The following is a 64,058-nucleotide window of genomic DNA, read 5'->3' on the forward strand; positions in this document are numbered from 1 at the left end:
CACTATTAAGAATCAAGGGTATGTAAACTTTTGAACAGGGTCATTTTTATAAATTCAGCTATTTTTTGTCTTTTGGACTATGTGTGTGTATGTATGTATATACACTCACCTAAAGGATTATTAGGAACACCATACTAATACTGTGTTTGACCCCCTTTCGCCTTCAGAACTGCCTTAATTCTACGTGGCATTGATTCAACAAGGTGCTGAAAGCATTCTTTAGAAATGTTGGCCCATATTGATAGGATAGCATCTTGCAGTTGATGGAGATTTGTGGGATGCACATCCAGGGCACGAAGCTCCCGTTCCACCACATCCCAAAGATGCTCTATTGGGTTGAGATCTGGTGACTGTGGGGGCCATTTTAGTACAGTGAACTCATTGTCATGTTCAAGAAACCAATTTGAAATGATTCGAGCTTTGTGACATGGTGCATTATCCTGCTGGAAGTAGCCATCAGAGGATGGGTACATGGTGGTTATAAAGGGATGGACATGGTCAGAAACAATGCTCAGGTAGGCCGTGGCATTTAAACGATGCCCAATTGGCACTAAGAGGCCTAAAGTGTGCCAAGAAAACATCCCCCACACCATTACACCACCACCACCAGCCTGCACAGTGGTAACAAGGCATGATGGATCCATGTTCTCATTCTGTTTACGCCAAATTCTGACTCTACCATCTGAATGTCTCAACAGAAATCTAGACTCATCAGACCAGGCAACGTTTTTCCAGTCTTCAACGGTCCAATTTTGGTGAGCTCGTGCAAATTGTAGCCTCTTTTTCCTATTTGTAGTGGAGGTGAGTGGTACCCGGTGGGGTCTTCTGCTGTTGTAGCCCATCCGCCTCAAGGTTGTGCGTGTTGTGGCTTCACAAATGCTTTGCTGCATACCTCGGTTGTAACTTTCAGTTGAATCCTTTTCAAAGGATTTATTTCAGTCAAAGTTGCTCTTCTATCAGCTTGAATCAGTCGGCCCATTCTCCTCTGACCTCTAGCATCAACAAGGCATTTTCGCCCACAGGACTGCCGCATACTGGATGTTTTTCCCTTTTCACACCATTCTTTGTAAACCCTAGAAATGGTTGTGCGTGAAAATCCTAGTAACTGAGCAGATTGTGAAATACTCAGACCGGCCCGTCTGGCACCAACAACCATGCCACGCTCAAAATTGCTTAAATCACCTTTCTTTCCCATTCTGACATTCAGTTTGGAGTTCAGGAGATTGTCTTGACCAGGACCACACCCCTAAATGCATTGAAGCAACTGCCATGTGATTGGTTGATTAGATAATTGCATTAATGAGAAATTGAACAGGTGTTCCTAATAATCCTTTAGGTGAGTGTATATATCAGAGGTGTAAAGACTTCCTGAAAAGCATACTTGAGAAAAAGAACACATAACTTACACTGAAAATGACTCCATTACTTCAATGAACCCAGCTGATTGTGCATCCAGGGGACCTGCTTGTGTAAGGTTCATGAGAAACGTGAGCTGGATCCATGGTCTTTCTTTTCTCAAAGAACCAGAGATCAAGTGGCCTGAGACAAATCCTGACCTATCAACAAAATTGGATGACAGTGAGTTTAAACACTCAGCCTCAGTGAATCTTATGCCTGCAGTGGATGGCCCAGACGCTGTGAACACTGAACAAATTGATCAATTATTACTCTGACTGGTACAAATTAAAGTCAGCCCTGGCACGGATCCTTAATTTCAAGGATATACAGAGTGGCAATCAAAAAACAGCCAAAGACAGATAAGTTCAGAGATGTGAAACGAAATCCACAGCAGAAAACTGCAAAGCTCCAACAAAGCAAGACTTAACAAGGGCTGAAAACGAAATCATCAATTCACTCAAAGTCAAAGATTCAAAGAAGAAATTTCCATGTTGCAAAAAGGTAATCCATCTATTAAAAAGAACAGTTGCCTTTCTAAACTGGATCCAATACTTCAGGATGGATTGATGAGAGTTAGTGGTGTCTGAGCATGTAAAGCATCCAATCATTATACCCCAAAACTCACATCACAACTTTAATCTTAAGAGACATTTGTGAGAGAATAGGACGTTGTGGAAGGAATGTGCTTTTGAAGTTGCGACGAAATTCTGTCTTCCTTCTGCAAACTCCATTGTGAGGAAGTTTCTCTCCAGATGTGTGGCATACAGAAAGATCAGAGCAAAGGCTGTAGAGCAGAAGATGTCCGAGCTGCCACACGACAGAATAATACCAGATCAACCATCACCACCGACTATTTTTGACCGTTTGAAATCAGACAAGGTAGAAGTAATGTTAAAAGATATGGTGTATTGTTTACCTGCCTGACAACAAGAGCCGTGCATATTGAAGTTGCACATACACTGGACACAGACTCATGTTTAAATGCCATCCGACGGTTTGTGTGCAGGAGAGCTCAGGTGTCAGTCTTGAGAAGTGACAACGGTACTGATTAAATAGGTGCTGAGATTGAACGGCGCAAAGCCATTCAACAGTGGAACCAATCAAAAATTGAAAGCACTCTCATGCGAAAGGGAATACAGTGGATTTTCAACCCACCTTTTGGATCTCATTTCGGTAGAGTGCAGGAAAGGCAGAAAAATTCTAAGATCTGTGCTGAAAGAACAAACACTTAATGATGAGAGCTTGCATACAGTATTACAGTGTGAAGTGGAAGCAATGATAAATGACAGACCACTTACCGTTACAACAGATGATCCCACAGATCTTGAACCCTTGACACCTAATCTCCTGTTATCAATGAAAAGGCAACCAGCCTTACCCCCTAGATTTTTCAAAAAAAGAAGACATATGCACGTCGCAAATGGAAGCAGATTCAGTATCTTGCTGACCTATTCTGAAAGCGATGTGTGTGTGAATATTTCCCTTTACTCCAGGGACATCAAAAATGGACTCAAGTAAAGAAAAATCTTTCTGTTGGAGATGTCATCCTGATAATAGATGACTCTTTCCCAAGAAATTCATTGGTCTTTGGAAGAATCATGAAAGTGTTTCCAGATAATAATAATAAAAAGGCTGTTAAGATGCAGGTTGGTTAATACCTTGGAAAGGCCTGTTGATAAGTTGTGCCTTCTAACTTTTCCTCAAATATCAAGGAGTGTTTCTCTGCCGTACAAAGAATATTGACATTTCAGAAAATAGATAATGGACACTTAAGTCTCTAAAGTGATGCATGATGTAAATATTATATCAGTATGACTCCATTGTTTTTGTTGAAAAGGTAATTATCAGTCTGCCTGCCTGTTAATTGGGGCCCGGAAATGTAAGAGCCGTATGTTATATTTTAGAATTCATATTTTCACATTTTGATGATGTAAATTTGGTATAATAATTATTTTGTTAAGTAATCATTTATTGTTGAATATATTTCTTTGGCTTATACTTGTTCTTACTGCGCATGTTCAGTGACGCCATTTTTGAAGCGCAAGTGAATATTTTGACACACATGCAATAAGTTCAGATGCATGGTGGGAGAACACAAAGCTTTTGACCATTTATCAAGTACCTCTACAAATAAGCTGTTGAGAAGACATTGCTGCACAAGAGGATTATGCTGTATTTAAGAAATGTGATTCTTTACTGACTTGGAAGAATAAACCATGTTAAAAGGAAACTATGGAATTTGATATGTATACATGTACATACACAAAGATGCGATTAATCGATTTGACAGCACTAATTTATATATATATATATATATATATATATATATATATATATATATGCACAATGTAAATATACACAGTGAAAATACTGATATATAGATATATCTATCACTTTAAGCTACAACTTTCCTAATCAACAATTACATAAGACATACAAATTATCTTAATATTCATTGTGCTTGGGAAAAAAATATATGATCAGAAAATTGACTTTTTTTATTAAAATGTTCTAATTATGCCATTTACTATTTTGCTTTTTTGTAAATTTTCCAAACATTTTAAAAATAGTTCAGCCATTTAATGAAAATATGGTACAACAGTCTCCACTGCGATTTCTAGGTGTTGATTTTGGGGTGCCAGTTGAGTGACTCTGAAGCCAGTATTTGTCGAAAACATGTTTAGAAATTGGGTGTAGGTTGACATATTTTCTCAATTTTCTGTCACACTCGATGCTCAACTCCACTGGACTTTCCTCTGAATGGGATGGAGAGAAGGAAATCTCTATTTGGTTTGTAAGTGTGTCAAGATTCAAAGGCTGACAGGAAATGCAATTACTGTTCATTTGGTCTTGTGACCAGGCCCAATTTCACAGCAATTTCTGCGAGACACCATGTAGTAAGTAGTCCTAATTAGGACTTTCATCTCTTACACACTGTAAAGCACCCATTTGTGGTTTCATTTCATTGGAATTCAATACTCCTAATTTTCTACAAGCTGTTTATACTGTACACTCTCAGTGTGGACACATACGAGGACCTGGAACAAGCCGAGGCCTGTGTTTGTGGAACGCCACCATTAATAAACGGCCAACAAGGATTCAGTTTCTATTTGACATTTTTGGGGCCAAAGGTTTCCTATTAGTCCAGGCTGGAACTGAAATATACATTATTTTCATAACCTAGCTGGGTGGCAAATTAAAGATTGTGTGTAGCTGGTTATGCATACAGCATAAATTCAACATGTCTAGGGTCCTTGCAGTGAAACACACAAGGTTGTTGCAGCAAAGACTCGAAATGTAAAAACAAGTCATGAAATTTAAATAGAGTGAATTCAGGTTGATTTGGACACTTTTTTCAAGTCATCTCAATGGCAAAAAATGTCCCAATCACCCTAAATTTTATACTGTAACCCTAGTAAACACATTTTTAGGATTACAGTATTTAAACATCATATTTAATACTTTTAAAATTGGCAACTGCCAATAATTATATTTTATGTTACTTTTGTTATTCTTTTCACATTTTTGACTACTAAAAAGGAATATCTCACCTCAACTTACTTTCTTCCATGAGACACAGAATAAAAAGTTTTGCAGATATCCATGCTCCTGTCACACAACAAAGGACACAAAAAAAATATCCATAAACACATCATTCACTAGTTTTATATATCACACAATTTGCATTTATTGTATTAAAATGAACAGCTCAGGGATTCTTAAAAACATCTTATTTGGTGTCCCACAGAAGGAAAGTCAAACCGGATTGAATTTTGGGGTGAATTATTCCTTATCCAATTTTAAATCATCCGTGACGTGAAGCATGATATGACTGGAAATATATACATTAAACACACTAAATACATTTGGAAAAATAAGACCTCGTCAGCTTGTGATTTAAATTTTTCCTCCTGCTTTAAACTTCTTACCAGTCATGATTGTCCCTGGCAAGAGCTTATAAAAAACATATCATCTGTAATTTAATTGCTGAAACACCCACAATTAGTGGGGTAAGTTGTATTACATAGTCGCGGAGACTGTTTTCGGTCATCCAAGCCCTTTGCTACCTGTGCCAAGACACTGAGCCCAGCAGCACTTTTGCTGGACCACCCAAACTCCACGGAGGAAAAACCAACAAGGGTTTCAGCCACAGACTTAGCATAATCTCAGCCTCTTCTTAAAAACTTTGACAAAGGACTGTTCCCCCTTCATTAACTCACAGGCATATGCTGATTGAAGGTTTCGGTTTTCCATGACTGGACAGTTTTGCAGTAGGGTTCATAAGTGAAGCATGCTGCCCAGAGCTGCCACTAGACTGAGTAGTAGCCTTTGGCACACACTTCAAACATGGACACGGCCTTCAGGAACATATTACTAAAACTAAACCCACTGTGCCAAAGAATGATGTTTTAAACCATTCATCTCACAGAGAATCAATTTATTTTGTTTCGTTCTGATATGTTTTTACCAGAATGACCCGTACAGACCCAAAGCAAGCCTCTCTGACCTGAGATGGTTTGCTGGTTTGTTATATGTTGCCTTGAAGTTTTTATAAAGTAAATCGTGGAATCTTTCTCCATTTGGTTGTGCAATACTGCTCTCTCTTGGTAAAGACTTCAAAATAGTCTGAGCCTGAAGCTGAAAAAAAGAAACATGTAAAGTAAAAAATCATTTAACCAGTTATATACATTTAATATACTGTTCAAAAGTTTGGGAGATTTTTTAAGGTTTTTAAAGAAGTGTCTTCTGCTCACCAAGGCTGCATTTATTTCATCCAAAATACAGTAAAACAAAATATTGTGAAATATTATTATAATTTAAAATAGCTGTTTTCTATTTGAATATATAAATCTATTTTTTTCCTGTGATCAAAGCTGGATTTTCAGCATCATTACTCCAGTCTTCAGTGTCACATGATCCTTCAGAAATCATTCTAATATGCTGAATTTCTGCTCAAGAAACATTTATTATTATTATCAATGCTGAAAGAAAAAATCCATTGCAGTTTCCACAAAATTATTAAGCAGCAAAAACTGTTTTAAACACTGAAAATAAGAATAATTTTTCATAATTAAGCACCAAATCAGCATATTATAATGATTTCTGAAGGAAATCAAATAGTATTTCACAATATTACAGTTTTACTGGATTTTTTATCAAATAAATGCAGCCTTGGTGAGCATAAGAGACTTCTTTCAAAAATATTTTTAAATATTCCAAACTTATGATAGTAGAAACATAGTTACAAACTATGTTACTGGTATCCATCTACTTTATCTTATAATCATTATTTCCAGAATATAATCACAGCTTTACAGAAAATGCATGAGTCCACATTACAATTTAGATTGATCTGTTATCATAGGTAACTGTCTAAGTTATGTATTTCAGAAATGTACATACAAAATCACAGTTAGCGAAAAAGGTATTAATTTAAACAATGTAATAATTATCCATTCTAATGATAAGTATAAAATTTAACTTGGTGAACGAACACTTTAAGAGTCTATTATTACGCTCTTAGAATCTCACTAGGTTTGAAGCTGGCAGCTTTTAAATAAAACAGTGCTTAAAGAAACTGAAGGTTGTGACACCGAGATCCAAACGTCCACAGCTGCCATAGCTCACTCTGTAATTATAGTTTAGCATCGGTTAATCTGTTTCAACACCATGCTGAACTAAGTCACTAATGCATCTACAACTGAAGCCTAAAAGCCTCAGGAAAGTCGTGGCATTCATCAGCTCTATTGATCACAACACATGCCATGTAAAAACGTTTACTGGTTCAAAGACCACAATCAATTGACTGGGGCTGTTGAGAAAAGTCTTTATGCTGAAGAACAGTAAAGGTAAATACTTGATCAACTGAGGCTTGTGTGTTTACAACTGTGCATGCTGGGAGAAGGGTTTCTTGAGAACTGCCAGACAATATCCCTGAAGACCTGAATCTCTTATTCAATGTTATAGAGCAGAGAGTCATGGAGAAAAAAAAGCAATTCAATTGCAATTCAAAGCCACAGTCCAGTACAGAGTACGATTCATTACTCAAAGTCTCGCAAATGAATAAAAGCATGCTTTCATTGAGTTGTAACACTGACTAATCACAAAGATTGTTTATTTCCCTTTCGTAGTCACTCCGAGTTACGTCGGATGACGACGAATGGGGTTTCGCTTAGAAAGCCTATCATCTTCGAGTATATAAAACGAGCCAATGGCAAAGAAATGCCATGGGTCTGCGGAATTTGCATAGCGTAACTCCGCCCCACCCTGGGGGTATATAAGGAAGTCGCTGGCAACATGCAGATATGTTTTCGCTTCGGAGCCAAGTTCATCACTTCACTCCACAAGACAACTCTGAGTTATCTCTACTTCTCTTCGAGACGAGCCTCTCTCCGGTGTTGGTGTGACAGCGAGTTCCAGCGAGTGCACATTCCCTGCTTATCTGTGCAGTGATTTGCCAGAGTTTGTGTGTTTATCTCCCTGGTCGCTTCAACACTTGTAGAGAAAAATCTCTTTTCTAAAAGAGCTTGCACGCGGCACGTCTTTTTAAAGATGCCTCGCCCGTGCACTTCTGGTTGCGGTCTATACATTTCTGACTCTGATGGGCACAATCGCTGTCTTGTGTGTCTGGGCATTGATCATGCTAAGGCAGCGTTTGTGGATGAGTCATGTTCCCATTGCGGGAACATGCCTATCGCACGGTTGCGGTCGAGACTCAATGACCTTCATGGTAGATTCCCCTCATCCGCACCCCGATCTACGAGCTCCACGAGAGCTGGTACTTCGGCTGGCGGCCAGGGTGACCTGAGGGTTACGGTGTGGAACAAAGCGCCGACTATTCCACGCTCCACACCTCCCTCTAGCACTGTGCAACCCGTGAGTGTTCCGAATGAGCCCGCGGTACAGTCCTCTGACTTGCCGCGGGTTTCATTCGGCGCTCCAGAGGAAGATGTGATGTCGATCGCTGCATCACAAGGTGGGCAGGAGTCCTTGGGAAGTGAGGATTCGGCTGTGCTGCCACCTTCGGGTGTCCCAGCATTGCCCGAGTCTGACCCCGAGCTGACGGCCATGCTTTCCCGGGCAGCCGCGGCCATCGGTCTTGAGTGGTCCCTGCCACCTGGACCGGTGCGCTCGCGGCTAGACGATTGGTTTTTGGGGGCGGCTGCTGATCCTCGTCAGCGTCCTACCCCAATGCCTTTCTTCCCGGATGTGCATGAGGTCGTCACGAGGTCCTGGAAGGCACCCTTGTCTTCCCGTGATCGCTCGTCGACCTCATCCGCCTTGCCTCCTCTCGACCAGGCGGCTGCCAAAGGGTACACTGGGGTTCCCCAGGTTGAACGCTCTGTTGCGATGCAACTGTGTCCTCAGAGTGCTTCTTCCCGCGGCGACCCTAAGCACCCCTCCAAGGCCTGTAGGTTCTCCTCCACGCTTGTGGCCAAGACCTACAGAGCTGCGGGGCTGGCAGCCTCCTCACTGCATGCCATGGCGACGCTACAGGTCTACCAGGCCCAGTTGTTGCGTGACATGCATGAGGGGAGGACTGACCCAGGGCTCTTTGATGAGCTGCGTGCCGCCACCGACCTTGCTCTCTGAGCGACGAAGGTGACCGCACGCTCCCTGGGTCAGGTGATGTCCACCTGTGTGGTCCAGGAGCGACACCTGTGGCTCAACCTGGCTGATATACGGGAGACCGAGCGAACCCGGTTCCTCGACACCCCCATATACCAGGCCTGCCTCTTCGGTGGTGCAGTCGAGGACTTTGCCCAACAGTTCTCGACTGCTCAGAAGCAGATGGAGGCACGTCCTAAAACACGTCCTGCCCCGACGGCCCGCTGCTGCCTCCACCCAGCCGTTGGCACAGGTGCCTCAGTCTGCTCGCCGCCGAGGGCGCCCTCCTACGGCTCCCGCCCCTCCCGCACGGCCCCAGCAGCAGCCTCCATCTGGGTTGCGTCGTGGAGGACGCCTTAGGAAGGCCCCACAGCCCACTCTGGCCCCGCTCCCCACTAAACGCCAGGCTAAGCGGCGCTCCTGAGATGGGCTGCTCAGAGATGACACCGAGCTGGGTCGCGAGGACCATCAGGCTCGGCTACGCGATTCAGTTTGCGCGGTCTCCTCCCCGCTTCAGGGGAGTTCACTTCACGATGGCTGGTGGCAATGCCCCTGTCATGAGAGCGGAGGTCGCCACCCTACTGGCGAAGGGTGCGATCGAGACTGTCCCTCCAGCCGAAATGAAGTCCGGCTTCTACAGCCCCTACTTCATTGTACCGAAGAAATCCGGTGGGTTACGACCGATCCTCGATTTGCGCGTCTTGAACCGCTCCCTTCACAGGATGCCGTTCAAGATGCTCACGGCCAAACGCATTTTCGAGTGCGTGCGGCCACAGGATTGGTTTGCAGCGATCGACCTGAAGGATGCCTACTTCCATGTCTCCATCCTTCCTCGACACAGACCGTTTCCAAGGTTTGCTTTCGAGGGGCAGGCATACCAGTACACGGTTCTCCCTTTCGGGCTAGTCCTGTCTCCTCGCGTCTTTACGAAGGTTGTCGAGGCAGCCCTTGTTCCTCTTCGGGAACACGGGGTTCGCATCCTGAACTATCTCGACGACTGGCTGATCCTAGCTCACTCTCGAGACCAGGTTTGCGAACACAGGGACCTACTGCTCCGGCACCTAGCTCGTCTGGGCCTTCGGGTCAACTGGGAGAAGAGCAAACTCTGCCCAGTGCAGAGGATCTCTTTTCTCGGTATGGAAATCGACTCGGTCACCATGTGCGCGCAGCTTACGAGCGAGCGCGCGCAGTCACTGCTGACTTGCCTTCGTCAGTACGAGGGCAAGAGTGTGGTTCCACTGAAACTATTTCAGAGGCTCCTGGGGTATATGGCATCCGCAGCCGCAGTCACGCCGCTCGGATTGCTTCATATGAGACCACTTCAGCTTTAGCTTTGCGATCGAGTCCCGAGGTGGGCATGGCATCACGGCACGCTCCGAATTCCAGTGACTCCGACCTGCCGTCAAACCTTCATCCCGTGGTTGAACCTCAGTTTTCTTCGGGCCGGAGTGCCCTTGGAACGAGTTTCCAGGCATGTTGTTGTCTCAACAGATGCCTCCACCACAGGTTGGGGTGCCATGTGCAATGGACATGCTGCCGCGGGCTCCTGGACAGGACCCCAGCGCCTGTGGCATGTCAATTGCCTCGAGTTGCTGGCTGTACGTCTTGCTCTGCACCGCTTCTGTGCGTTGCTCAGAGGTCAGCACATACTAGTCCGATCAGACAATACCGCGACAGTAGCGTACATCAACCGTCAGGGTGGTCTACGCTCTCGCCGTATGTCGCAACTCGCTCGCCACCTCCTCATATAGAGTCAGAAGCATCTGAGGTCGCTTCGAGCCATTTATATCCCGGGAGACCTGAACCAGGCGGCCGACGAGCTGTCTCGGCTTCGGCCTCCTGCTGGAGATAGGCGACTCCATCCCCAGATGGTCCAGCTGATCTGGGACCAGTTCGGGGATGCACAGGTAGATCTGTTTGCCTCCCACGACTCGTCCCACTGCGGCCTGTTTTATTCCCTGACCGAGGGCACGCTCGGCACGGATGCACTGGCGCACAGCTGGCCGCGGGGCCTCCGCAAGTATGCGTTTCCCCCAGTGAGCCTTCTTGCGCAGACCTTGCGCAAGATCAGGGAGGACGAGGAGCAGGTAATTTTGGTTGCCCCGTATTGGCCCAACTAGGGTTGTGCCGATAGACGATAGTATCGTGTATCGACGATAGACAGAGATATCGACGATGGCAGATGCCTTTGACGATATCAATACGATAATTGGCTTGTTTTCCCATTAATGTATTAAATTATTATTATTATTATTATGAAGCTAGTATAGTTATTAAATTAATTAGGAACTACAATTATATTTGCCTTGCCTAAATTCATAACCAAATCACCACATAACCACACTTGCGACATCACCGACGCGCGCGTATGAGGACTCCTCAAAGAAAATGTTTTTAAAACAGACTAAAAAACTACACCCCACAACGAAATTTAATTGCAAGGTGATCCATTCACAAATTGTCAAGAGTGCTTGTTTTAACAGATGCATCATTCTTATACAGAGCCAAGATGAAGACGCGGCATCGTTGTTCGTCAGTATTTTGTTTCCATAGCACATTAACAAAATATTAAATGACACTAATAACACTAAAAACAATGCAATTACAAAATATTAATTATAATAATAATATCAATAAAATTATATAGGCCGCCTAGGCCTAATAAAAGTCTTTAGTTTTCGAAGCATCTGTGAAACTCTGCCATCTGTGAAAATCACAAGCAACTTCAAACTTGTTTAACAAGAAATATTCTTCTAATTTTTTCACTGTCAATAATGTAAGTCCACAAAAGAAAAATATTAAAGCCAGTAAATTAAGATAGTTGCTGTACCGTTATATCCACCGTCGTCTCTGAGAGAACGCGCCGTTAATGCAGAAGCTCAGTCAGTTTCTGCTTTCACTTTCAGGGCGCGTTTACATGCACGTTATTAACTCGATTATGCTGAATAAACTGACAATGCATGTGGTCATGTAAACGCATTAACCCGTTTTCCTTCATCAGAGTCAAGTCATAAGTTTAAGTGTAACCGATCGACTTTTAGATTTTTGCCTCTGATTTCTCCCGGCATTTAAAACCCGTGTTATTTGGGCTTATTGAAGTGCGGTGCGCATAAGTGAAGTGCATCCAGACAGAGAGAGAGCACTGGTAGGAGGACATATATCGCAGACTCCGACTCTTTCTTGACCCAAGAAATTAAAACGTGTTCTCATCTCGTGCAGAAGTAGCCTACAGTCAAAATGCTGCATCTGTAACGGCATGAGAGGATAATGTGTGTCCGTAAATTTCCCGCTGACATGTTGAAATACTCCGAGTCAGATACAAGAATGATTAGGATCTTTTTTTACCTCACTATACCAGGAAATAACCTGATTTAGCCTATTAATACACACTCCACCTTTGCTAGCAAAATAGAAAAGATTCTCATTTAAAACAAGTAATAAAACAAGCAAATTAATGAGTAAATAAGCAAGTTAATATATATCGTGTATCGTGTAATATCGTGTATCGCCGATCTCACAGGCTGACAATAGGACGATATGAAAATGGAGCATATCGCCCAACTCTAGGCCCAACCGCACCTGGTTCCCAGAACTAGTACTCCTCGCGACAGCACCTCCCTGGCCAATTCCTCTGAGGAAGGACCTGCTTTCTCAGGGACGGGGCACCTTATGGCACCCTCGTCCCGATCTTTGGAACCTCCACGTGTGGCTCCTGGACGGGATGAGGCAGGTTGAGTACCCTACCACCAGCGGTGGTGGCTACCATCACTTCCGCTAGAGCATCGTCCACGAGACATGCCTATGCGTTGAAGTGGAACCTCTTCGTCAACTGGTGTTCTTCTAAACATCTAGAACCCACGAAATGCCCGATCAGTGTCGTGCTTTCCTTCCTGCAAGAAGGGTTGGAGCGAAGGCTGTCTCCCTCCACCCTGAAAGTGTATGTTGCCGCCATTGCCGCACATCACGACGCAGTTGATGGTAAGTCTCTGGGAAAGCACGACCTGATCATCAGATTCCTGAGGGGAGCGAGGAGACTGAATCCTCCTCGTCCTCCCCTCGTACCCTCTTGGGACCTCTCAGTGGTTTTAACTGCCCTGCAGAGTGCTCCCTTTGAGCCTCTGCAATCAGTGGAGCTTAAGTTCCTGTCAATGAAGACAGCGCTCCTGGTTGCATTGGCCTCCATCAAGAGGGTAGGGGACCTGCAGACATTTTCGGTTGACGAAGCGTGCCTGGAATTCGGACCGGCTAACTCTCACGTGATCCTGAGACCCCGGCTTGGATATGTGCCCAAGGTTCCCACCACTCCCTTTCGAGATCAGGTGGTGAACCTGCAAGCGCTGCCCTCGGAGGAGGCAGACCCAGCCTTGGCACTCTGTCCAGTTCGCGCTCTCCGTGCTTACGTAGACAGAACGCAGTGTTTCAGGACCTCAGACCAGCTCTTTGTCTGTCATGGTGGGAAGCTGAAGGGAAAGGCTCTCTCCAAGCAAAGGTTGTCTCACTGGATAGTGGACGCCATTGCTCTGGCTTACCAGCAGCAAGGTCGACCATGCCCCCTTGAAAAGGCCCACTCCACCCGGAGTGTGGCATCCTCTTGGGCTTTAGCGCATGGCGCCTCGCTAACAGACATCTGCAGAGCTGCAGGCTGGGCGACACCTAACACATTCGCGAGATTCTACAATCTCCGAGTGGAGCCAGTTTCTTCTCATGTACTCGCTTCAACTAGCCGGTACTAGATTCTGCTCAGGTGTCTTCGCTTGCTCGCCATTCCTCTCCACGGATGGGATACGTGCGATATTCTTCTCAGGTGAGCCTAATAAGCCCTGAGTCTCCTCCAGCACTGACGACGTCAACGCCAGAGTTATGCCACCGGCAGCTTTCGCGCTTGGCTAGGTGCCTCCATGTGCATGGTTCCCCCTCTGGGTGACCCCCACATGTGTATTCCACTGTAAGCCTCTCTGAGCGTGTGTCTTTCCCTTGGCAAGCCACCTTGCCACCCCTGGGGTTGAAAGATTCCACCTGCGGCTGGACACCCCAGAGTTACTCCATATGCAGCCCCCCGGGGTCATATGTGTATTCCAAGTCCCCCCCCTTCGGGCTGGGCATAATTGCATATTCCACTGGGATATGCTTCCCAGTGTACCTTGGTATTCCTGTGATAAGTAGGACTCCTTCGTCAGTGCTAGTCTCACGACAGGGAGCTCAGAATTACGCAGGGCACTGGAAGACAGTCGAGAGGTGGCGTGATTACACTGGGAACCCCATTCGTCGTCATCCGACGTAACTCGGAATGACTACGAAAGGGAACGTCTCGGTTACGTATGTAACCCTCATTCCCTGAGTAGGGAACGGAGACGTTACGTCTCCCTGCCACTTCCGCTGTACCACTGGAACGCCTGAGTTCAGTCTCGGCTCCTCAGCGAAGACATATCTGCATGTTGCCAGCGACTTCCTTATATACCCCCAGGGTGGGGCGGAGTTACGCTATGCAAATTCCGCAAACCCATGGCATTTCTTTGCCATTGGCTCGTTTTATATACTCGAAGATGATAGGCTTTCTAAGCGAAACCCCATTTGTCGTCATCCGACGTAACGTCTCCGTTCCCTACTCAGGGAACGAGGGTTACATACGTAACCGAGACGTTTCTTCATGGACCTTGGCTGAGCCATTCAAAGCAAATTCACAATGCCTAGATATTTCTGGGAGATGAGACCTGTACCAAAATCTATTGAGCTGCCTCGCTGCCATTTCTCTTGCCTCATCCGCCATCGTGCCATCTAAATCCTAATTTTTATATCATTTTGAGAGCCTGATCACAAAAGCAAAACTCTCACTATTAAAAGCCCCGTCCCAAGCACACAATGATAATGTTCTCATTATAATTTTATGTAGCCTATTTGACAGAATTGTGCTGTGCATGTTGCACTTAACTGCATTTTCGTTTTTTTTAAGAGATTCCAATCATATATCAAGCAATTCAAAACCATCATTGCGAACAGTGCACATCTGAATTGTCTCAGCTGAAGGAAATAATCCATTATTTATCGGCTTTAATATAACGATAACACCAAAAATGAACATACATCGTGCATCCCTAAAAAAAATCATCATTCTCTATGAATGTCCCCATAAAACATGAAAACACAACGTGTGTGTATGCACATGCATATCCACACACACATGCAGGCACACATCTTTAAAGAAATAGCCTGTGTTACATATTAATATTGGAAGTTTTGACCAATCAGGGCGTGACCTAGAAAGTAAAGTGTTTCTCTTTATGTGGCGTGAAGAATCACAGGCCTGCTCCCAATTTGTGTTGTCACTTTGTTTGAGTTTTATAGACATCCATTAATCAAAGCAAAACACTAAATTTTACAAGAGCTGCACTTTTATCCATTTTGGCACACTAAAAGAACTGGGACAGTGACAGTGAAAAAGCACAGTGAGGGCTGAAAACCTATTCACCACTTCAGTAATTTGCTTTCAATATCAGTGCTAGATAACGCACAGTCTGACCGCCTCCGGAAACATTTCGTCGGTTTGAATAATAAAAATGCATATAAAATATATTTGTATATATTTTTGCCACATTATTAAGACATTGCACATGAACAAAATAAAGATTTCAACCCACTGAAAGCCATCAGGAACCACATCCAAAAAGGGCAAAATGTCTTTCAAATTATGAACAGAAAATGATGGACATGAATAACGGAGGCGAATGATAGTGAACAAACTCTATGAAAAATGTCTAAGCAAGCCACTTTTTTTAATCTTTTAAATGAATAGCCTACATCTTTTGTGTGCATCAGTGGAATTATTATAAGAACTCGCAAACACGAATATGAATCAGGCAGATTTGATTTCTGCTGGCTTAAAAGTCAGGTATGAATGTAACTAAGTCCTTCAGTGAGAGCAGAAGAACCCTTAAAATAGCATGAAGCTTTAATAGTTGGTGGTATTGATTGTTGAATACTACAGTCACACCTCTGGAAATTACAGCTGATAATGAAGAAAAGCAGTGACATTTGCTTGGAATAGAGAAAGATCGATGGTAAAATTCTAGGTGCAATAAAATTCAGTGAGTGACTCTTATGGCAGGGAGCGATAACCCATGACATACTCATGCCTATAACCCAATGATCCTATGACTGGTTTCATCATCCCAAAGTCAATGGGTTTTTTGAATGGGTTTTTGATTAAATGTCTGAAATAAGGTCTGTGGTGAACACAAGCTCAAGACATTTCCATGTTTTACTCTACAAGAGAAATACATCAGTAATACCCTACGAGTTAAACGATCTTATTGTCATTATTGCATGCTCTGCATTTGCAGTTTTAGATTGAAGTCATTGAGCAAAATGAAAGTAATTTATAAGAACAGGGACAAAACCTGGAGTGGACCATATGGTTACATCACAACATTACGCTCAGGATTTTAAGTTTTAAAAAAGTCACTTGCTAAAAAGTGGCAAAATGGGACTAGAGAGGTTGTCGGGGACATTAAACGTCATAACACCGAACAGGTAAACTACTGTACTTGCTAGTCCACTTTCATAGCCTTTATACTCGTTATGGCCTAACTTTAGATTTTTGCTTCTGGCAAATGCATATAGGCTTCAAAATTCAAGTTGTGTTCATTTGTGAAGATTATTTTGATGAGCAAAATGTGTAAGAATCATAAACTTGTCAGTCACAAAGCTCATTTTCTAAAAGCCAATGAAAAAAATCCTATTGGGTTTTTGTTGAGGGAACCAAGGTGATGTGCAAAATGATGTCAGAAGAGCTCCAAATGAGACGGTTGGCACACAATAACAGTGTTAAAAATAAAGTATAATGCTTCAAAAGAACAGTTCACACATACAGGGGTCTGTAATAAAATGACATGACTGTTGTGTGATCCACTGATATTAATGTAGGTTTGTAGACTATTTCATTTTGATCATTTTTGTCTCTAAGAATGAAACAATATCTACCAGTAACACAAATTCCCCAACCTGATGCAAAATTTTGAGACATTTTGGAATTTAATCATGCAAAATGTGATTGAATATTAAATACACACACTGAATATATAAAATATTATCAAATAGACTGCAAGAACAGCTTTCTGTTAATAAAATAGTAGGCTACACTTGAGCATTTTAGGCAAGTATAGCTATAATGCACTTACATAACGATGAGTTTCATCTTCTGCAATATATAAGAGGGTAAGTTTGCAATAGTGACACATCCCAGAATTCGATTTTGACACATTTTCTTGGCATTATCTTGCTGTACTGAAGAATTTCCATGAAATGAGGTGGACAGTTTAGACGCTATAGACTGTCACGTTGTCACACCAGTGAGTTGCAATCCTAATCAACTGGATGGGTCTCTATGATTCTTATGCAAGCTCAAGTAGCACACGAGTAATGAGTTTGTGTGGTCGTCCATGTACAGTATGAAGAGGGATTACTCTGAATGAAAAGGTGAGGGAGAAATTAAGTGCGCAGTGCTAATGATTATAATTACAGGATGTCAAATTGGAGTGTTTTTCCTGGCGAAATGGAGATGAAATTGAAAACCCCAGGATGTCATTTGCAGACAATTCAGACTGAGAAGCTGGAATGGATCGATACACCTCTAAACTGTCTCCTGCTGTTGATTATGGTGCGGGGACGTACTTGCTGGTGGTTGGTAAGTGCTGATTTTTCATACTGCTATTGAAATATACAAGGTTTTACGTTTTCAATATTAATGACAACTCTCTGAATTATTTAATGCATGAAGAAAGTGGGAGAAAAAAAAGTTTCATAACCTTCTTCCAAGTTCTTTTTAAAATACTAATGATTGTCAATGATTGGAAAAATATTTTCTGAAGGATCCGTGTAATATGCATTTAGTTTAAATGAGACTTGAGTGAGAAATTGAATCATTCACACGGAACATATCCAATTATCCATTAGTTAATTTTTGCAGTTGTTTGATCTACTATATACTTTTTTTTATCTTACATTTGACTGTGTACATAAATTCTGTCAGGTATGGTGACTTTTATATGCAAGGGATTGGCAAACATATCACGTTTCATTTGCTTTACCCCAGAGCCACAGTGTGGAGCCACTGTTATCACTAGACTCAAGTAATTTCCTTGTTCACGATTTAGTCAGGGGGGCATTGGCATTTCATTCAAATTAACATTGAGGGTGCATGCCAGCAAATCACAACCTCCTGTTTGACTGTCTGGCTTGATAGACAGTAATCATAACTGGGAGTTCTGGGAGTCACAAAGCGATTCCAAAGCGATTCTTTGCCGACTTGAAAATCTTACAAATTAAGCCCACGTATGTTTTGTTTCTAGTTCCCAGTATGCTTTGCATAAGACAGATAAAGAGATTAAATGTTGAAATTAAGTGTTATTTGTGGTTACCATGAAGAGTGCAGAAGAGTATAATACTAATACTAATAATGAAAAGTCGCCAGTGACTTACATGTTCATTTAATATAAATGCTAAATAAGTTATATTTAACATTTGCTATGATAGCTCTGTTTTTTAACTCAAATGAATAAGATTAATTGGTTTCAGGGCTTCAAATTAAGTAGTTGAAGTGACTTAATTTTTTGAGTAGCCAGCTTAAAAATTTGTGTTTATGTTACATATTATTACGTTGCTTTAACTCAATATACATTTTTGGTTGAACAATTTCATTTGAAGTTTTTTTGAACTTATTTTTAAAAATAATAATAAAATACTTTAATACTATTTCCCAATATTACTGTTTTCACTGGGTTTTGATTAAGTAAATTGGTGAACATATATTTCCAAAACATTTAAAGATTTTTTTTTTTTTTAATTCACAGATTTCTTGTTGTTAACTTTATAAAATAAACATCATAGCTGATGCAAGTTAGTGCTTGGATCAGGAACAAGTTTCCATCTGATTATACAAGCTTAAGGTGGTCAAGCTGGTTAAAGGAACATGGTAGCAGTTAAACCAACTAATACCAGCTTGGACCAGCTAATGACCACCACATACAAGAACAAAACCACTTTGATCCAAAACATCCATGCATACCTAACTTACTAATTAAAAGTTATTTATAATATTATTATACAATTTTGCACACAGTAAATGGTGACGGGATTTGGTGCTAAACAAGCTGCAATTAATTAGCTTGGAAATCCAGACCTAAATCTGAAAGATTAATGGTCTGGCATCGACTAATGAAAATCGCCCAGCTCGAGGGGCACCAAGCATGCATTTGAAAATCTCACTGCACGCAATTGGATAACACTACGGCCAATCACAACAAGCCCCATACGCTTAGCAACCAGTGGAGCTAACTCTGGTAGATTAGACTCTTGCCGTATCCGGTCGGCAAAACAGCAAAAACGCCCTTCTTGCAAAGGAACGATTCGAGCGGCGTCTTCTTTTCCTCTTTTAGATAAAAAGCCAAGTCTAACTCGTTCATTGTAGCGGCCAAAGCCGTTTCAAACAACTGGTGTTCTTCCATAGCCATCTTGCAATGTTTACTAATGACTTCGACGTCACAGCGCTGTCGTCATCTATTTAGCTCGCCTCTGGCCCGCCTATATCAGATAACCCGATGTGATTGGTGCAGCTCAGACAGAGGGGCATATTTAATGAGCATCATTACTCGACGCCAGAGTAACTCGCTGAGCAAATTCAACTTGGTCTCTCGCGAGAACTCTGGATTTCCAAGGTAGCAATTAATTAGAAATCAAACTAGATCTCAGACCAACTAGATGAAGAATGCAAAGTTCAATTCTGAATATGTTTAGCCATGATTTCATTCTTAGATCGGTGTAAGCCTCAAGGACAGATTGATCACTCATTAAGATACATGAAATGATCATTGTTCAATCCCTTTCAAGTTGCATTCAGATATTGTTTTATAATCTAGATGGAGATAATGTAATTGGTATATTAAGTCATTCACCATTTTTAGCCACAATGTACAGAGATAAATGTCAAAGTCAGAGAGCCATGGAAGAGAGAGAGCCACAAAGGCTATTTTTATAGACCCATGCATGGCTTATTGCGCACAAGTTACATAAATTCCCAGGCATTTAAATGTAGCAGGTGTTGAAAACCACTATGCAAGTGGGTTAATAAATCAAAATCACTTGAATAATCAGAGATTAACTCAGACAGCAACCAGCGCTACTGCATGCAAATACAGTCGCAACATGCTCTAAAAGATGTGCTTCTCATCTTCAAATCTTCCCTCAACTTCTATCAACTCGTCAAATTATTCCAAGTATGCCAACATTCCTACTGTGCACCACTATGAAAGCTAAAAAATCAAAAAAAATCACAAACTGTAATTTAAGTCTATAATTTAAGGGTTAACACATTGTTTTTTTATGTTGTTGCTGTGACAATGATATCATACCACTGATACATTATTTAAAACAGTGGTTCTCAATTCCAGTCCTCGGGACCCGTTGCTCTGCACATTTTGTATGTCTCTCTTATCTGACACACTCAGTTCAGTTCATGGAGTCTCTCCTAATGAGCTGATGATCTGGTTCAGGTGTGTTAAATAAGGGAGGCATACAAAATGTGCAGAGCAGTGGGTCACGAGGACTGGAATTGAGAACCACTGATTTAAAATATTATCAATTATTTAAAACGGTGGTGAATTGGGCAACACAATTTGTATTTGCACTGATTCCATGTTAATTTACTGCAGTAACCTCAAGGGTTGTGTGTTATAATGACTTTTTAGCCATGTATAGCACACCATAGCTGAAAAATAAGAAAATAAGTACAAATACAGCTACTGAAAGCCATTACAGACCTCTATAAGTCCAGAAGTTAAGTGCTAACTCTGGATATCTGTTTTGATATGTATCTGCAGTTTGACTGTCTCAGGTTATGCAATGCACAAACATGAAAAATAAAATCTTACATTTATACATACATACTCTGAGAATCAATTCATGTATAATACCAGAAGATACCTATACAACTCTGGGAAAGAATAAAATGAAAGCGTCATGCATTAGATCATATTGTGAAGCTGAAGAAATGCTCTTTCTATCTCATTTGAAGGTCAGAGGAATAAGGTCATTGAGCATGTTTCTCCTATGCCCTCAGGGGGGGTTAGACGTACAGTACACTTGCACACAACATAACCTTCTGTCAACACAATAGGAGTATTACAGTATATGTGCTCTCTGAATGTCCCTGTTTGACAAATGCAACAAATGTTTATATCTAAAATATAGATAAGTGGCACTTACAAGTGCAGTGCATTTACATTAGATCTCTAGCAGCCCACGCAATCATTGCAGATGGCTTTGCATTTCAGGTGGTGGTAAGAATGAGAGAACACGGCTGTGTCCGAAGCTTATGATAGCTGCATCGCTGCTCCTTCAGACAACAACTTAATATGCAGTATTTGAGTAAAAACAGGCACAGCTTCAGGTCTCAAACTGGTTTCAACAGTAGGCTACTTTTTCAAAGTATCGTTCACCTAAAAAATGTAATTTGTTATATATAATTATTATATAATATTTGTTAGATTATTAGTTAATGTTAGGGATGCATGATATAGCAGTACCTTATCAATTATCTGGTGATATTACTGTTTTTTAAATCATTATCTGTCAATATTTGATATTTATTGTGCAATTCCTCCATTTTTACATTTAGATTACATTTGCTGTCACCTATAATGCTCATCTCTGAAAGTTCACTGAGATAGTTCACTAATCATTTAAGAACACTATTAAATGTAGCAAATCTCAAAATGAATATGCATTTTTCATACTGTGCATGGTGCCTAAAAATTCACTTGTAGCATTTAAAACATTTGATTTGAGTTTTTAGTGTTTCATTTTTAATATATTTAGTCAAAACAGTACAGAATGTTTAATATTGGACACTTTTGCACTCAGTTATCAGCAATAACATTACAATTATTATCATGCATCCTTATCGAAATGAAATATGCAGATATGACTTTCATGGACCTTTGGTTGAAAAGATCTAGAGCAAGTTCAATTTCAGTTTCAGTGACTGTATATTTCTAGAAATAAACTGGAAAGAAAATCTAATCTTTTGGCACACACACACAAAAAAAAAGGGAATAAGATTTACTTTGAATTACTCAGAAATTGCTCAATTTCACAAATAATTACAAAGAAATGGCAAGTAGAAAGACTGAAATGGTATTTTCTTGTAAAATGTACTCCAATAATCTGTTGTATTATTTAACTTTGAAAAATATATTTTAAGTAAAGATACTTAAAAACTGAACATTATGGAATTTTAATAGGATAATCCTATAACAGCATGCATATGGCAGCATTTTTCAGCTTTCGGACACAGTTGCGAGCAGAGCGGAGGACAGACCAGCGTTTCCTGATGTGCTCAAGAGAATGTGACTGTGCTCCACTGAGCTGAGGAAATCAGAGATGATGAACGTCTTTAAATGCTCTCAGAGAAAGCTCACTTGACTGTGTTTACTGTTTACACCAGATCCATGCAAATCCCTAAGAATGCACCAAGAAATATCTGACAGCGATTTATGAATTTGTCCCATTGCTGTCTGACATGCAATTGCAGGAGTTTAACAAAACATGCACGGCTTTAGAAATAGCTTTAAATCTAGTTATGTAAACAGTTTAACTGCTCAGTACACTATTAAATACTAATTTAATGCTTTTCTGCCAAAGACGCAATAGCATGTCAGCGCTTTGTCTGATTAGAGTGAGATTAAACAGAGGATAGGAAGCAATATTGTTCTTTTGCTTAATTACTTTTTGGCACCTCAATGTAAACTGAGCATCTAAAAAATCAGACCGCAGAAAAAAATCATGCTGTAATTATTTTTCTAATTTGCCTGCGTTTTTTAATGCAAGATGATTTACTCATGTCAGAGTGCATCTGTTGTTATGCGACAGCTTCAAAGAATACCTGTTAGGCTTTTCTCAGAATCTGTTTTAACACTGTCATAAGGTTAATGTCCCTGCCTGTATTTATACATCTATTTATGAACAGGACATGAACAGATGTTGACATAGGTAAATGTCAGTGATGTGACATTAAGTGTGCTAATGTGAAAAGACCTGCTTCCAACAAACCATACTGTAAATAAAGCACAATCTGTAAAGCCTGCCTTCGTCACACATCAGCCATGAGTTAACGATAAATCATATTTCAATTAGAAACTTGCCTCAATATAATTTTAATATTGTGCAAGCTATTAATTGCGTAACTAGCTCATTGAATTGAGAATTGTTTAATTTGCATTACATAATGGGCTGCAACCCATAATCAAATGTGCCTCTGCCTACATTTTTGCAAAACTCCCCTAGCATACCTATACAATTAGCAGAATATTGACTTATTTTCGCACGGTTCTTTGCAAAATACTACAGTGTGGTATGACCTGCAATGTTGTTTACCTTTTTTCCCGCCTCAGGCAACATGACTGGAGCTGCTGGGAACCGAATAACATTAAACTGAATACTACATACAGCTGATCTGCAAGAGCAGATGCCATCTCTCAAAAGACACATTTTCTTAAAGGCCTCCTGAAGTGCCTTGAAAAGCACAGAATTAATTAGTGTGTTGACGTAATTTCCTCTGAAACAGGAGGAAAGGGCAGGACATATTGAACAGCTCCTCGCCTTTTTTAAATAGCCAATAGAGCTCGGTAAAACCACAGTTTCCTCATAATCTTTAACAGTTTCTCCTCCATCTCGCTTTAAAATACAGCATTTTGTGCAGAATTCAAATGGGTCCGATACGTTTTCTGGTCTGCGCCAACTCACGCTTATGATCTGCTCTGTGCTATCGTAGGCGTTTTTCAATACCAAGTACGCAAATAAAAAAATGGAAATGCAGCGTTCTTGATAACATCACTCAGCTCACGGTTCGCGTGACACTAAAGTGAAACCAGACTTCATTTGCCCCAATGGAAAGCATATCTACACTGTCTGAATCATTCCCTATTCCTTATTTAGTGCACTATGTGCAGTGTATGTGTGTGTGAAAAAGTGACCGATTTTAGCCACAACATCAGCATATATTTATAATGTGTGTTTTTGGGTGACGGGGACTGTAGATTCTAGAGAGCATTTTGATTGGACAGAAAATCTGATGAGAAGCTGAAGCGCAGAGTGATGTCATTAAAATCATTGATCCATATTGACGGAAGTGAGAGACTGTACGTTTTGAATGCTTATCTCTAAATGCTATTTTTTTCATTGTTTTGGAGCACACTAGCTTATAGATAACAGTAAGGCTAATATATTCATACTAAAAAGCCAAAAAACTTCCATTTTGTTTTCAGGAGGCCTTTAAAGGGATAGTTCACCCAAAAATAAAAATTCTGTCAGTAATTACTCTCCCTCATGTTGTTCCAACCTTCCAAGACTTTCGTTCTTCTTCAGAACACAAATGAAGATATTTTTGATGAAATCTGAGAGCTGTCTCACTCCTTCATTGGCTTCTAGGTAATTTCATCTGCCAGCCCAGAAAAGTTAGTCAAGACATGGTTAAAAGAGTCCAAGTGACTACTGTGGCTCAACCTTAAGTTTATCAAGCGACGAGAATACTTTTTGTGCGCAAAAAATACAAAAATAACAACTTTACTCAACTATTAATTTTCTTCCGTGTGGGCCTCTGACGTGAGTTCACGAGAGCGCCACGACGCATGCGCGAGAACTGAGAAGATGCCGCTCACGATCATTTGATGGGAAAGTGTGAAAGGTAAGCCATTCATTTTGCAGCATTGGTAAGGCACTTTTACGTTTTCTTGTTGGTTTCTCACGATTCGGACATCCAGGAAATGCACACTTTAGAACCATTTTAAACACTACATCGAGACCCATCTACGTTCTCGCGCATGCGTCGTGGTGCTCTTGTGAACTCACGTCAGAGGCCCACACAGAAGAAAATGAATAGTTGAATAAAGACGTTATTTTTGTTTGTTTTTTGCGCACAAAAAGTATTCTCGTCTCTTGATAAACTTAAGGTTGAGCCACTGTAGTCACTTGGACTATTTTAACGATGTCTTGACTAACTTTTCTGGGCCGGCAGATGAAATTACCTTGCAGCTTATGAAGGAGTGAGACAGCTCTCAGATTTCATCAAAAATATCTTCATTTGTGTTCCGGAGATGAACGAAAGTCTTACGGGGTTGGAACAACATGAGGGTGAGTGATTACTGACAGAATTTTCATTTTTGGGTGAACTAACCCTTTAAGACCATTCCCAAGAACACTGTTGACCACAAAAGGGAATCAGTCAGATTTCTGTCCTGCTTTTTTTACTGCCGTTGGCTAGATTGCCGTGAAATGCCTTACTGTTCAACCCTGCAAAACTGATCTTTGGGTGGATTTTCATCCCAGCATAGATTATGTGGAACATATCTTTTCAGTTGAAGAGTCACCATGATTGCTTAGTGACATTTCGATTTTTCAAATAGGCTAGTGGTCTTTCTCTTTCTTTTTTCTTTTTTTTAAATAAACAAAAAATAAATAAGAAAAGACATGCATATAGGCCTACTGTAAACAGACATGACCTGGCCATACATTGCTGAGATTGTATTGCCAATAGCTTTACAACCTATTTGTGACTTACAAATAGGCTAATTCAAGAGTCTGACCCTTTAAAGTAGGCTAGTTAAGGGTTGAAACTTGAACCCCAGCAAAGAAAGTCAAAATAATATGTAAAATAAAAATACGTTTTTTTTTAAATAAATATTCGTATTCGCAAGTAGTCCTCCTATACAGTACACGTTTCAACAGCAACTTCAAACAACATTTCAGCAACTACAACAGATTAGAATTGCAAATAGGCTAAAAAGTACATCGACCAGGCATAAGCCTATAGGCTAGTAGCCTACGTATACTGCCCAATTTTTTATTAAAGATTTATTTTACATTTAAAAGTCTACAAGAATTTGGCAGTAAAGTTCTGGGGTCGACATAAAAAAGCTTCGTGCGCGATACTATGCAAATAGCTCAATCAAAAACACCATATTATAAACCGTTGATATGAGTGAATAAAAACCTTACCTTAAAATGCTCTTGATGGAATGTTAAACATCCAAAAATAATCCAAATCCCAGTAATCCAAGGTGCGATCTGTCAAATATATTTAGTCAAAGACTAATTAACATAATCACATTGTCAAACTTTGAGTAGGTGGCTTTCGGCAAACGGATCTTTCATTCTTTTGGGGGTTTATTTCTACACAACTTCTGTGACAAGTCTATTTTATTGGATCGCGTGCGCTCCCCTTAAGTAACAAACAGAATGCGAGAATAGAATGCGAATATACTTTTATGTACATATATTTTACATAGCCTACATAATTTTGAACATCATTTTTGGGAGATGATTTTTGTGTTGTGATGTCCTGCAGAGAACACGTGCCTCCTTTACATCACTACGATGGCACGTTGCTGAAATAACATTCATACGATAGATCGATTTGCTTTTTTGATCCCAGCTAACATTTTAATTATAATTTTTTATAATAATATTTTTTCAATTTAAAGTTAATTCAAATAATTTATAATTCGATTATTTTGATACTTAACCCTTTCATGCATGAATTGACAACCTCAGTCAGGATTTTCCCCCGTGTTTTTATTGCTCTTACGGCATGAAAAACAAGATATGAACTTTTGTTTTGTTTTTTACACATATTTTTCAAAGAGATTTTCAGATGTCCACTTGAGTATACAGTGTGCGTTTTTGATTTAAACTGAAGAGATACAAATAATACTCTATACTGTGCGTATTTAACAAACCAATGATTAACTTTGTTTACCACCAATTTTTCTCCAGCCTTCCTCTCCATCCTGGGCAACGCAGCCGTCCTGATAGCAGCCGCTTGGCGTCACAGTGTTCTCAAAGCTCCTGAGCTCCTCACGGTCAATCTGGCTGTGACTGACATTGGTATGGCTCTCAGCATGTACCCACTCTCAATCGCCTCTGCCTTCAACCACGCCTGGATTGGAGGTGACCCTTCCTGCCTGTACTATGGCCTGATGGGAATGATCTTCAGCGTAGCCAGCATCGTGACTCTGGCCATCATGGGGTTAGTGAGATATCTGGCAACAGGAAACCCTCCGAAATCAGGTACTGTGCTGATAGCATTAGGTCCCAAAGTGAGATTTAGAAACATTGATTGCTTTATTGATACAATATTTCATTTACTTTGCTGCATCCAAGCACAAAAGGTCAATATGTGGTTAATGAACTGTTGTTTTTTTCTTTATATATCCTGGGCAATAACAGTGGAAATGTTCAATAGCTTTTATAGTCAGAATTTTAAGATTTGTGTCAAAACTAAACACTGAGAAATATTCAATGTAAAAAGTGTGACAACTAGCCCTGGTCCCCTATAAAACGTATGGTTTTCAACAGTTGATGAAAAAAGAAATGTAGGCAAAGATTTAGAAAAAAACAAGAAACAATATTTTCTTTTGTATCCAAGTGAAATAGATTGTTGAAAATATAGGTGGAAAGACTCGTTTCTTTCCATTGGTTGTTGATTGTATGGTTGCAGATCTGAATGTGAGCTTGCAGTCAATATTAAGACTAATGATTGAAGCATATTGTTTCACCGGAAGATTGAGTTATGACATTTATGCATTTAGAAAATACAATGTAAGAAAAACTCTGTAAAAATGTAATTTTCTGCCAGGACATTTTCCATTAACAGACATTTCCTTTCACCCTAAAACACAATGCAGTCCATAATTCAAAATATGGGTAAATCAATGCTGAAAATTCCTTTATATTAACACATTGGGGCCTGTTTTTAATTCCAAGAAATATACAGTGCTATGCATAAGTTTAGACACCCATGCTAAAGTTGACTAAAAAGAGGAATAAAAAATCATCTTTTGGAAATTGAACTTAATGCCTTATTAAAAAAAATTTGGAAAAATCCAACCTTTAAGGACACCAATTTTCTTTGTGAATGAATAATGTATCGTAAATAAATAAATGTTCTTCCTTAAAATACAGGGTGCATAAGTTTGGACACCCCTATGTTAAATTCTATGGAAGCTTATGTGTAGCAATATTCAATTTGAAATGTAATATGCAAAATGACAATGCAATATGTAAAATGGCAATGCATTTCTGATTTAAAATTTTTATTTCCCCATACATTTGTGCAATGTTTGGTGCAAAATGAAAATGAAAATTCAATTATATAATTTACATTTGCCATTTCATACACTAGTTTTAATATGTAAATTGAATACATTTTAACGCTTTATAAGTTGCAAAATTAAAATTTAAATGTATTACAGAAATGATTAGATATGTTTAACATGTTCAAGCAAAAACTGTGGCAAAATTGTAATTTAAATGTAATTTTTTCTTAATTGCATTTACACTCACAGTTAAGACACTTGCGATTGCATTTCCATTAAGTGTCATGCAATGAATGTAGCAAAATTCAATGTGCAATTAATTGAAAATGCATTCTGAGCCGATCACGTGCCCGTTACCTCGGCAACAGGTAAACATAGGCTTTGGTGCGTATTTAGACCTTTTTACAGTCTATGATTTAGACCTGTGTTGGAAGGAAACAGTGCGGAGGCAGAGCTGTTACGAGCGTTAAATTCACTAGCAGATGAAGTGGAGCGTGGACAGAGAAATGGTAGTGTTTCCGAAGAGTATTACGCGTCTGCAGGTGATAGAACCAGTACGATGTTGGACCGTCTGGGAGAGTGTTCTGCCTATCAAGCGTCGTCGACACCCATGTCAACATGCTGCGCTGCTGCTGTCTGATGCTGGACTGTGTTGATGGTTTCGTTTTATATAAAATATTGTCATTGTCTGATACATGCTTATCTTTATTCTTATTAGCCTACTATTAACTGTAATACCCAATAATGTTGGAGATCCTATAGTTTTTCCTTACAAATGCATAGGCCTATTACCCTGTGATCACATAATATGACAAAGCTCCATTGGTATTCGGTATTAATAGCTACCGGAAAATAAATGTGACCACTCTTTATTTATTTATAACTGACTGTAATGTTCAATAAAGTGGCGAATGTGATGTGTGACCATCTCTGTTTATTCAGCTGTATAATCATAAAATATGAGGCAGACATATGCGAGTCCCTTTCCATTTTATAAAGCATATTGATAAGGTATTAATACATAGGTACATGGTCACGGAATCTGACGGGTCAAATTCATCGACCTAGCCTTTTTTGGGTGAATGTGGAGCAGGTTAAACAACGAAGCAGCACACGAAACTTTAACCGGCACAAACAAGACTATTTTGGGTCAATGTAGGGGGGCTGAGTGACCTCAGAATTACCAATAAATAATATTTTAATATTTAAGAAACCGAAGCAGCACAAAATAAACGTTTATCGGCGCAAATTAGAACACACAGTCTATTTTGGGTGAATGTGGACTATTTTGCCGACGTTTTGCATTGGATTGGGGGCGGAGCCAACTTCACGCAGTGATTGACAGGGCGGGATGGGCACGTGATCGGCTCAGAATGCATTTTCAAATTGCACATTGAATTTTGCTACATTCATTGCGTGACACTTAATGGAAATGCAATCGCAAGTGTCTTAACTGTGACTGTAAATGCAATACAATTTTGCCACAGTTTTTGCTTGAACATGTTAAACATATCTAATCATTTCTGTAATACATTTTAATTTTAATTTTGCAACTTATAAAGCGTTAAATTATGTATTTAATTTACATATCAAAACTAGTGTATGAAATGGCAAATGTAAATTTTATAATTGAATTTTCATTTTCATTTTGCACCAAACGTTGCACAAATGATGGGAAAATAAAAATTTAAATACAGAAATGCATTGCCATTTTACATATTGCATTGTCATTTTGCATATTACATTTCAAATTGAATATTGCTACACATAAGCTTCCATAAAATTCCCATAGAGGCAGGCAGATTTTTATTTTTAAAGGCCAGTTACTTCATGGATCCAGGATACTATGCATCCTGATAAAGTTCCCTTGGCCTTTGGAATTAAAATAGCCCCACATCATCACATAGCCTTCACCATACCTAGAGATTGACATGGAGTACTTTCCATAAGATCATCTCTCAATGCAAATCAAACCAACTATTAGGCTAACTGAAATAAAACCATGCCAATCTCTAGGTATGGTGAAGGCTATGTGATGATGTGGGGCTATTTTAATTCCAAAGGCCAAGAGAACTTTATCAGGATGCATAGTATCCTGGATCCATGAAGTAACTGGCCTTTAAAAATAAAAATCTGCCTGCCTCTATGGGAATTTAACATAGGGGTGTCCAAACTTATGCACCCTGTATTTTAAGGAAGAACATTTATTTATTTATGATAAATTATTCATTCACAAAGAAAATTGGTGTCCTTAAAGGTTGGATTTTTCGTAATTTTTTTAATTAAGGCATTAAGTTCAATTTTCAAAAGATGATTTTTTATTCATCTTTTTAGTCAACTTTAGCATGGGTGTCTAAACTTATGCATAGCACTGTATGTTCTTGTAATAAATAGTTATTTTTAGTAGATAGTTTAATATATTCATATTAACAACACTCTATGTAAACTTTCCAGAAAAGGTAGCTTAGGATACTTACATTTAATTCTGTCATTTCGTGGACACGCTCAGCCAATTGTATGACCCATTTTTATACATGACTGTATGATTCATCATCCAAAATGAGCTTTCAAAATGTTCTGTATCTACTATGTGTACATTGTTAGCTAACTGCGTGATGTGTGCATTTCTGAAATACATAACTTTAGATCACTCTAAATTAGACACATGCATTTTCTGTAAAGCTGCTTTGAAGCGATGTGTAAGTGTTATACAAATAAATGTGAATTGAATTGAATTGAATATGTAGACTCTTAACTATGTGTACTTTTTAATTAATTTGTACTAACGTGAAACACAAGCACAATTATGCTTGAAATCCTGAATGATGCATGAAAAGGTCATTGGGGAATATAGACAGACTGATGGTTAATCTGTGATTTTCCAATTAGACAGTTTTTTTTTTCCTTTTCAAATTTACCAACTTGCTAATTAACTTCAAATCTCCTCTGCATTTACAAAGAAACTCTAAGGAAAAATAGGTTATTGGCAATTTGTTACCTGAGAAGTCTTGGATTTTCTTCATAGGCATGACTAGACTCAATTTTTATTTCAAATCTGTTCCAGGAAGCAAGTTTCGAAGAAAAACTATAAGTATATGGATTGGTGTCATCTGGCTTTATTCTCTGCTGTGGGCAGTGTTTCCTCTTCTGGGATGGGGAGGATATGGGCCGGAACCCTACGGTTTGGCCTGTTCTGTGGACTGGGCCGAGTACCAGCACTCCTTAAACGGCTCTTCGTTCATTATGTCTTTGGCCATCCTGTGCACCCTGATCCCATGTGGAGTCATCCTGTTCTCCTACGCTGGCATCGCCTGGAAGCTCCACAAGGTTTATCAGTCCATCCAGAGCAATGATAACCTGCCCAACTCAGGGGCCGTTGAGAGAAAAGTCACCCTGGTAAGGGCCATCCAATATTGCACACAAAAATATATTAAGCTCCATTCTTAATGTTCAAATTTTCAATATGTACACAAAATTAAGGGTAGGGTTTTTCTCTCTTTTAAAGAGCCATTTACTTTGAAAGCTTGTCTTTTTGATTTCTGTTAAGCTTCCAGCAGATGTGTGAACGCTCCAGGGTTTGCACGTACAGTGACACTGCATGCTGTTAAACACTTAAAGGACCCGTTTGTAGATTTTCACCCTGCTTTGTATTGTTACAGTGTCGGTATATACATTAACAATGTATAGGCTACTCTTTCTCCATTGTAACAACACAAAGCTGGTTAAAAACCTGCAAACTTGTCCTTTTAAGTGTTTAACAACATGCAGGGTCACAGTATGTGCAAACCCTGGAGCGTTCACACATCTGGAAGCTTAACAGTTTTTCCTGCAACAGTGACAGACGACGATTCACACCCCGCTCCATCTTCTACCACAGCAAAAACAATTTCCTCAGCTGGTTTCCAATCTAAAATCATAAACCTAAGAGGAATATTTTGCTGTTTGTTTCCCAAATTACAGAAGATCCAATCCAATCCAATCTCCTTAAATGTCACTAATTGAAGTAAACAGATTCCAAGAAATAGCCCCATGTGCGCTTGTCATTTAAAGTGTTTTGTAAGTGTATTTTTAGGGCTGTCCCTCCTGGAGGTAAGGGAAAAATGGTAATCAGGTATTTCTGAAAACTTTTCCCTGTACCTGCCAGCTATGATATTTAAGCACAATGTTGTTCATAAACCTCAATTATTAAATGGTGCATGTGGAACCATCATTCTGAATGAATGCATTAGTGCCCTTTGCATTAGTGTCCAACGTGAATCACTCAGAACTGCTTTCTGTTGTCAGTTCAAGTTTCCCTCCTGTGTTTCAGATGGGTATCCTGATCAGCGCTGGCTTTATTGTGTCCTGGACGCCCTATGTGTTCATCAGTCTCTGGACCATGTTTCACTCCGAGGGCAAAGACAGCATGGCGCCCATTGTCAGCTTGCTACCCTGCCTCTTCGCAAAATGCTCAACGGCGTACAACCCTTTTGTCTACTACGTTTTCCGCAAATCCTTCCGCAGAGAGCTACGACAAATCCGGATGTGTTGTTACCAAGGCTGCTGGGATGCTGTGAGCAAAATGACAAGAGGAGAACGCTCAGAGGAAAATAGCGGGGCACAAAAGACAGGAGAAGAGTGAACGCACAATGGTAGAGGTCACCCCTAAAAATATATTGGAGAGGTGAGGAGATAAGCTCCAATTAATAAATCAAAGGAAAGAAAGGTTGCCGGATGGTTTGCATCCTAGAAACACTTGGTGTCTTGGTGTGCTAATGCATCTTCAACAATATCAAGTCTGAAGAACACAGTAGAGCACTGCATGAATGTAGGACACAAAATGAAGCAATTGACTGAGAAAATGTATAGTTTCATTCATATAGTTTCATTCAAGATATTCTTAGGATATATTCTCTGTTCCAAAGACTGTTGGTGATTTGAGACCCAGCATGAATTCAACACGCTCCCTTGTGTTCCCTGTTCACTGACAATCCCATGTTTGTCTGTTTGAGCAATGTCTTATTCTTTTGTCCTTTTATCTAATCTTTTATCGTCAAACCTTTTCGCTTTCGTCAGATCATTGTGAGATAAAAGCGATTGAAATCCTTTATGAAAAATGCTTTCTAAGAAGATAGAATTGTTGTTTGATTGACTTATCAATCATTATGAAGATTTTATTTTTGCAAAACTTTATTCCAATGATTTTATGTCTCAGAATGTTCCTTTCAGTTTTCCATTTCATTAAAACCATTTCTTTGGATTTCCCTCCTGTGTTTTTTGTTCTTCACTAATCTATGTGAATTTGTATTTATTAGTGCCACATTAATGCATTCAAAACTGCAATTACCAGCAAAAGGGGCTGATCATCGGGTGACATAAAGATTGAAAGAAGGATCCTTTTGAAGGCTGTTTGCATGACTCCTTCAATACAGAAACTCCATTGAGACTTGATTAAAAAAAAAGTCACGCTCGCCATTTCAAGCTATAAGGCACAGATGGTATCTTACCACATAGAATTATTTGAAAACTATTTACAGGAATCGTGTTTCCAATCAGAGTCGTCTGATGTGTGTCAACTCCTTTAAAAGCTGCATTAGGTGCTTTCTTCAGCTGGTCACATTTTTTAGCTAATTAAAACATTTCATTTTGCATTTGTGGTACTTTGCAAATGCGTTTTATGTACATATTTTATTGTTTTAGCCATGTCCCAGACTTACAATCTTAAAATCACAAATATTATTTATGAGATTTAATATAATATATACATTGAGAGTTAATGTCAATAATGAAAATCTTTTTGGTTCTCCCCCGACCATGGCTTTTCATGACACTATAGCTTCACTACGGATCAACTCTCTGTGGGATTTCTGATTTGTCGGCAGTGTCTTACTGAATCAGGAAGCAGATCAAAGTGAAGAGGGCTGACCAGGACACATGTCCCAGCAGCTTTCCATTCCCATCATTATTTCACTAATATTAGAGAAGTGCAAATGGATACAAGTGGACATGTAGGATAATGTTCATTATATGTCTGAACATATAATTATGCTGTGCAGTGTCTTTGATTGCATGGTGTGTCGAAGCAATTCATTCATCCTTGCCAAAACACCATCATTACAAATTTATGTTTATTAATCAATATATATTTAGGATTCTGGGAAATGCAGTTCATAACAATGGTCTGGGGAGGATATCCTGGGTACTCCAGCTGGTGATCGTGACACACATTACTTAATGCGTTACCTCCTCCAATACTGGCAATCAATATGCTGGTGTGCTCCTAAAAGTGTTTCATGTATTTTAAACAGATGCATGACTCACCAAGTGAGCATTATAATCAGTATTCAGAAGAGAACTGCATCTTCTGGTTCAAAGACAATAGAAAGACATTCCTCCTTCAGAACCCAGCACTGATGACAAGTTGCATCTATCAGAGACTTAAAAGTTAAAGGTGAAGTGTGTCATTTCTGTGACACTAGCGTCACCAAACAGAATTGCAGAAATAATAAATAAAAAAACCTCGACCTATATACGTCTGCCATTGTTTGAGCCAGAAGTGGACACGTTGGACAGCTCAAATAAGCAATACAGTCTCTGAATATTAAAACTGGTATTTCATTTCACCTATAAATTTACCTTGAGTGCATCAGTTACATCACATGTGTATGCAAGCAGCGATAAATAAAGCATTGACAATATGCACCGGAAATAATGTTAATAACATTAATATGAGCCTTGTGAAACATTCATAGAAAGAAGGGTGACAGATTCAGGGTTTCAAATTTCTCAAGAGATCAGAATTAATGTGGCCATTATGTACTTTCAGTCTAAAGCGACAAGTACTTTCAGAAGTTTGGAAACTATGATGAGTGGGATGGACATCATACGATGAAGCATTAATTCAGATGGAATAAATGGGCTTACAAACAGAGAGAGTTATACAGGATTGAATAGGGTCCAGTCTTCTCTTGTAAACACGCGATCTGATTACTCAAACCACAACTGCAACCAAACTAACATGAAATGTGAGTAGCTAGTCTGGCCATTTCTATAACACCAAAAGGAGGGCACTGCAGGATTCAGTGAAGCCTGGATAATAAAAAATAATGCCAAACCTCTAAGCAGAGAAATTAACTTTTCCATTAAGGGGTGATATTTGCCCCTCTAAAGTTAATTTCTAGAGCCATTTCATACCTTTATTAGCAACTTTTCTAACCAAACCCTTTTAAATGTATGCACCCCATTCATGTAAATTCTTAAATGTATTCAATAAATACAATTAGAATATTTAGACACTATAGTCACTGTCTTAATGAGTCATTGATCCATTCAGTCAGTCAAACAATTTGTTCAAAACAGCGAAGGAAGGAAGCAAGTGGCTGTCTTGGGGCATTGAAACATTGACCCAACAGATTTATTCAAATATGCTGAATCATTCAGGACGAAACACCACTGTGCTGATCGGATATGGTTCTGCTCTTTTTGGAACTATTTCCATTGGTGGAATGTGGTAAAAACATACAAACAAATAACAATTAGAAAAAATTGCTCCCCGTTTTGTTTTTTTAATGGCACAGCATGTTCAAACCTATTTTCAATCATTTTCATGTTTTCTTAAGACTCATAATTAGTTTAGTGTTTTAGTTCTTCCTTAACACCAGATGAAAGATGCAAAACTAATTAGAATTGTTTCAACTATTATAAATGAATTCAGAGATAAGAGTTATGAATAATTCAAAGGTATTGACAACTCTAAATAAGCAATGCAAATGTGTTATTAGAAAGGCAAAACAACAACATAACAGGCAAAGGAGCATTTTAAGCGTCCTTTGAGGTGGTAGTGACTGCATATATGACACATAATGTTTAAACATGCTGATCTTGTCAATAAATCTTACAACACCTTGAACAGGAAGAGATATGAGAAAATTCAGTTGACAATTAAGGTTACAAAATAATATGTGACTTGATGTGCTCCCTTTTGAATTTACATTCAGCATTACCTTAAACGCAAATGGTTTTTAAAAAGCCAATCAGATATCGGAGACTCAATTCTTTGCAGCTTGACACGTTCACAGCCAAACCAACCTGAACAGACTGATTTCCACGTAAAGATGGTCAGTGAGGCATGGGATCTGATGGTTGAGCTCTGCTGTCTGCATCTGTCAAGGTCACTGGAACCCCAAGGCTAAACTCTCGTGCCATCAGAAAAATGATGCCACGTACAGGGAAGCATTGTGCAACAGTGAATGAGGCTGAGAGCACTTCAATGAGAATAATCACAGATAGTGGCAAATAGAGTTTATGAGTGTTCAGTGAACATGTGCTGCCGGTTATGTAATTGCAGTGTCTTTATACACAATATTGCCAAAAGTATTGGGAAACCCCAAATCATTGAATTCAGGTGTTCCAATCACTTCCATGGCCACAGTTGTATAAAATCAAGCATCTAGGCAAGCAGACTGCTTCTACAAACATTTGTGAAAGAATGGGTCGCTCTCAGGAGCTCAGTGAATTCAAGCATAGTAACGTGATAGGTTGCCACCTGTGCAAGTAGTCCATTCGGGAAATCTCCGCACTACTAAATATTCCACGGTCGACTGTTAGTGGTGTTATAACAAAGTGGAAGCAATTGTGAACAACAGCAACTCAGCCACGAAGTGGTAGGCCACGTAAAGTCACAGAGCAGGGTCAGCGCTTGCAGAGTCAATACAGACCTCCAAACTTCGTGTGGCCTTCAGATTAGCTCAAGAACATGCATAGAGAGCTTCATGGAATGGTTTTCCATGGCCGAGCAGCTGCATCCAAGCCTTACATTACCAAGTGCAATGCAAAGCGTGGGATGCAGTGGTGTAAAGCACGCCGCCACTGGACTCTGGAGCAGGGGAGATGTGTTCTCTGGAGTACGAATCATGCTTCTCTGTTTGGCAATCCGATGGACGAGTCTGGGTTTGGTGGTTGCCAGGAGAACGGTACTTGCCTGACTTCATTGTGCCAAGTGTAAAGTTTGGTGGAGGGGGGATTATGGTGTGGGGTTGTTTTTCAGGGGTTGGGCTTGGCCCCTTAGTTCCAGTGAAAGGAACTCTTAATGCTTCAGCATGCCAAGACATTTTGAACAATTTCATGCACCCAACTTTGTGGGAACAGTTTGGGGATGGCCACTTCCTGTTCCAAAATGACTGCGAACCAGTGCACAAAGCAATGTCCATAAAGACATGGATGAGCGAGTTTGGTGTGGAGGAACTTGACTGGTCTGCACAGAGTCCTGACCTCACACCTTTGGGATGAATTAGAGTGTAGATTAAAGTTCATGTGCGTGTAAAGGCAGATGTCCCAAAACTTTTGGCAATATAGTGTATGTGTAATGGAGTCCACTCGAGGCGAGTTGCAGAAGAACCCAAGCGCAGTTTATTTAAATCCAAACGTGAGCAAAATACAAAACAAAGACTTGTCATGATCCATTACAAACGTGGAAACAACTTACCACACAGCATTTACAGGGAAAATACTAGACAAAGACGCATGGCAAACATGAGGGCTTAAAGGTGCTCTAAGCGATGTTGGGTGACGTCACTTCTTGTTAACGTTCAAAGTATTGTCAAACAAAACGGAGGCTAGCTCGACCCTTCCTCCTCCTCATCCCCCTTCATGTGCACGTGCATTAACCCCCCAACCCCCACCCCCAAAATCATTCTTGTCGGTTATTGGCTGTTTGTTATGTTTCGTGGTCCAGGCTGGGCCAGTTTGTTTTTGTTGCCATTTGTGAAGCCTGGGGTGTCTACAGAGACCGCATTTGTTTACAGTGTGTTCAGGGGACAGGCAGCTAGCGGATGGTGAGGAGATGTTTGCTGTATGTGAAAAAAAATGTTTTGGCCTAAAAAACGTGTGACATCGCTTAGAGCACCTTTAAATTCACAAGGACTAGTGACTAAACAAGACACACCCATGAACATAATCAAGACAAATAACCAATGGCAACATGACACAAGAGACTAGAGGCTTGTTCGACTTAAACCGGCGCTGCACAAACTGATCGGTGAATGACATCAAAGTACCGCGAGAGCGATTCAAAAGCATACGAGCCGTCTGCTCTCTAATCGCTCTCGCGGTACTTTGATGTCATTCACCGATCAGTCTGTGCAGCGCCGGTTCAAGTCGAACAAGCCTTTAGGTAAGCACAAGGCAGAATCACATGAGGGCAAGGGAATCACATTACAAGACAGGATACATCATGACTGTAACATGAAACATGAACCCAAAACAAAACTATACATTAAAATATGTCTACAGTATATATATGGTTTGGAAACATTACTATTTTTTATGTTTTTGATCAATTTGACAGTAATATTATGAAATATTATTACAATTTAAAATAATGTTTTTCTTTTTTAATATACTTTTTTTTTTTTAAATATTTAAAAATTATTTCCATCAGTACTCCAGTCTTCAGTGTCACATTATCCTTTTTTATCCTGATTTTATCAATTTTGGAAACAGTTGCTTAATCTTTTTTTTTTTAATAATTTGAGATTCTTTAATGAATAAAAAAGAAAAAAGAACAACATTTATTTAAAATAGAAATCTTTTGTAAAAATATACACTTCCGTTCAAAAGTTTGGGGTCAGTCTTTTTTTCTTCTCTTTTTTCAAAAGAAATGAACACTTTTATCCAAGGATGTGTTTAATTGATTAAAAGTGATTTATGTCTTTAGAAAAGATTTCTATTTTGAATAAATGCTGTTCTTTTTAACTTTTTATCATTTTTAATTAACCCTTACATTATGGGTGTTCTCTGAACATTCTGAAATAGTAACACTTAAAAACACTGCTAACGTTTTGAGAACATTATTAAAGACTACAAATTCGAACTACCATTCTATTAATATTACTAGAATTATGTTCTCAGTTCATAACTGAGAAACCCTTACCAAAAGTTGGCCAAAGTTCAGAGAACTTTTCTTGTGCTGGGAAGATGTCATGGTATAACATTAACTAGAGAGCAACAAGTGTTTCAGGAGCGAGTGTGAAAAGAGCAGATGAGAAAGGACAACAAAAAAGTTGTCCATGGAAACGCAACTATCAAAGATGCCATGCGCAACCCACTAGCATTCATGCTTTGTCTTTCCTACATCTTGTCTTTACCAAGGAGGTCTATAATACCAGGAGAAAGCTATTTGTTAGTATCCATTACATTTGTGCAGATGTTTTTATCTAAAGCAAATTGCAGTGCATTGAATGTACATTTTATCAGTTCATGCTTTCCATGGGAAATGAATCAGTTCTGATTTTCACCGTTATAAACATCCTATGTTAGAACAGAATTAGTGTGTCCTAAATCAAAGGATGTTAAAAACAATGAGTCAAAGGTGTAAGGATGTTATTCTGGAGATTTTTTTATATTTGCTAGCCTGGAAATCCAGACCTAAATCTAAAAGATTAATGGTCTGGCGTCGACTAATGAAAATCGGCCAGCTCGAGGGGCGGCACCAAGCATGCGTTTGAAAATCTCACTGCACACAATTGGATAACACTACGACCAATCACAACAAGTTATTGCTTAGCTTCCAGCGGAGCTAACTGGTAGATTAGACTCTTACCATATCCGGTCGGCAAAACAGCAAAAACGCCCTTCTTGCAAAGGAACGATTCGAGCGGCGTCTTCTGTTCCTCTTTTAGATAAAAAGTCTAAATCTTTCATTGTAACAAATGGTGTTCATCCATAGCCATCTTGCAATGTTTACTAATGACTTCGATGTTGCAGCGCTGTCGTCATCTCGCCTCTGGCCCGCCTACAGTATATCAGATAACCCGATGTGATTGGTGCAGCTCAGACAGAGGGGCATATTTAAAGAGCATCATTACTCGACACCAGAGTAACTCGCTGAGCAAATTCAACTTGTGCTCTCGCGAGAACTCTGGATTCCCAGGGTAGATATTTGCATGAACACGCTCCAAAAAGTACCGGTAGCCTACATATTTTCCATGCAAATAAGCACAATTGGGACACAGCACAGATCCTTCATTAACCACAGTACACTCAAAGTTTTCTGCTGAAAAACAACCAGCTGAAGAACTCAAAATGAGATTGCAGATGAAAATATGGCTTTAATTGTGAACTGTGCTCAAACAAATTCATCAGAACATCGTGCTTTAATTGCATAATTGGACTCATTTCTGCTCTGCACACAAACCATATCTGCTTATGTGCTCAATCTCACAGTTGGACTATTCTTGATGGATTTAAGTTTTCATTTTCATTCAGAGACATCAAAGAGAGCAGAACATAATTGTCTTATAGTGCACTTCAAAATGGCTCCAGTTTTGATAATGCAGTATAGTAAATGATTCATATTTTACTTGGGGATGAAGTCCCAGTTTGTTTAGTTAAATTTAATTAAGGTTGGGAATCCAACTCTTTAAAAAAAAAAAGGCAATTTATGCTTGTTGATTTGATTTAATTTGATTTGATTTAATTTCCTCTATATGTGTAAGAAGAATCCACTTGTTGTTTCTTTCATACAGTGTTTACTGTGTTTCTGTAATCAAGTGTGTTTTATATACACACGAATATATAATAAGGGAAATCTGTTTTGTAGAATCAAGGTCATCTCTCATTCAAAGTGCATTCTCAATACTGTATAAAAGCAGTAAATTGTATATAAGTGTATTTGTCTGACTGTCTGTTTATTTATTTCAAAAATATCTATCTACTGTATCTCTGTTCCCTAAACAAGTTTGTTCCTTGCAAAGGAAGCTGTTCATTTTGATGGAGCAGATCTATCTATCTATCTATCTATCTATCTATCTATCTATCTATCTATCTATCTATCTATCTATCTATCTATCTATCTATCTATCTATCTATCTATCTATCTATCTATCTATCGCAAGAGTGGTCCAGTGATTATGAAGCCCCTCCTGTTGTCTGTTGAGGACTTGACTGAAGCGGACTCTTGTAGAGATGTTATATCAGACGCTGCAGTACAGTCGCGCTGGAGTGAGTGTGTCCCACGCGCACCACTAACTGCTCGTAGTGTGTTCTTTTACTCCTTATTGAGCAAAGACAACGGCATCGTTTCATTCTCTCGGTCCGTTGTGGTCGAAGCTTCGTTTAATCGCGTTCTTTATCTCTCTTGGACAACAGATGTTTCTAATACATGACAGCAGTGTGGATCATTACGCGGCGCGTATATTTTCTGTAACTTTTTTCCCAATTGCACTGATCCATGTCGAGCACGTTCATTTCTGGGAATTAATTAACATCATCTCTTCCCGCTGAAGAGCGCACCTCACTTGTCCTCATGGATATTTATTCCTCTAAACTATCACCCGCTGTGGATTATGGAATTGGGGCGTTCCTGCTGCTCATTGGTAAGATTGAGTTTCTGGATCTCCAACTTTTTTGGTAACCGATTGTGGTGTGTAATAATGAGTCTGTTTGTTTCCAGATTACTGAAATTCACTTCTTACATAATTGACTCAAAAGGATGTGTTATTCCGAAAACGAGTTTGTAGAGAAGATTCAACAGATGCTTTGGTAGCCTACTTTCATTTAGGAGAAACCGAGGTTAGTTGTCACACGCGAGAAGTTCTCATGAGGGCTAAATATAGCCTATCTCAGCAACTTCAAGGCTTTTAAACAACAACACTAGCCCAACAAAACAATTGCTTTTTTCTTTAGTAATGGCTTTGTTGTCAAACAGCGTTATTGAATTAGCTTAATTTTTGTGAAATATTCCCTTTCAAATTATTATTTTTTTTTCAATTTCACTTTATTGTTGGATTTTCTTCCAAAAATTTTCTCGCATCCCACAGTCTCACATCAATAGGCCTACCACATCAATTAATACATCACAATAGACTAAACAACACAAAACAATACTAACTGTGGCTCCAGTGCATCAATTGAGTCATTTCTATGTTTTCAGAACCCAGAGGCCTACTTAGATCACGAACTCTATTAAGCTGACAGACTGGTGATCAAAAGATTTCCGTAATCTGTTCATTCCAGCATATGCTAAATCTCTGTTTGATGGCAAAAGCTATTCCTCATAAACAATATGAGAAGGGTTAGACATCATTTTACCTGCCATTTTTTTTAGTATATGAATATGAAATATGAAAATATGAAAACTTGACTCAAGCATTTGGCTCACAATCTTTGAACAAATACATAGCAGTCTAGCCAATCGAGCTTTAAGTTGAAGAGAGAGAGAGCTTACACCATGCACATGTTCCATATTGTATAACACTCTATATTAAAGATTTTAAAAAAAAACAATAGCAAGATCTGTATATTTGCTCCAAATGACTGTAGTATCCTCAGAAAATAGTTACGTTCTTGTACCTTACATCAAAAATAATGTGCATTGGATATGTGCTCGATTGGATTATGTTAGACCCTTCTCATATTTTTCATTGCATGATTAAGCAGCATCCACATACCCAAGTATTTATAAGAAGACACTTGTTCAATCTGAATATTATGTAGAATCACTTGTGTTTGATAGATATTCACTGGAGGACCAAAAATCATTTCCTGTCTATAAGTGAATTCCTTTCACACCACTCCACTAATCTACCCATACAACACTGATGAATACTAGAATCATCTTCAATCCCTAATAAAGACAAAAACACAGTATCATCTGAAAACTTCAATATATATGTTTTTATGATATCAGTTTTACAGTTGTCTGTATAAAAAGGAAAGATGTGCTCACCCAACCTAAGGCGCTCCTGAATAAGTAACAAGTTGAATTTTTCTGATTGATTCTAACTATCTGTATTCTACCTGTCAAAAATGAGTAGTAACAATCAATCAGGTAAGGATTAACTTTCATTTGAATCATTTTTGTCAGTAGAAACTCTGGCTGTATCGCATTAAATGCAGAGGTAAAGTCTACAAAGAGAGCCAGGGGCCGTATTCACAAAGCATTTTATCTTACCACTAGGAGTACTCCTACATCGCACTAAAAGATTTTAGCTAGGAGTTTTCTCTTAAAAGTTATTCACAACGCCTTTCATACCTACTCTTAGTAAAGAAAAATGACAACTCCTAAACTAAGAGTGAGTCTTCGTTGCTATGGATGACGTCATTACTCATGCACGAGCTTGACTGAAGTGACCACCTTGATTGGCTGATGATTGTAACGCGGGAATGATTCCAAACACCTCCCCTACGATGATGAGTGACAGGTCTGAGAATGCGTGCGCTACACAAGTGCGAAGGACGGAAGATGATGAATAACTGAATAAATAGCCTAAATGAATAAAGAGTAAGGCAAAACAAATAGCCTAGTAGCCTAATGAAACATATGGATTGATGCAATATCTTTGCAACATTATTGAATTAATCTGTCACTATAAGCTATGCCTCTGCCTACGTTTGCAAAGAGAAGAACATTTTAATTTGATTCACAATGAAACGTTACAATTAGTTTACATGCAATGAGTAGCCTAGTTTTGGTTGTTGTTGGTGCCGGTGGTGTTATTGCATCCCTAGTTATGCCTACAATGCAAAATTGTTCCCTCGCGATTGGAAGCTCCTGTAGCCGCCGCATACGCATTTCAAAACATCGCAACGTGAAATGCCACAAAAAGCGGTTTGTGAATAGGTCTTAGTGAGTTAGGAGTCCTCTCGACTTCTTTTAAGCTGTCCCAGACTTAGGTGCTACTTTTAGGGCTAAAATGCTTTGTGAATTACTCATATTCAAAAAAATTAGGAGTCCTAAAGTTACGAGTGACACGCCCATTATTTTTAAATATTTAATTTTTCAAATTTTTAAATTCGCCAGTTAGGAGCTACTTTTAGCCTTAAAATTCTTTGAGAATACGGCCCCAGAGCTATAGTTTAAGACTAATCCAGATGCGTCAGTATTAGTGTTACCAATCCTCTGTACTGTGATTTTGCTTATACGCAAACCATTAAGTATCTAATTTCCCCTCTGACTTTAAAAGCTGTTTTACCACAATTTTCTCTTGAGATTTCTCTTTTCATAACAATATAGGAGCTAAGTTTGCAGGCTGGTAATTAATCACTTACAGTAATTTCTCCACCCCTACTTTCTTTGGAAGAGGTATTATATACATTTCAGGAATGATGTGATAGTGTCTAAAGAACACTGAAAATTATCATTATGTTTTTTGGGCTATAGGCCTAGAAGTAAACAAACAATTAAAAATCATACTATACATTTAATCAAGAATCAACTATAGCCAATATGACAAAGGTGGATTTATTAGGGTGTTTTTTCAAAAATGTCAAATTGAAGCGGTCACATTTAAGTAATAATCTAAATTGATGCAATTTTAAATTAATTGAAAAAAAATTGTCCAAAACAATGGATATAATGATATTTTTGTATGTTAAATTTACATTTTTGCTGTTTCATAGTTGTTTTGCTCTTTATAATTTCTTGCAGGTTCCATTGCGACAACATTCCCAAATATGGTGTGTTCAATGAACTTTCCTTTTTTTCTGAGCAGTAAGGGTTATTCAATTGCTGTAAAGTATGATTTTACGCAGAAATTGATTTGCTATTAAAGTGTAACATCCCCAGTCCACCCTATTTGTGAACTGATATATCCCTGCATCCTCTCCTTCTCTCCCATCCTTCGTCATCAGCATCACTCAGTCATTTAATTCATATAGAAAATCTGAGAGTTTCGAGAGGCGAGAGAAAATAACTAGTAACAGTTTCATTGTTGCAAAGCTAATCAATTATGAAATTAATTAAATTCAGCTGTAAAGCAGCTCTACAGTTGGCAATTATTCAGCTCAATTTAGTTCAAGGTTAATTTAATTCTCTTCAATTGCAAGATTTGCTGATTTGACCTCCAGCTCATCAAAGCAGATGACATTTCAAGTCTTGAGTCTTCTCATGCCTCAAAGTCCGTACACTTCAGAAAATTGTGTTGTAAATTACATATTGAGACATCATAAATAGAAATTCAGGTGCTTTCACACTGATTTGGCTGTTGCTTCTCATTCGGCTGCTTTGAGAAATGCCTGTGGATGTTGACGCAGTAGTTCATACCCCACATAATTTTTCAGGTCTTTGCAACTGGGGACATTTAATCTCCTCAATACATGTCACAGCAAACTGCAGGTGTTTGGTGAATCCTTGGGAGCATTGGACGTATTGACAAGCTGAGGATAAGGGGTAAAGCTGATGGCTTATGACTTATACACACTTTACCCATAAGGCTTTGTTGAATGAAGGTCCTCTGTTCCGTAAATAAGTTTGTTCTTTGCAAAGGAAGCTGTTGTTAATTTTTGCTGGAGCAGATAGGTATTCAGTTTTTTTTTCTGCTTCAGGGAGATCTATTCGTTTATCCTAGAATCTTGTGTGTAATTCATTTAAAAGTATGACTACAGATGGCTCGTATTTAATGTAATCCACATACTCAGCGATCAACCTACTGGATGAAGGATTTCACCAGCACAGCACAGATCAAACCAGATAATGCTAGTAAAATGTAACATTCAGCAAATTAAAATAGTGTTGTTGTGGAGTGGAGATGGTCATGGGTTTGATTCCCAGGGTTTACAATATATGCCTTGAATGCAATAAAAGTTGCTTTGGATAAGAGTATCTGCCAAATGCACACAGTAAATGTAAGTCCCACAGCTATTGTACACTATTATAATGCAGTCCAAAGCTCCAGTTTGATTATGAATGGAACAGACCTGTATAATTTGGCGATAAAGCACCTCGACATCTCGGTGTGAAACTGTACATGGCTGAAGGGCACAACAGGAAGGTTATCAAAGAGTCAAGATGACATACTGTTGGTTGCTGAGATTAAAGAGAGGTCGAAGACACAAAGAAAGGACACAAGAGACTGTTTGAAGATGGGGTTACATAAGACTGCAGAAGAATTCGTATGGGATTTGCCCCTAACATGAAACAAAACACAATATACAATACTCCCCTGTGGTTTAAACTGTAGAGGAGAGCCAAGCAGTGCCAAGAACATGGAAAATGGACAAACTGATCAAATGAAACTTAAAGGCAATGCATGTCACTTTGGGTAAAAGCCAAATGCATAAATAAAAATGTAAATGCAATACACAATATGCATTAAAATAAACATTAAAAATCAAAATATAACTAATATATAGCATCAGCTTACTCAGCAAGTTTATGAAGGAAAATCCTGTAAGTAATAAAGAGGGATATGTACAGTCAGCTGGTCATTATCTCAAAATCAAAACCCATCAAAATAAATAGTAAATAAATGGAAATTAATTATTGATTTAATATATGTCACTTTAGAGAATGAAGTGATTCTAAGACACAACTGCCGCTACAGGTACATTGGAGAATGCTTGCCACGGACAATGGTATACAAAAATATTTGAGAACAGAATTCAGCAATTGACCAATCAGAATCAAGAATTACATATATAATTAGTGTTAAACAAATGGATGGTTAATATATGGATATATGCTGTCTTTTGAACTTTCTATTCATCAAAGTATCCTAAAAAAATGTATAACAGTATTTCCCAGTATTACAGTTTTCACTGTATTTTGAATAAAATAAATGCAGCCTTGCAGAAATATTTCTTTTAAGTGAAAAATTAATATTTTACCATATCCAATGTTGCCAACAAAGCATTATAAATGTGATTCTTAGTCAATTAAAAGGCATTGTTTCAAATGAGTAAAACCGGTTGAATAACATGTTGCTATATGTACACTACACACCTAATTCTTTTTATGTATATTTCTCCTTGTTATCTTTTCATATGCAGCAATTCTTTCCATTGTGGGGAACTTGATGGTTCTTGTGATGGCGTACAAGCGGTCAAACCACATGAAGCCCCCAGAGCTTCTTAGCGTGAATCTCGCTGTGACAGACCTGGGAGCAGCCGTCACAATGTACCCGCTGGCTGTAGCCTCAGCTTGGAACCACCATTGGATAGGTGGAGACGTCACCTGTGTGTACTACGGCCTGATGGGATTTTTCTTTGGAGCAGCTAGCATGATGACCCTGACAATTATGGCTATTGTTCGCTTCATCGTGTCTTTAACGCTCCAATCACCCAGTGAGTTCCTCAGGGGTCTATCCTTAGACCTATTTCTATTCTGAATTCAGCATGGATTCCTATTGAGTGAGTGATACAACCTCAAGGCTACTGGCTGAGATACAGATGAATTGCCTTTTCTTACCATTTTAATGTTCTGTTCAGAATGACAATGATGTATGTTTCAGAATGCTAATCAAACTCAGTTTACAGATATTATACATGCACACATGCACTTTTCAGAAATGTAACCCATATCCTTTCTAGTAACTTATTTCTGTTCGGAGTCAGTTTGACCCTAGCTAAAGCAAATTGCAGATTGACACAATAAAAGAAATCAAAGAATCTTAGAATGTATTGCAGGTTTCCATAAGAGCCAATACATATCCCAAATTGTCGTGGAAGGTGGTTGATGCGTTTTATCTGCTGACATTTTGTTTATAATCGTAGGTATTAAATGAAAATTCCAAGTTTAGTACAATTTAAGGTTAATCAACAGCATTTGATATAATAATTATTACAATTTCCAAGTAAAATCTGAGTTTCAGTGCGGCGCTTACAATAAAATGTTAAAACGATCACTGTTTCAACAGTATAGACACAAGACAAATAATATGTGATTTTATTATGAATCAATCATAGATGATCATGTAGAGTTCTTTACAATTTTACAACTTTGTCGCCATGAAAGCGCAACACCGTAAACTCTAAAACCCTAAAACGACTGTAAAAAGGATTTAAATAACTTTACAGCTCAAATAATACACAGAAGAACTAAGGCAAGTTATTTCATAAAGTTATAAGCTTCACATTTCCACTTTTAAATCCTCCAGAAATTGGCTCCATTCACTTTAATTGTAAATGCCTCAGCATGCCTCAGCATGGTAGGCTAATCAACATTAGGCCTATGCCACAAATGCTGTCGAATGAGCTTAACTTGTACCAAACCTGGAATATTATCTTGACCATAATTTTCAAGCTATTAAAATGAGCCTTGAGGTATATTAGACCTCAAACAGAACATGAGAGTTAATTTATACATCAAATATTACAATATCAGTCTTGAGAGTAAAAATAAGGTTTTTTTTTGTTTTTTGTTTTTTTTTTGCAAAGAGCATGGAGGAAGATTTAGTAGGCCAATACAAACTAAAAAATATATACATTTTGATAAGTCTCAAACATATTTAAATAACAAATATTTATTTCAATGACGATAACTTGTCATTTAAATGTTGACAAATGTACTTCCCTCCTACAGTTTCAACAGTCCAGCAAAGAAAGCAAATGAGATCACCACTAGGAGTACAATATAAAATAATATCTCACATCCTCCAAATAGGTTGTGCAAACAGCCAATCATTTCTGATTTTTTCCACTACAATAGCAAAACAAGGTTTCGATATCCAGGAATTGTTTGACAGACGGAGCGATCCGGTTTCATCTCTGTAAGGGGTTGTGTTCACGCTGAGAGCTGCTGGGGAGCTCTGTTACAGCACAAAGTTGTCATTTACACACATACTCAACATGACAGTTCAGAAAGCTAACTTAATAGAGTTTTTTGGCTGTCTCATGCCCGGGAGACAAACACTGAATTATTGAAATGAAACGTGGCATGGGAAAACTGCCGTATAGAGAAATAAATGGATCTCTGGTTTGTTCTTGTAGCCAGACAAATCCTGATAAAAGAGCTAAAAGAGATACGATACCAGAAGAGCTCATTCAGTAGGCGGTGTTGAGTTAAGCAACCACCCAACCTAGCAACCATATAGCAATGCCCTGGCAACCCCCTAGCTACCACCCAGAACACCCTAGCAACTGCATAACAATGCCCTAACAACCACCATGAACATCCTAGCAACCCCCCACACTATGGTAACATCTCAGACCACCCTAGCAACCATCCAGACCACAGTAGCAACTACATAGCAGCACCCTAACATCAATCCCGGGATGGGGACCTAGAAACAGGGATCATTCCCGGAACATTCAGACTGTCTGTCCAAATCTGATTTTTGTGCATGACTGAAATCTGATCAGATTTAGAAAGTGTTAACGCCAAAAAAATCCCATGAAATGCAATTTTTACAAATCGGTTTCGAGCTACATTCATATGTGGTTTGAAATTCAAATTGTATTTCTGGAAATCCGTTTCAGTCTGACTGCCCTGATCAGATTTCGCATGGTTTATGTGACTTTCTCACGCCACATAAAATGTAAACGTGAGACGTTGTAATAGGGAACATGCTGAAAGTGGCTGTAGAAACAAGGTTGTGTTGTTGCGAAGTGCCAAACGCTGCCTCATAAGATGGCGGCTACACGTTGCCATGCTGTAAATAAGACAACATCTTTATTGCAAACCCCTCCATGGTGCAGTTGTTGTTGTTGGCGTATACCTACCAATACAACGCCATTGCCATAGAGGCCAATGCAGATATTCCGGAAAACGATGGAGCGGCATGGACACACAAATCGGATCTGAACAGCTGCGATACACAATGTGGACAGTCAATAATTTTAGATCAGATTCCATTCGGATACACGAATAATCAGATTTGGACTGACAGTGTGAACGTAGCCTAAGGCCCTTACACCTGGTATTAAGATGCGTTTTAGTCGATTGGATCACAAGTGATCTAAAACATTTTGAGCTTGTCAACTTCGACCGGTACTGGATTTAAACTTTGGCTGGAGACCCAAGTTTGGTTTGAAGACTACTAAAAACTACTAAATGGTAAATGGACTGTATTTATATAAAGCTTTCAACAAAACATGTTTAAAAAAACATGGCCACCAAAGCGCTTTACATATTGCCTCACATTCATTCACTCATTCACACACCGACGGCGGTGTCAGCCATGCAAGGCACCATCCAGCCCGTCGGGAGCAGCTGGGGTTAGGTGTCTTGCTCATGGACACCTCGACATTTGGTCAGGTGGAACCGTGGATTGAACCACCAACCTTCCAGTTTGTAGACAACCTACATGAACCACTGAGCCACTGCCGTTCACCGTGGTCTTAATACCAGGTGTAAACAGGGCCTAAAATACAATGATTGATAGGCAAAAAATTCACTTTCATTCCTGAAAATTACTTTTTTTGACATGCCACTTCTCCTGTGAGCTCAGAAAGGTGATGGGAGTGTATGATATTGATGACATCACCATAGCTCTTCAGTTATTACAACTGACCCCATGTTACAACACTCCCCGGTCTCCCCCTAAATGAAAGGATCTAGACTCTTGTTTGTGTTAGTTTACTGGCAGAAGCTTATAGATGTGTATCTGGAATCTGGAAAACCACACATTCCCCAGTTTTCTAGGAAAAGACACAGTATGCACAGTATGTTTCCAGCTCTGTCTCTGTCTTAATGAAGCATACAAACACATGGCAGTGGTTTCAAACCACCCTCTCAGCCAAGTTCAGGCACATCTAGACACAGTTGCCCATATTTTTGTGGCATTAGTGTGAACTCAGCTTTGCCCATATTTTTATGGCATTTAGTGTGATATGAGGGCAGTTATACAGGTCGGCTTGTACAATTCCACTTATATTAGTGTTCTTGGTGATGCTTGTAAGCAAAGGAATTTTTCAAATGATTCCATTACAAAGATAAATGTCTGAGTATCTACCAATAAAATAAGTGGAACATACTGAATAAAAAACAGGATTTTTTTTTGTTCTTTTAAAAAATGAAATGAATTCAATGTGGACCAAATCAAATAAATGATTACATATATGAAACATATTAAAAATATATGCATGAGCACAAAAATTATTTCATAATTATTATTATATTATTTGTTTTCCTAACTTTATAGTTTTGTAAAATAGAGGGATTTGAATAAAATTAGAAATATTATTTAATTATTGACATTCTATTCTATTCAATTTATATTTACATAACAACCAACCCATATGGGTTCATTCAATCACTCCTTTAGATGAATGCAAAATCTTTGCCACTTCACAAGCTAATTGCAAGTTCGTTACAGGGACGGCATGAAAGATGGTCATAGAACTAAATGATACATACTTTTTTCATTTTAATCCCCTTTTCATACCTACAAATGTCTGTCTCTGTCCATAGAAGAGAAAATCAGCAAAAGGAATGCAAAGATACTTGTGGCAACCACATGGCTGTACGCGCTACTCTGGGCTCTTTTCCCTCTGATTGGATGGGGAAAATACGGCCCAGAGTCCTTCGGCCTGTCCTGTACTCTGGCCTGGAGGGACATGAAGGAACAAAGCCAGTCTTTTGTCATTACCATCTTCCTCATGAACCTCATCCTCCCAGCCATCATCATCATGTCGTGCTACTCTGGCATCGCTCTGAAACTATACATCACCTACAAGTCTATGGACGACAGCAACCACATACCCAACATGATAAAGATGCAGCGGCGGCTCATGGTGGTGAGTGTGTTTGATTTACAGTGTGTACCAGCAACACTGCTAACATGAAACATAAGATCTGCACATTAAGCTTTCATCTGAACGTGAAATGAAACCCAAGAAAGTCATAGGCTTTCTAGCTTTTATCTTTAGTCATGTTATTTAAGTCACAATGGCCAGAAATCAGTTGTATATATAAACTAATTTTGATTTTGATGGCTGCAACACGCTCCGAAAAAAGTTGGGACAGAGGCATGTTTACTACTGTGTCACATCACCTTTCCTTTTAATACACTTTTTAATCATTTGGGAATTGAGGATACTAATTGTTGCAGTTTTGCAAGTGGAATTTACACCCAATCTTGCCTGATATAAGACATCTGCTTTAACAGTTTGTGGCAGTCGTTGTCTGATTCTCCTTTTCATGATGGGCCATACATTTTCAAAAAGAGGCCAATCTGGACTGTATCAGGCAGTGTCTAGAAACCACTGTGTTGTAGCATGTGCAGGATGAGGCCTGACATGGTCTTGCTTCCCATGAAAAATGTCATCTTGATGGCAGTACATGTCTCTGCACAATGTACGTCAACACACATATGCAACTCAGCCATGCCGCTTGCACCGATGAACCCCCATTCCAAGACAGATGTTTGCTTTTGTATCTGTCGCTGATGAATGTCTGTATGGTCCCTTTCATCTTTAGGACTGAGAACTGGATGTCCGTTTTTTCCAAAAACAAGCTGAAACATGGACTCATCTGACCACAGCACACATTTCCACAGTCTTCTAAACCATCTGAGATGAGCTCGGGCCCAGAGAACTCGGCAGCATCTCTGCATCAAACAGATTTTTCCTTGCGTGACAGAGATGCGAGTTGCATTTCTTGATGCAGCGTCAGACTGTGTTAAGTGACAATGGTTTTCCAAAGTACTCCCGAGCACATGTGGCTATATTTAACACAGTAGTATGATAGTTTCTCATGCAGTGCCACCTGAGGGCTCAAAGGTGACGCACATTCAACGGAGGTCTCCTGCCTTGCCTTATACAAAGACTGAGATTTCTCTGGATTCCCTGAATCTTTTCACTTTATTATGTATAGAAGATGTTGAAAGACATAAATTCTTTGCAATCTTGCATTGAGAAATGTTATTTTTGAATTGTTTGACAATTCTCTCATGATATTTTGCACAAAGTGGTGAGCCATGACCCACCTTTGCTTGAAAGACTGAGATGCTCCTTTTACACTCAATCACAAACCCTCACGGTGAGGTTAACTAGCAGGCAAGGGCCTCACATACTACCAGTTCATCTGATAATTGTGGACTGTTTAAAAAGAGTTTAACTTGGATATTCTATAATCTTTTCACTTTTATTTTCCCTCTGTCACAACTTTTTTGTAGTGTGTTGCAGCCATCAAAATCAAATGTTTACAAAATACAATTATGTTGGTCAGAAAAATTTGGAAAACTGTTCATTGTGCTTTTGTCAGTTCAAAAAAGATTCATGAGAATTAACAAATCATTGATTGTTGCATTTTACAAAATGTCCCAACTTTTCTGGAAATGGGGTTTGTATTAACAAAAACTATAATAGTATATCAATGATACTAAAATAAGACTGTTGTGCACATACTAATAAGAGTTCCTGTGAACAATGTGAAAACTCATTTCAGTTTGTTTCCGCTCTCAATGCTGTTGTATGGCTTCAGAAGAGTAGTGAAACAGTTGTATGGAGTACTTTAAAGAGCTTGACTGTTTCCCTTGACTGCTGTCAGTATCTGGAAAAGGAAAGCCTTGACAAGCGGAAGAAAAAATAATACATTGGGTTCAACCTTTAGTTACCAATCCTTACATCACACCTCACTCAAACTCTGATTCTTTCAGCAATCTCAACCTGGACATTTTTATTCCTAGTGTAATGACGCTGAGGAATATGTCTCCCTGTAGTATGAATTGGAACTCATAATACTCATTCAAAACTGAGCTTTATTCATCCCTAATGCCCCTGAGCTTTCAAAAGCAACAGTTATTCCAAAATACTGTAAATGATTCAATTATCACTGGGTTTCTTTTCCCATGCTTATCTGTGATTGTTCTTCCCACATGAGACCATTTCAAAGCTGCTGTATGCAGAAGCTTCACATCACCTGAAGGTTGTTTACAGACATGTTCAGCATTCATATTTTCATAGCATTGAATGTATTCAGAAAGAGGTTCCAATCACTATACTGTAGCATTGCAAGACATTAAATAGGCCGTGTTATTTATAATGATCTGTTGGTCAATGGGTGCCATGTTGGATTAGCCCCAGTATGGGCCCTAAATGGATTCCATGTCGGCCCTATCTGAAATAGCCCCAGTATGGGCCCTAAATGACGTTTTATTAACAAGGTTCGGGAGGAGCACGTTCAGATAATTAACACAAGTGGAGAGCACTCAGCAATCAATGGTAAGAGGTGTATATATACTCAGCAGTCTCACCTCATTTCATTGACAGTTTTTGCAGCATCCCTCCACCACCCCTTCTCCACGCTTCTAGTCCTAAACACTTACATACGGGGGGAGTACTCTGGGTTCGGGCCGAACTCCAAGCTCGGAGCCCTCCCTCCGGACAGCACGCCAAATACGCATTAAACTTTACCGCTTCAAAATTATATGTAAGTGTGAACTCGTGAAATGGGTTCGTTAATGGGTTCCATGTCGCCCCTATCTGAATTAGCCCCAGTATTGGCCCTAAATGGGTTCGTCAATGGGTTCTATGTCGGCCCTATCTGAATTAGCCCCAGTATTGGCCCTAAATGGGTTCGTCAATGGGTTCTATGTCGGCCCTGTCTGAAATAGCCCCAGTATTGGCCCTAAATGGATTCGTTAATGGGTTCCATGTTGGCCCTGTCTGAAATAGCCCCAGTATTGGCCCTAAATGGGTTCGTTAATGGGTTCCATGTCGGCCCTGTCTGAATTATCCCCAGTATGGGCCCTAAATGGGTTCGTCAATGGGTTCCATGTTGGCCCTGTCTGAATTAGCCCCAGTATGGGCCCTAAATGGGTTTGTCAATGGGTTCCATTTCGGCCCTGTCTGACTTAGCCCCAGTATGGGCACTAAATGGGTTTGTCAATAAGTTATATGTTGGCCCAATCTGAAATAACCCTATGGGCCCTAAATGGGTTTATCAATGGGTTCAATGTTGGCAGTATCTGAATTATCCCCAGTATGGGCCCTAAATGGGTTTGGCAATGGTTCTATTTCAGCCCTATCTGAATTAGCCCATGCTGGGCCAACATGGAACCCTTGGACAAACCCATGTAGGGCCCATATCTCAAGCCCATATTGGCCCCACCATGCAATGTTGGCCAGGAACAAACATCAAAAAAGATCTCAGCATGTTATTCTTTGCTTTTACAGATCGCTGTGTTGATCAGCATTGGGTTTGTCGGCTGCTGGGCGCCGTATGGCATCATTAGCCTATGGTCCGTCTACCGGCCTGGTGATTCAATCCCTCCTGAGGTCAGCATGCTACCGTGTCTGTTCGCCAAGACGTCCACTATATACAACCCGTTCATCTACTATGTATTCAGCAAGAACTTCAAACGAGAAGTCAACCAGCTGAGCCGCCTCTGCGGGAGATCCAACATCTGCCGTACATCCGATGCCAAAATCGATCCAGACAATACCATCTTCCTGGTGTGTGACCCAAACAAGTCCAAACCTGGCGTGGAGGAACCGACATTAGAGAAGAGCGAGGAGAACGAGACTCAACTGATGCCGAATCAGTAGGATAAGTGACTCTTGCGCTCTTATAAATGAATATGTACAGAACATTAGTTAACTGGAACTTTTGCCTGGTTAAAGTCACCATGAAATCAAAATTGACTTGTTTTTTTTTATGTAATATTGCAATATTTATTAAATGATTATTCTGTGCACATCATAATTTTTTTTTTATTCATGTGAGCTCATAATCTTTAATCAAAATAACTTCCCCTCCCTCTTGCAGTAACAAATTTCTTTTCTCTGGTGACGTGTGAGTCGGCATGAGGGCGGGACAACCTGTCATTCACATGAGATCCATCAATAGCAAACCACAACCATCCAACAATCCACTCAATTCCCATTGCTAAAAAAATCAAGTCCTGCCCTAAAATTTTTCTTGTTTGAAAAGCCGTTTAACTCAGAAATACGTCACACTGGGGACAAAAAGACTATCACAACTTCCATTTCATGCTGACTTTAATAGCACATGGAGTGGTTCTTTGTGTGTGTGTTTTTTATTTATTCCACAAGCTGCAATACGGATCCATATCATCACAACGTATGGCATAGCACATTGCTGTGTGACACCGTATTATCAAGGGGTTTAGGTGTTATGTGATGGCTTTATATAAAGGGCATTTCATGCAGATATCATATATAGTCTTGTAAGAAAAAAGGATGTGGATGTCGAAGATCTCAAAAATGAAGTTTATTACAGTATAGCAGTGGCAAGGTACACGAAGCACATTTGGTTCACCTGCATCAGAATGAACCCAGAACATCCAAATCTTAAACCTTTTATCCTGTTAGTTTACCACTCTTAATGTAAATGAAGTTGCTCTTGTTGCAACAGTTGTGGTCTGTATGTTAATGAAGTTGTGACACCCCATTGTCTGAGATGGTTCTCTGTGTCCCACACCCATCCCCATTCTACAATTGACCATTTGTTCAGGATGTGATCAACCCAAATGGTGAAGAAACAACATAACTTGACTTTCTTTCATCTCTATGATAATTAAGCCATTTTGGGGGTGAGCTCATTCTAAAATATATTTTGGAGTGGAATCTGGGTTGAGGCAGACTACAATTTCTTACAGTCTGTTGTTTCATGCTAAGTACTCTCAAATATATTTCAAGACCATTGATATTTACTCTAAAAGTTCACCCAAAAATGAAAATCCAATCATTATTTACTCAGCATTTTGCTGTTCCAAACCTATATGTCTTTCTTTCTTCTGTGGATCTAAATGCCAAACTACATAACGGACAAAAAAGCACTCATAAAGTATCATAAAACTAGTCAAAATATGACCAGTGCACAATACTCCAAGCCTTCTAAACTAATACAGTACCGCTGTGTCAGGAGACAGTACCGTTGTGTCAATGGTGTCAAGGTATTTAAACCCAGTGCTAATAGAGTATTGCAGGAATGATGTATTGTTTTAGGCCAAAACCCGAAAAGGAGTTTTTAGCACTTCCAGTTCCATCTTCCTGAAATCAATGGGTTTTTTGAATGGGTTTTTGGTTAAATGTCTACAATAAGGTCCATGGTTCACACATGCTCAAGATACCCTCATGTTTTAATTTATGGCATAAAATACATACATATACATACCCTCTTGTGATTTTCTTTAAAGCTTTTACTTGTTTTGAAAAAAGGTTGTTGTTTAACAATAATCGGGGACATTAAATATGTCATCAGTCAAACTGTAAAATTAATCTATTCCCTAGTTTACTTTTACAGCTTTGTTCTGTTTATAATCGAGCTCTTGCAAACTATTCTAACTCAAACTTAAGGAATTAAAAAAAAAAAAAAAAAAGACTTTGTCAGAAGAGTTGACAGAAGCTTAGTGATTGTGATGTCAAAGTTGTAGTTCATATGTAGCCTATGCTTACCTTTTTACTTCTGCTGATTGTATGTAGGCTTCAAAATTCATAAAGCTGTGTTCATTTGTGAAGATTTTAATGGTGATCAAAACATGTAAGAATCATAAACGTTTGTTATTTTCTGCAATAATACAAAAACCAATGAAAAAAAATCCTATTGGGTTTTTTGTCGAGGGAACCAGTGTGATGCAAACTTCTGGGTTGGCTACAAAAAGATATCATTACTGCAGCGCTCTGTGCTGCCTTCAAGTGCACTTCAGAAGCTTGTACCTACGAGTCAGGATTTCGTTGTTAGGAGGAAATGCATTCAAAACACATGGTATCAAAACTAAATGTTACATAAAGCAAACCATGAAAGGTGAGTGATTAACACACTTGTTGTCTATAAAGTCCTATTTACACCTGGTATTAAGATCTTTTGTCCACTTTCAACCACTTGTGTCCTGAGTTCTTCGAGGGGAGGTTGATGTATGGGTTTTTTCAGATCTTTCGATCTAATGGACAAAATAAGCTTGTGCAATTTACATATAAAAGGACCCGAAAATGATGGAAAAACATACAGAGAGCATCAACTTTCGTTTCTGCTCTGACAGCTGTAAGACCACACTGAACGCTGTGAGTGTGTGTTAGAATCAGGAGTGTTGAGAGAACATTGTGCTCGTTATGTTCTTTGTCTTCAAACCAAACTTGGGTCTTCAGCCGACAAAGTTTAAATCCCGTCTGGCTACACTCAAAAAAAAAAAAGGTTTTGTGGCACTGTTCTTTTTACCCAAATATGTTTTTTTTTAAAGTAACACACATATATTTCTTTTACCACCAAAACACTATTGTATTGCGTTTAATTACCTTAACCTGTATAATTTTCCACTGTATTATCAATCGTTAAACTAATGTAAAGGGTTTAATTTCGCGATTAAAAAAACAACGGATGTGACGATTTCCAACGTATTGGATGAGGACGGCGTGCGAAGATGACTAGCTGAATTAAGAGAGAATAAATGTTGAAATTAAGTGTTATTTTATGTGTTTTTGAGAAAATGAGGAAAGAGGCAGACTTGATAGTGTGTAACTGTGTTTAATGTTCAATTACATTGGAATTATTAGAACCATTTAAATTACAGTGGGTTACCATTGTGTAGAAGAGTGGAGCATTTGGTTAGGATGTGGACTGATTCGAATAAGTTAAACTCTTGAAGTTGAAGGAGCATGTAAATAAGTGTTAATAAGTGCTATTATTAGCTAATAGCTAGCTTTAGTCTAGAAATTCATTTGAGAAATCATGTAAATCCTACACACTTTTATTTTTCAGTGCAGTTTTAAATAAACTAAAGCATGTTCACTAAACTTAACCGGTTTAAGTTACAGGGAAGCAATTCCATTGATTTGGTTGGACATTACTATTTCACATAGATTATTTCTCATTCAGTTGTGTTGTCACAACACAAGGAGCTTACATAGATTAAAAAAAAATCCATTAATGTTAATAAAAAATAATTTGCTTGTGTGGAACCACTGTCCATAATTGAATTAAGTTAGTTTAAAGAGTAATTTTTTTTTGAGTGTAGTGCATAATGTTTCCGCATTAGGTCAGTAGACGGAGAGTAGGCGGGCTTTTGTGGCTGTTCGAACACATTCGACCACATGAGAATTTACACTACGAAAACAATACGATCTAATTTACCTCTGGAAGTGGTCGAAAGTGGACAAGCCCAAAACATTTCAGACCCCGTATACACCTGTATTTAGAGTCATCCACTTGTGATCCAATCGACTAAAACACATCTTAATACCAGGGGTAAACAGGGCCTAAGTTGTTTTGTACATCACAACACCTTTACAATGATTGACATACAGCATGTAAAATTGAAATAAAAGTCCTAATAACAATATTTCCTTCTCCACTTGAAGATCTCATAAGTGTCTTATTCAGTTTTCAGAGTTTCAAGTCACAGATTTTGGAACAATATGTCGGGGAGTCAATTATGACAGAATCTTCATTTTCGGGTAAATTTCAAGTCATATAGTGATCCAAAATTATTTTCAGTGTATTTGCATCATCCTGATTTTCATGTTAAATGAAAACTTTTTAAATGTTTGATTGATTTTGGTGGTTAGTTTTGAAAGCTGTCGAAACCCAGCACAACTAAACCGTCCTCTGGAGAGAAAGAAAATCATGTGGATGCTTTGATAAACAGTGCTTGAATGACTCTACTGTGGCCAGAACCGGGTTGTTTGTATCTTGAGGTGTTGTAAAAGACTGTGGTAATTTATCTCATCAGTGGGACGTTTATCAGTGGGAAAGAACAGGCACTTTGCTGTTATGCAGGTATAGTTTCCCACCATTGATGAGAGTGTCTGCACTGGTTCACACAGCAGGCTGAAGCACATGATATCCTTTTATGAAACAACATTTTCATTGTGTTTAACACTTGGGAAGAAGCAAAAAAATATATATTATAGAAAAATAATGGGAAAGAACATACATGTATAATACTTAAATAATGCAATTTCGTGTTTTCCTTTAAAATATTGTAGGCTATCTTAAAATATTCAATTTCACACTTTAGAAACTACCATTCAAAAGTGTGGAGTCAGTAAGAATTTTTTCTAAAGAAATTAATACTTTTATTCAGCAATGATGGACTTAATTGATCAAAAGTGACCACAAGGACACCTACAACGTAAAGATTACTATTTCAAATAAATCTTTTTATTCATGAATGAAACCTGAATATATATATATATATATATATATATATATATATATATATATCATGGTTTGCACAAAAATATGAAGCAGCACAACTGTTTTCAACATTGATAATAATTAAAAATCCAATGAAAGCAACAAATAGACCTAAATGAAAAAGATTTGAATAAAATATGAATATTAACCTTAAAAAATGGATGTTGATGCCAGAGTATAGTTGCAGGGATTCAATTCAATATTTAAAGGTACACTATAACAACAAAGAAAACTGCATGATTTTTGTGGAAGAACATTATTTTGTTGTGCTTCGGCTCTGCGTGACTGTGCGGATGAATACGGTTATCCTGCACCTCATAAAACATTCACTGTAGGCTTAAGAGATAGTTTGGAAAGGATCTCAAGCTGAGGACGTTACTACGGTATACCTATTAATAGACATGGTACTTCCATGGTACTTTACAATGATCTCTTAGAGAGCTACATATGGCAGTTTACCTGTTCAATAAAAAAAAAAACCATTACTCACCGGTTGAATAATAATAATAAAAAACCATCTCCACGTCACTTTGACAACATTTAAAATCCCTCAATTCTCGCCATCTCCGAAAAGCAAAGCTAATGTTGATTCTTGTTCTATTACAGCTCTGTTGCGTTCTCTTTTTGCCAGCAGACTCTCCTCTGTTCGGCGTTTGTTTAAAACGGGCGATTCCCACGCTCATTGTGACAACTAACCTATGCCGCTCCCACACCATACACGCGTCAGAGTAGCCGGAGCAACTTTTCTCTATTTAGAAGATATGATGAGACACACGGGTGAGTGATGCATGTACACAATTTCCAGCGAAAACCATCCTGACGGGTCTATAATATAAACACAGAGGCTTAGCTAAGCAGGGTAAGATAAAAACATGCTTTGGAAGAAGGACTGATGACATTGACTCGTTTAAATTGTTAATTTTGAACAGAAAAAAAGTTTACCTTTTAGGGTTAATATCAGCATCTAGAGCTAAACATAAATATTTGATTTGTTACGTCAGACACAGCAACACATGCTTTTAAACTTGCTGTTTCCACAGACTGTTTCTATTTCAGATTTGAGATGAACATGCATTTTTGATAAAGGTGTTAAAACTCAGTGAAACGTCCCGGTTGGAGCATCACATCAAGTCTTCGTCTGTAAACTCACTGCACTAAATATGTTCACCAAATCCTTTCCTAATAAAACAGCATGGAATATTAGTTATTCCCTGATAAAACAATAATTCATTCGCCCAGAAAAGCAATTTAATCTTATTTAGAGTGGATTCAGCCACAGATGGATTGACCAGAAGTTGTGTTTAGTGGAATTGTGGGAAGAACTTCAAATTCTTTGTTGGAGTACAGTCGAAACAGAGATAAAAACGCTTGAATTTAGCCAAATCTTGAGGGCAAGAAAGTAGAAATGCTTTAAGTGCAAAGATTACAAAGAACAAACCTTCTTTTGTAATACTCAGGAAGTGATAATGAAAGAGAGTTGTTAAATGAACAAAGCGGGAATGAACTTGTGTTTCTCTACAGACTACCGTTCAATCATTTGGGGTCAGTAAGATTTTTTTTTTAAATAATGAAAATTAAGAGATGCATTAAGTTATTAAATTCACCAAATGTGTCAGAGATCTTTTGTACTAGTGTAAAATCTTTATTATTTAAAATATATTTTGCTCTTTTGAACATTCTATTCATCAAAAAAAAAAAAAAAAAAACTTTCCATAAAAATATTCATTAATTTATTAATTAAAACACTTATTAATTAAGTGTTTTCAATATTGATAATAATCAGAAATGTTTCTTGAGCAGCAAATCAGCATATTAGAATGATTTCTGAATGATTATCTGACAATTTCAGTTTCGCATCACACGTTTGAATGGTAGTGTACGTGATTCAATGACTGCAAATATAGTTTCAGACTAAAAAACAAAGTCACTGTCTATTTTCATTCTGTCTCTTTTTCTCTTCTGTCTAAAGTTTTCAAGCGCCTTCGGGGAATCATTCTGATGTTGTACTTGCCTTTAAACTTTATTCTTCACTTAGAGTGACGGAAAGAGACATCAGAGGATCAGGATCAAGAGAAAGACTGATGTTCATCGTAAAACCGTGAAAGTATTATTTTATCATTGATGGTATTATGTGTGATATCAAAGGACTGATGGAAGCTGCTTAGGTAACTTTTTTGGTACTTTAAAGAAAATCTATCCTGTTATGAAATACCTGAATTATGAAATATGAAATAATATGATTATGCTGTAGTTTAAGTATAGCAGTTTAAAAAATAATTACAAAAGTTAATTACAATTTGATTATGTACACAAAGTGAAGAGGATGCCAAACAGCATGATTACAAAATACCTCAAATAAGCCACTGCTCAGAAAGGAATTGACAGTTATCTTAAAGGCAGGGTAGGTAGGATTTTTCTAAAAAAAAAAAACATTCCAAGTTTGTTTAAACTGTCTTTATATACCAATACATAATTCAAATGTAAGTACTCTGAAAAAGAGAGTATAAAAATCGAGTGTCTGTAGACCTCTCACGACTGTTGTAAACACAGCTCATTATTTCCATTCACTCCACCCCCTCCCTTCTGAGCTCCTTCCAAAGCCACGCCCCCAAAACACATGAACGCGCGACGCCAAACGCTCAGGCTCAGCTGGAAGACGCATTTATTTCAGGGGGGTAATCGAGCTCTCGATTTCCGTACCACCCCCGGCGGCCGCCATTGGCTATCAAGCCTTCACCTGCTGTTAGCATTCCATTGACTCCCATTCATTTTGGCGTCACTTTGACAGCGAATAACTTTACATCTGAGGCGTTTAAAGACTCCATTTGTGCATTATTTATTTCTAAAGAAACACGACAATGTATAAAAATGCTCCATTACCTTGTATCTTACGTTTTGGCCCCGTAGAAGCAGTTTTTGTAAAAACAGGCTAACTGTCTATGATTTATTTACTTGAGACGAGTGGAGAGGAAGGAGCGCAGTGCATGCAGTAACATCATGTCAGAATCACATGTAATAAAATACCTAACTTTATCACTATAAATATAAACAAATACGATTTCTTTTAGTACTCACTATCAAGCTAGCATATCGATACTGGTAAAGTTTAAAATATACTTTGTTTGATTCTGTAACAAGCTATATTTATAGGTAACGAGCTATATTTATAAGGCAAAGCTAAAAACAGGTTGCATTGATACACGTTTTTCCATTACCATCAGTTACACTATGATGAAGGTGAATTTCGTGTAAGATTCATAACATATACGGTATTTTGCGAGTTTCCATGATGAAAACATTGTTGACTCTAATGAGGACTACACTCCGGAGACAAGTACCGCTTCGTCGGTTCGAGGACAGGTCCGGGGTCGAGGGCGAAGCAGAGGAGGTCGTTCAAGAGTGCGGGCAACCAGGGTCCGAGGAAGTAGTTTTTGCCTTGTTTGCCTTCGCTGACTGGAAATGCAGGTGCTTTGAATTTTGAATGCTCTTTCTCTGCCATAATTTTACTCTTCGTAGGTTCCGCGCCTCTCAAATCAAACGGGTGCGCGCGCATATGGGCAGATCTAGCAACAGGGGTGGTAGCCATGGTTGCGAGAGTGAGTGACAGTCGCCCAAACCAATCAATTGTTTCGTCCCGAGTGGAAATAATGAGCTGTGTTTATTGCAGATTAAAAGGTCTACAGTCACTCGAATTTTATACTCTCTTTTTCAGAGCACTTACATTTTAATTATGTATTGGTATATAAAGACAGTTTAAACAAAGTTGAAAAAAAGTTTTTTTATAAAAATCCTACCTACCCTACCTTTAAATGAGGATTTCAATGAATGAGGATTATCTTTTGAAATGTTGATATTATCAAACCAATTTCTGTAATTTTACTAAACAGAATAAAATGTTTGAGAGTGACACAAACCAACTAATACCACAAAACATCAAATGTGCAAGTTGTGCTTAATCAATGGTGTCATGAATTCAAAACCATTGCGTGATACACAATGAAACTGAAAATGCTACCGTTTCCTTATTCCATGCGTTGTTGAGCACTTTTTCAACCTGACATTCTCCCAAGGTGAAAAGTCTTCAGTATTTCACCTGGTGTTAACACCACAGGGCACCT

General features: G+C 38.8%; 2 protein-coding genes across 3 annotated transcripts; both read left to right on the forward strand.

The window, feature by feature from the left end:
• The first annotated feature begins 17,500 nt into the window (after nucleotides 1-17,500).
• opn8a (opsin 8, group member a) lies at nucleotides 17,501-33,392 on the forward strand. Of its 2 annotated transcripts, none has more exons than XM_079888819.1 (4): nucleotides 17,501-17,686; nucleotides 26,827-27,120; nucleotides 31,285-31,544; nucleotides 32,458-33,392. In XM_079888819.1, the coding sequence occupies exons 1-4, from the start codon at nucleotides 17,617-17,619 to the stop codon at nucleotides 32,767-32,769; spliced, it is 936 nt and encodes a 311-aa protein (XP_079744945.1). In that variant the 5' UTR covers nucleotides 17,501-17,616; the 3' UTR covers nucleotides 32,770-33,392. The 2 variants fall into 2 exon arrangements, with proteins under 2 accessions (XP_079744945.1, XP_079744944.1); XM_079888818.1 differs by having other exon boundaries at nucleotides 17,601-17,686; nucleotides 31,213-31,544; nucleotides 32,458-33,386.
• A 7,694-nt stretch (nucleotides 33,393-41,086) lies between these two features.
• Nucleotides 41,087-55,485, forward strand: opn8b (opsin 8, group member b). The gene is made up of 4 exons (XM_079888813.1): nucleotides 41,087-41,500; nucleotides 46,893-47,186; nucleotides 51,253-51,578; nucleotides 54,960-55,485. The coding sequence occupies exons 1-4, from the start codon at nucleotides 41,431-41,433 to the stop codon at nucleotides 55,329-55,331; spliced, it is 1,062 nt and encodes a 353-aa protein (XP_079744939.1). The 5' UTR covers nucleotides 41,087-41,430; the 3' UTR covers nucleotides 55,332-55,485.
• The last annotated feature ends 8,573 nt before the right edge of the window (nucleotides 55,486-64,058 follow it).

This window comes from Squalius cephalus (genome assembly GCF_949319135.1).
Source record: "Squalius cephalus genome assembly, chromosome: 12".
Taxonomy (NCBI): domain Eukaryota; kingdom Metazoa; phylum Chordata; class Actinopteri; order Cypriniformes; family Leuciscidae; genus Squalius; species Squalius cephalus.

What these genes read in the sequence shown, in the direction of transcription:
- opn8a (XM_079888818.1), top strand. Translation starts at nt 17,617, where the DNA reads ATGGATCGATACACCTCTAAACTGTCTCCTGCTGTTGATTATGGTGCG. An exon ending in GACGTACTTGCTGGTGGTTG is followed by an intron (nt 17,687 to 26,826) that starts GTAAGTGCTGAT and finishes ATTTTTCTCCAG; the next exon opens with CCTTCCTCTCCATCCTGGGC. An exon ending in TTGAGAGAAAAGTCACCCTG is followed by an intron (nt 31,545 to 32,457) that starts GTAAGGGCCATC and finishes CCTGTGTTTCAG; the next exon opens with ATGGGTATCCTGATCAGCGC.
- opn8b (XM_079888813.1), top strand. Translation starts at nt 41,431, where the DNA reads ATGGATATTTATTCCTCTAAACTATCACCCGCTGTGGATTATGGAATT. An exon ending in GGCGTTCCTGCTGCTCATTG is followed by an intron (nt 41,501 to 46,892) that starts GTAAGATTGAGT and finishes TTTCATATGCAG; the next exon opens with CAATTCTTTCCATTGTGGGG. An exon ending in TTTAACGCTCCAATCACCCA is followed by an intron (nt 47,187 to 51,252) that starts GTGAGTTCCTCA and finishes CTCTGTCCATAG; the next exon opens with AAGAGAAAATCAGCAAAAGG.